Here is a 72,089-nt window from a genome sequence, read left to right as displayed (position 1 = left end):
CTGCCCTGCAGGGTCAGGGGTACAAAAAATATCTTTGAATCCACCTTTTTAAAAAATTAAAATAGAAATTACTTTTTTTTCTCATCCTGAGATTAACTGAATTCAGCATATATAGCTAGCCACAGCTTTAGGTTAGCCTAACTGGCGTAAGGCTGACTTTGGATAGCGTGGGAATGACACAGAATCTTTTTACATCAAAACCCAAGGAATTCCAGATATACTGATGAAATTTACTGAACAAATGATCTATAAAGTATTAGAAAGGGATGAACAACAAGTCATTAAATGAAATGGACACATAGGCACTACTTTAGCACAATTATCTATAAAAATTTATTACGATAAAAGCTATGCTTTAGGACAATTTTCGCTAGAATAGCAAAGTACTGCCAAAAATTGACTCTATTAATACAATGTTTCACAGACACAAATTAAAAAATGCTCACTGGAGTAATGGACTAATCACTACAGACGAACACTAACTCATTTAGACTTTTAGAATGAAAAACACAATACAAATTCAAGCCCTATAAGCAACTCCCTAATTTGGTTCCATTTATGTGAATTTCAGAACTCCTTTCAGCTCCCTAAAAGTGCCCAGAGCTCCTTTTATATGCAGCAAGGTAACAGCAAGCAAACTATTGACCACAAGATATTCAACGGTCCCTAAAAGGGGAATTTAAACTAATAGAACTGCTCAGTAAAACACTATCAAAGTCCATAAAGGGTGTTTTTTTGAGGAGTTTCCCAAGTATAAGATAGGAAAACTAGTAATTCTTTTTGTTTCAATCTAGTTCTAGCATGTATTATAACCGATCCTGAGCCTCAAATTATTTCGATTTGCTCCCTTGTCAATAGCCACCCACCGAATATTTCCTGTGAGCTCCTGGATCTGGAAAATAAAGGTCAACTGTCTGTTTATCTTGGGTTTAGTATGCATTTAGGAGATTCTTTCACATGGGAATAAAGACTAAAAATGTGTCCTTCTGGTAGGATCTTGTTTGAAATCACAAATTCAAATAACTATCTGCTTAACATAGGTCAAGAAGTATCTTAAAATGAATAAATGAAGAAAAAAAAACCAACATGTAGCAATACTTAGCATGAGATTAGCTACTATAGGACTGGAATTACTAAAATCTATGCTCTAGTCAGAGCCCCCTTCCTTTTCAGTACTTACCCACATTATTTCCAAAAACCTTGTTTTGACCAATCTGTGTATTTGTCAAAACTCATTTTAAGCAGGCATTCGCAAAATGGTATTTTAATAAATCTTATACACAGTTCAGACAATGATAATAACAAAACATCCGGAATCAAATATTTCCAAGCAGTTCCCGAAGGAGTACTTAACCACACTAAAGTGCATCCATCACATTCAATTTCGATTCACGGAACAAGATGGCCTTGTCAGCTATATCAACAAAATCAGTAGCCTTTTTAGTACCTTGAATAGATATAAACTTATATTGACACATTGGCCAAATATACAGAAACACAAAGGTGTTATGGATAAAGACCTCTTCGTTGAGGTCCTGCGTGTGAACAAGGCATCCTAACTCCAATTACAGTCAGCAGATATCTAGTGGTACATAGAGTCAATCAAGGCTGTAGAAAGATAAAAATGAGCAAAGGGAGACAGCTACTTTAAAATCACCTAAACCTCCAGTGACAACGTTAACTAAATCTCCACTAAGTGTAATGGGAATTTAAACACCTAGATCACAGACAGAGCACCGCATTTAGACACCTAATGTAGGTATCAATCTTGCACTGAATTATTTTATAGCTGCCAAAACTTTCCTTGCTGTTAAGCAGAGACCTCTAACACTCTGGAGTCACCTTCCTATATGACACACAAGAGCAGAACCAGACAGCAGCAAAACCATTAGCTACTGCAGATTTCAAACTTTACATTCGATCAGTTCACCATATACAACAGGAAGCACCGATCTGAAAACTCTGAATATTATAGGCATCTCTAAGGTCATCATCACCATGGATGCACTAGATGTACACTGTAATGAATGCCCATAATTAAAAATAACAACTTATATTCCACAAAAAAGCTGATTAAAAAAGGAATCAAAGCATGTAGCTCAATTATTCTTGAAACACGAACTGATGTTCATCTGGAAAGAGATATTCCTCTGGAAAAAAAGAAAAAAAGAGAAAGCAGCTCACAGCAACACCTTATGAAACAGGCTAGGACTCATCTCTTCTCTGTGTTGTACGATACCTTGAAAAAAGCTACTGCTATCACCTGCTCAGTTTCAATAAAGAGAAAATAATTCTGCTCTCTGATCACCATTTTCTTTTATTTAACTACCCATATTAATCAACAGATTTATCAGATTTATGTTAGCCCGTTCTAAAATCAAACTTGGGAAATTTTATTGGACAACTCCTGTTTCTAAAACACATGGCCATTTCTTCCACCCAGCACTTTGTCCCCCACCCCCTGCCGCCCCCGCCAACAAAAACTTTGTGTTTGGATAAATATCTACCGGTGGGGTTTTTTTACACCACATGTAATATAAAAAGCTAGTCACAATATCAATCCAATATAATAAAATCTGTTTACTCATTGCCTCCAAAATCAGAAATGCATGCAACAGGCTAGATTGTGCATTACTTAAACATCTTAAAAATAAATCACTCACCAGCATTTTTGTGAGAAAAACATTCCAGATTTGTGTAGGTAAAGAAATCCCACTATCTCAAGGTAAGAACAGCTTAGATTAGATAGCACAAAAGCCAATTTGAGGACCACTGTGCATAAATTAATATAACAAACCAACAAGACAAAAAGTAGTCAGTCATTAATATGAGAAATATAATCATGTTTAGTAAAATGTTAGACTGCCACATGTAAATAAAAGGAAGAGCTGCATGTTTACAGCAACATAGTAGTTCTACATTAAAGGCACATTTTTTAATGTACATGCTACCTGTACCTAAAGTAAAACCATATCTAAGACTTAAAAGCATGTGTGCACGTATTTCTTACATATATATATACACATGTATACATACAGCCCTGACTATTTTGATCAAATATACATAGATTTAAACTAGCAACTGACATTTCTTATGCTACACAAATATTTAGCAAAAACAAATACTTACAACATCCCTTTCAAAATAAAAAACCTTCACACTAATTTCTTAAGCTAATTCGGCTAGCTTGTACCTGCAGAGAGACAGAAAGTCTTCGTTTTCTCACCTTCACCACTCGGTTCAGAAGAACATCGTATTTACCCAGCCAGCTCCCACGCAGAAAGTTTTCTTTTGTATTGGGATGCCTGGGGGAGGGCTGGAGGGAGGAGCTCGGTCACTCTTCTGACAGCAAGAAATGAAATTTGGTGATCACACTGGAAACACAGTAGAAAAGGAAAAAGGTGTGTGGGTGATTCTTTTGAAGAATTATCACCCAAATATTAGTCAATTATTTTCTTTCTGCTGAAATCAGCTACATTTATTAAAAAGCAAAGAGGGGTTTTTGTTCAATCGGAAATATAGATGTAAAAACCTACAAAAGCAAAAGCTGCCCTGCTTCACATTTCATTCTGAGGTTATAACCAGATGAACTTTCAGCATATGTTAAATATTGGCACAAATTTTGCCCTTTGTTAAAAGCTTTTGGTCAGAAATTTGAGTTATATATTGCTGTGTTTCATTCCTTAATTTATATTTTTTATTATTCCCAGGCTATGATGTATGTTCATTGTACCTTACAAAGACAAAATTTCCAAGTCAAATATACCACCTCATACATACAAGATCAGAGCCCAAAATACATTCGTTATCACATTATGCCGCAACTTCTGTTAAAACATACAAACCTTGTTTGAGCAAAATAAAACCCACAACATCTATCCTCACATCTGAAACCACTTATATTCATTTAAATAAAAGTTCTGTAGAAAACCTCCTAGCAGCAGGTATTGGATAGTAACAGGTATAACTTAATGGTAAGTGCTACTGCTAAGTATAGTTATTTCTCTTACAGTTACATCAACAGAACACATTACTGTCCAAAAATTCTTTTACTCTTTATTGGGTAGCTTCTAAATCTTTCCTATCATCTTTCCAGATAATAAGAGTTACTCTAGGTTTTGCTGGAAGAATTCTGCTGAAAGAACTAAGCTGTCCTTAAAAGCCAGGCAGCCTTAATGCACGCAAACCGAGAAACAATTGCGATCAAACACTTTGCTTGATAGGTATCATCAGCGAAGGAAACAACTACGGATGGTTTTAAAGAAATAAAGACGCTAAGTGTTCTGTGATGCAAACAACAGTAAGACATTTTAAGTTCCAGTGTAAGTTATCTTTCCAGAAAGCAATAGCATGTTCTCGAGACAAGTTCAATTAAGAGAGCAGAATCCTACGGATCAGTAAAGCATCGTTCTATAATGGCACGGTATCTGCTACAGTCAAAAGCAGCCACACCTATAGCGCTGTACCAGCCACCATCACTAAGTACAGAAAAGATCCTTACCTGGATGTATTTCTTCTGCTCGATCTTCTTTATCAATCTGTCCCTGTGAAAAATGGGGCACAGGGAGTAAAGACAGAGCTCAAAGGAGCGAGAAGAGTTGCACTCCTCCTGCCCCTTTCGCACAGCTTGGTACCTACCATCGGAAAAGGGGAAGGCATGGAACACAACAAGGTTTTTATCTGCAGCTGTTAAAAGAAAGCCTTAGGACTTGTAGCTAAGAGCAAAGCATTTAGACAAGTAACTTTTCTTGTGTTCCTATGTGAAACTTACTTTCTCCTATCAGGAAGGCAGTTTCTTAAAGGGGGAGAAGGGGCAGAGAACTAGCTTCATAGTAAGAACATTGTTTTCTTCCCAGTTTCATTCATTATTCCTCAGTGTAATGAAAAAAAGAGAAAAAAAACCAGCTTAACAACAAAAAGATAATGTTCTTTATAGAAATGACTGTTAATTTAGTCACCATGTTCTCGACATGGATCTGTCTCTTCCATTAACTGCAAAGTATAGCACTCTTCTCTTTTCCTTTTATTGCCAGAGGACAAGAAAAATACTTTTTCTTGGTAGCATTAGTACACCACCATTAGCCTAATGACTAAGAGTGTGCAGATGTCAAGAGCTGAAAAAAGAGATTTTTGTATAATTAAATGTATCTTGTGACTGTGCCATAACTCTGCTTTAAATTACCGATCAGATAAATACCGTCATTAAAGATAGCAAGGCATCGGACGGTTCATGCACACTGCATGACCCTCTTATCCTCAAATTCCACCCAGCCGCCTCCCCTGCCAGCTGCTATCTACTGAGAGACGCGCTGTGGTATAATCCTGGAAATCCGCGTCTCCTGTGTTCAGTGGGATAACAGACACACAATGCGTGCCTCTGACTTAGGGGGAGAGGGTTCATACAAGGTTTCTGGTCCTATTTTTCCCACTTATAGGAATGAGACTGCTATTTAATTTCCTAACAAATTCAGCACAACTTCCCTCCTTCTCCTGCCTGATTGGGACCTTCCCTCAATAGCTCACTGACCCCTCGCTAGATGTGAGAAGTCTGAAAGCCAGATCATTGAAAAACCTAACCCTTCTCACTACATCCCCCTTTAGGATCCGTACTATGTCTATAATTGGCTAAAATTACAAGATGGACACAAGATACCAGATGGATACAAGAGGGAATAGAACTTATATTTAAAACAAATAAGTCGTTATCGTCAACTGATGCATCTGTAAATTGAATTCTGAAATTTGTACACTGACCTATTCAGGAGCCTCTCCATGATTCACGCAACACTCATGTACAAAAAGTTTGAGTAAGAAAGTGTTTTAGAGAGAGAACACACAGATTTATTGAAAATTCAATGGAAGAATCAATGTCACTTTATTTACACGTTAAAAACACCTAGTAACTTCAACCATAACCGTTGGAAGGAAAATTGCTTGACCCTGAGAAAGACAGACCGTATTTCCATGAAACGGATCCTGCAAAACAAAGTCATGCAATATACAATTAGATTGTGGCATCCACTGATGAAGCACTTTCTTGAATTTGATATAAAGTATCTTCTGTTTGTTTTAATTTAGGTTAAGATTCTCAGAGACGAATCACAACTGCTAATTACGGAGCTTACTGCACCTTCTGGTTATGGTTCACAGCCCATTAGCCGACACTGACCGCAAGTGATTCTGAGACATACACACAAATCCGATGTTGATACAAACGCTGACGATCCTTCATCAGCATCAGCAAATGCAAACTGCTGTTTCACACAAAAAACCCCACAAAGCACAGAAAAATCAGCTGTGTACGTAACAGCAAATAGGTAGAAACACAGCCATCAAAATACTCTCCTGAAGGCAAAATCTCAATCTCTGGAGAGCAGGGAGTGGGAATCATGTCAGATGGAGCACAGGTATAGTATAGTTTAGTTTCTTTAAAGATAGCAACACCACAGGAAGAGAGGATGTCTCTTTTGGGCATAATAAAAATAAACACAAGTCAAAATCATAACAAAAAGCTTATATTAACAGTAATCAGCTGTTACTTTTGCCCCCCTGCCACATGCAATGAAAAAAGTTTTCCAAGTAACTTCAGAATTAAAAATAAACAGTTCCTCCTCATTAATGCGACTTTGTGAAATCTGGTAAACCTACGTAAGTGATATCACGACAGATAGAATTTCTTAATAGAAAATCCCAGTCTTTCTACATTAAGAATGTGATTTTTTTCTCATAAGCCCTCAAACGCGCACACTGCCCGGGAGCAGCAGCACTACTTTCAGAGCGCAGACCACAAGGGCCCCTTGCCTCCACTCGGAACAGAATTATCACTGATCAGTGCCTGGGAAAGTTGTTCTGCTTTCGGTGCAATGGCTCCTCAGCCGACCTGCGCAACCGCCACCTGACAGCGCCACGGAACACACAGAGGTAACTGCGCAAACGTGGCCCCCCCACGACCGCGTCTGTCAAGGCACTGATGCCAAATGGAACAAAAATCTACGTACACTCCCCATGCTGCGTATAGATCTTTAGAGTCTTTTGGGGAAGCAAGTTCATGTGCTTAAAAGGGAGACAAGCTAATCAAAACCATCCTGGTTATGTCTTTCAGGTAAATATCTTTGAAAAACATGGTACAGGATAAAACAGTCGGCAAATTCAGCGATGGTTTCCATAGTACTCTGTCATTCCAATCAGAAGTGGAAACCAGATTTGATCATATCACAAGGACTTAGAGATGAGTGAGAGCTTTAATAGTGGATGGCTCCTCAATCCAACAAACAAAAGAAAAAGAAAATTAAAAAAAAAAAGAGAAAACTTAGCCATAGGGGTCTGCTAATAAGAATCTCTGAGATAAACTAAAGGTTTGCCCCAATCCCTCTTAGAAAAGAATCTAATAGTGCAAAGTACATGATGTATTTATCAAGATAATAATTTATATGATGGCCATTTTCCTTTTTTCATGCTGCACAGTGAAATAAGAAATCACACAGACATGACATCTGGTATTTGGTAAATAGCTAATTGGCTTTACAGAATAACAGGAAATAGCCTTTGTGGTAAGTACACATTAAACGCAATGTTACACAAAGTAGCTTTCTGCCTAATGACCTAATGTACACTGAATAAGCCTGAAAATTAGCTCAGTGCCTGAAGTTCGAGTTATTCCATCTGTTTCTTCTTCATATTCTGAAAAACAGTACTGGTAATTTCAAAGCATTTTATATTTCGCAAAAGTAAGATGCTAAGAGCATGCAAAACATCGCCACTACAATCTCTGAAAGATTTCCAGCATTTCTGACAAAATCTCGCTAACAAAGTTTATTCTTGAAGACTGACCCTTTACTGCATGGCTCCGCACACAACCATGACATGACAAATGCAAAAGCACTAGCAAAGATTGACCCATCTGGACCCATTTCTTACTGTAGCTCCCTGTAAGATTAGAGTCTAAACTTCAACATGTCAAGAATGCAACTCGTAAAAATTATGCAATACCAAACAGCTGTACAGATTAAAACCAAACCAACCATATATGCTAGTGAACTAGAATACAGTATTTAGTAGTTAGATTAATGTGAGAAAGCAAATTTAAAACAGAGTTGATGCTGAAATAATAATTCATCTCCCTTCTCCAAAGCCTCCTGGAGTTCAGCTCTGTCTGTGCCTCCTCTCCAGCTAGCTGGGATACCTGATTTATCAAAACGCCTTGGAAGTTTAGTTACTTTCATTGCTTCCACTCGCCATCACATTGCTTCCGTATCTCCTACTTCTATTAACTGGCAGTCATTAAAAATGTATACGCAGTCACTGTTTTGCTACCGTATCTGCAGAGCCCTTGGCTCATACGTGGCCCAGCTGTGACAGATGCTCAGACATGCCAACTGCCTCCGTGACTCAAGGAACTCTCTCACTCCTCTGTGCCAGGGGAGACGCTGACTCCTCATCCAGCAGGCAAAAGCAGAGCGATCGTAAACTCATTTGCAATATTTTCCATTAGATTTCTACAAATAATTGTAAACAGTGCAAGAAAGATAATACAGAAAGTCTGGGCATCTGCCTGACTGTCGTCTAAAATCACAACTTTATTCCAGGTGATATTCTGCAACTTTTCAGGGCTTAATCCAGCAGCATGAGGCAGTTACAGACGCACCACTCACTTCCAGAGAACCACAGCAAAGACTGTGCTCATTGCACACTGTTCTACGAACGTGGTTTTGTGGCTTTCGCTGCTGATTTTGGATATGAAGGAGTCTAAAACAGTGGCTGTATTACCTGCATGCCTTGCTTACGCTGACACGCAGAATATGATATCACAGGTAAATTTAATCACACAATTTTCACATCCCATAAAATGCAGACTAAGTACAGTAATTTCAAACACATCTGAGTCATGCCCATAAATTATATACAGGCTACACTGCTTTTGGCTTTAAGCTATCTGGAATTTACCATGTCCTTTGGGGATTTTTTTCAGTGATTAGCTGGTCTTAAAATGTATGTCTTCATAACTTGAATTTATGTCTTATCCCAACTACAGAACCTATTATAGCTTTTCCTGGAGGATTAGAGAGGCCTCTGTTTACAAAAACATCTACTTGTAGTTGTATAATTATATCTTTAAAAACAGGGTTGGAAGTGATGTCCTAAAGCCAACTAGTTAACTCTTTAGCCCAAAACAGCATCAACTCCACTGATGCAACTCCTGGAGATATTTGTTCAGTCTCGTTACAACAGATGGTGATTCCAAAACCTTCATATACAGCGTATGCTAATGCTTCACTATTCTCACTGCCAAAAAAGTTTTTCATGTGCGTCATCTGAATTTCCTGAACTGCAATCTCAGCCTGTAACTTCTTGCTTCATTCATCACGGACATGAAGATGAGTTTATTCCACATACCTTCTTAATTATTTGAAAACTTCTATCATGCTTCCTCTCATCTTTTCTTCTGTAGACAAAATCCGTCTGAACTTTACATCATAATTCGTACTTCTCAGGCTCCGAATTACTCTTACAGCGTACTTCTAAATCCTTTTACCATTTACTTTGAACTCTCTGACTGTCAAACATCACAATGAGGGAACAGAGCAGCAGACAGAAGCAGCTGGGAAATTCTACAGCGTTCTTGAACCTACTACTACTAAGGAAATACCATCTTTATACTCCTACTTTTTACAATGATTATTCACCCAATAAACACATTCCCGGCATTTCCATCCTTGCTTCTCCCCTTATCTCAACATCCTGGCTTCACTCCTGAGACCTGTTCCATTCTCCACCACTTCCTTTCTGGCTCAACAGCTGTTTGCTCACTCCAGTGTTCTCAGAAATTCACAATTGAGCCAAAGATGATCAGATTTTCATGGAAACTGAAAAATAATCCCTAGACTCGTATATCCATCACATTCCTTCTCTTCCAAAATCAAAAGCAAACAACTAACATTAAAACTAGATCATCTTATCACTTTCCTTAAACACCACAAAGAAAATCTTACCTACAATATTTCTTGTGTAATACTACCTTTACCTCAGGCTTGATAAACATAAACAGAGAAATGAGAAAATTTGCAGGATTATAATACTCATATTTTTAGCAGCCCTCAGTAAATACAATCTTGGTTGGACTAGGCCATCTCCAGAGGTCCCTTCCAACCACAATGATTCTGCCATACAAAGGGATCACTGTACTTTTTTTCTCCTTCAGGTAATGAATTTTTGGTCTGAAAGGTTGAAGAAACACTTTATCATGTGTATTAATAGCAGCAACTATCCACAAAATGTTCTTTGATGCACAAAAAAAGAGGAAAAGCAATTTTTAAATTGCATAATAATGTAAAAAACAAAGGTTCTCTGTCCATTAAAAAACCTCCATTTTAAAAGAAATGTACAAAAGACGATGATTGCCCTTGAAGACACATCATTAACTTTACTAAATTAATAATCCATTGGTGATTATAGATAATGAAATTATGATTAGGGTTTATGAATGAAATTATTATTATATTTTATCACAGAATAGCACAAAAATAATATCAGAATTTCAACATCTTTAAGAGAAAACAAGAAATTACTTTAAAGTATGCATGAAAATGATTGTGGTATGAAGAGAAGTCCTCAAGCTCTTAATGGACTAATGCATATTGAAATGTAGCAGGGCACTTTGCTCAGTATTTACTTACAGAGAAAACCTCACGCCGCCTCATTCTTCTCCAGTCCAGAATCCAATAAAATCACATGCTTATGCACGACAGTGTCTGAAACACTTTGACAATTACCTTAGCCTGAAGCCAGTACACAACTAAACTCTGAACAAAAAAAGCTTAATTTCATCTTGGAAAAAAGTGAAATTTATTAAACAATAAATGCTTTTCACAGTTGCCTTAGGACATGCCTTCAATCCTATGCTTCCCACTGCTGTAACAACATAAAATAGTAGAAATACTGCAGTTAAGGATGGACTTTGGTCAAGGCAGATTTCGTTTAAGAATCATATGCCCCACTTGCAATTGTGGTGAGGACACTGCGCACTCGGCAATGCCAGAAAATGTGTCCTCTGTCAAAAAAGGCAAAGTTTAAATTAGCAGAAGTAAATGGCCGTTATGTTTTCTACTCATGGTTGCAACCAGCATTGAACAAGAATGTGGAGACCTGAATGTATTTTTTTTCCTTATCCCTTTACATTTTTTCTCTCACAGTAATTTTTTCCACTAACTAAATATTAGCATCTTTGCTATTCTACTGTAATGAAATAAGGAGTGTAACAAAAAGGTGTACCAAGAAGACAGTCCTGTACACAATTTCACACAGCTCCTCGCCCAGAGCACGGTCACTGCTGCAGCTGAACACTTTTTGCATTAACAGTTAAACTGCCAAAAAGATATCTGGCAGTTGGGGGCGGGGAGCATCTCTGGAAAATGGTATTAAATTTCATACCATCATACAATCATTTTCAGGAATCCTTGTTCATGAAACAAAATAATACGGTCTTCCCTGGTCCTCTGGGGAAGACAGTTGAGTCTTTGCTACCTACTCAGCAGGACAGCCTCATACAAGGGGCAAGGGAGGACCTCTGAACGCCTGAGCCCTCAGCAGAGCCCTCCCGAGGGGGACAAGTGACGTTGTCACCAAAACCCAGGAATAAAACTCCTTAACACTGGGTGCATTAAAGCGCAGGTGTTATTTTATTCGACGCCGGGCGCGTAGGGATCTTTCCATCTAGTACGCACACCTAATTCCTTTTTGACATTTACACATAAAAATTAACACACCACGCCTAATACATAATCATTGACCTGACTGAGCATGCTCTTCTTCCATCGGTCTGTATCTTCTTTGCCTAAGTTTAAAGCTACAGTGTGATTTTAGTTCACAGCACGTGCTCAAGAGGAGGCACGGGGTCAGTCCTTTCGCCCCTCAGTTGACATTCTCGCCCGGCCAGAGTTGCTTTTGCCCCAGTTTCATGTTTTGGTGTCTTCCGGCCAAAATGTTCCCATTTGTCACTGCTGACTGATTTGTGGCCATCCTGTATCTTCACAACCTTCTTTGTAGCAGGATGTTTCTACTGTCAGTCCTTGAAGTTCTGCTGAGTTGTATTCTTTCAGGAGGTTTTTGTTAAAGAGGCATTCATTGCTAATACCCTCTTGGCTGGCCTAAGTGTTACTTACTATCGTGTTAAAATTCTCAGGTGTTAGTTCCCCCTCCCAACTGTGATCCTTTCTTAATTACTAATAACTCCTGCACTATTCCATTTCAACCAAGAAGAATATATATACACACACACGTTTGAGGAAACAATCCTGGTGTGTTGGCTGGGCATAAATTAAGCACATCCTGTCCATCACAAAAAGCCCAGTGCAACCTTCTTTTAGCTTTTGTTCAAGGTACCACTAATAGCCTCTTATCTGGCCTAAATATTATTTACTGCCTTATTAAAATTCTCAGGTGTTAATTTCTACTCCTAACTGTGATCCTTTCTTAAATACTACTAACTCCTGTGCTATTCCATTTTTTCAAAGAATATATACGTTTGAAGTAACAACCTCACTCCACAGGCCTGGCCTGCCGGAGAAAAACACAGCCCCTGGGGCAGCACAAGGCGAGCAGCAGACACCCCGTGAGAGGCGGCAGGAACACGGACACGGACACGGACACGGACACGGACACGGACACGGACACGGACACGGACACGGACACGGACACGGACACGGACACGGACACGGCCCTCCACGGGAAGTGACAGTGAGAAGGCGACTCTGCGGAGAACATGGCGCCGGGCGGCGGCAGGGCAGGAACGCAGCCCCGCCCCTCCTCTGGCCACGCCTCCTCTGGCCACGCCCCCTAGGGCCGTTCCCCTGGCAACGCCTCGCTGCGCGGGCTGGGTGAGGCGAGGAGGGGGGCGGGAATTCCGGGCCGGCTCGTCCTCCTCGGAAATGACATCAGAGTGTCAACATGCAAGATGGCGGCGCATCATCGGCAGAACACGGCGGGGCGGCGGAAAGTGCAGGTGAGGAGGGAGAGAGGGGGCGGAAGGGCCCGGGGGGGGGCGTTGGCTCCGACACGGCTCGGCGTGGCAGCAGTAGCAGGAGGGGGAGGGCGGCCTGGGAGAGGGGCGGTGGGGGGGGGTGGGGTCAGCGAGCGGCGGGGAGCGGCAGGAGGGCGCCGGGCCGGGAGGGCCCCCCCCGGGGGAAGACGAGGGCCCCCCGGGGGCTGCGGCCGCCCGGCGCTGAGGGGCTGTGGCACCGGCTGCGCTCAGCTGGGGACGGGGGGTTTCCATGGCAATGAAGTCGCCTCCTTCCCTTTCCCAACACCGCTGCGGTGGCTGGGGGACTCCCCCGCATCCCCCGCGCCCCACGCAGCGCTCCCCAGCCCCGCGGAGGGGGCGGGCGGCCGCCCGTGGCACGGCGGCCTGGCGGGTTCGGTTCCCCAGCCCGGAGGAGGCAGAGCTGAGCCACCCCCCCGCCTGCCCACTCCAGCCCCGCTCAAGCCCTTCCTAAAGCGAGACCTCGGCGTAGTCAGTCTGGTGGGTGTCCGCTTCCTTAGCTCACCTGAGAGACGTCAGACCGCGCGGTGTGGGCTCATGTGCCGACTCTTCTAACAGTAAAACTCATGAAAATGGTTCTGTTATGGCCCGCCACTTTTTCGGTCCTGTTTGTGATACTGCCAGCACTTTAAACGTTTTTACAGCTTTCTCTAAGGAACAGCTTTAATCCTTTATCAATGTGCAGAGCTGCCTATCTCTAGGGGCAAGTGCAAGTTTCAGCTGTATCTATCCCCTGTGATCAAGAGAAATATTGATTAAGCCTGAAGTAGCATTAGGATCCCTCCAAACAGAGGTGGGTTTGGTTTTTGAACGCACTTCTTGCATTTTATCACACAGAGGAAACCTGCACTTCTTGATAGCCTTTAGTGTTTTTATGGTTAAGGTACACACTCGATCAATACCGTATAAAGAATTCCCTTGCCCTTCCAAAAAACCCTCTGACATTCTTTAATATACGAAGAATCCAAACTATAATATCCCTTCTCTTGACTTCGTTGCCTGTGCCGTAAACAAGTTTTTGCAGGTTGCTCTGCTAAGGAGGGGGATTTTATGATAACTAGATATTTCTTTGATGTAGCCCTATTTCTTTATGAAGTATTGTTTCCCTGACAGCAACATGCATCAAAGGGTACATTGTTTCATTTTTTACTACTACGTTCCTTTTCCAAACATTACTTAACTCAAAAGCTTGTATTTACAGATGGTTTTGTTCTGGTTTATGATGTCGTCTTTTCCGCTTTCATTGTGTTATGCAATTTTATTTTTTTTTTTTCACTTCATATACTGCTACACTGATCTGTGTCTCTGCCAGAAAACTGAAGTCTAGATCTGCAGGGAATAAGTTTGGTTACATTATAAGCATATATAAAGACTTGAGTAGAAGCTAGGTATCTTCTTGCACTTCTTGTTATTTCCCCTACTTGGTTAGAGACAGGATTTTGTTCATGTAATGGAATTCTAAGCAGCTGTTGTATCCAGCCACTGATGTAAAGTTAAAACCACTAATGATTTATCTTGCTTCCCAGTGGCTGAGCATTTATTGTACTGCTAAGTCAAGCTTTTGAGAGTGAGAGAGGAGGAGAAATTTCTCCCAAACCTATGAGGCTAAGGGGAAGAAGCTTTTTAAAAAATGCCTCTTGGGCATGGAGGAACTTGATTCCTTGCATGGCAGGAGAGCTGGCTGAAGTTTATGGAAATCAGAACTATTATTATCTTGGATGCACCTGTTTTACTGGTAAGCAGAACCGTCCAAAAGAGTCAGTTTAGGGTGCTTCTGCGTATAATTTTATGTTTATAAGAGCTTAATCAGAATAGATGTTTTAGTCCTCAAAATAAACTCCATGCATAAAAAAAGGTAAGTTTAATGACGTAAATGTAAGCCAGGCATTTGAAATGCCCAGCGGCACACTGTTGGTGTTTCTTAAGCTTAGCTATGCACGTCTGAAGGCTGCAGTAGTAAAGCTGTCTGGTTTGGGGAGGGAATGGGGACGTAGAGGTGTGTCAGACACCGCTGTCTGACGAGAAACAGTTGGCCATATGCTGTAGCTTGCAGATGTTCCTGTGAATTAAGTCAAGATGAAGCCACTTTTCTGCAGGTGGCTTCAAGTAGCTGCCCTTGAAGGGTCGCATTATAACCTCTCCCCCAAACTCGCTGCTTGACCAGAATAAACACATCCCCACACTCAAAACCTACTGATAGAGTGTGGGAATTTTGCCATAAGTGATCTGGATCAGCATCTTTATTATGAAATTATTGAATGAATTTTAAGTCCTTTTTGTCTTTAAGTCTTGTACAGAATAAGATCTTTTTGCACTGACTTTGCCGTATGTATTTGCACTAATACTGTGTTATGACAGCAAGTGGAAAGTAGTGAAACAAAAGCCCTTTACATTTAGAAAATATTTCAGCTACTCCATTTTTTAGTAGTACCATTTATTAGAAGCACACCAGATTTTGTATGCGGTAACTTATTAGATTTTACTTTTTTATATTTTATATAATGAATATATAAATCATATTTATAATTTATATCTTTTTTATATTTAATACTTAAGCAAACCATTATCCAGCAACTTGATTCCATTGTAAAAGGATAAAATGAACTACATAATGCCTTCCATTCCTCTTATTTTAGGGCCTGGAGCACCTTATAAAAATTCAAATATCAATATGTTCTTAATTTTAAAACTTATTTTAAGGGATGCATCTGTCCTACCAAGACACTAAGGCTTGGTTGGTTTTTTTTTTTTGGTAGTCGACTGCTGCTTTTCTCATTTTGATGCAGTTCCTGTCAGATCTCATGGAATCCTTCCAGTGATTTTGAGAAATATCAGGTTTTTTTTAATTGCTCACAATGGCATTTGTGTCTTTAAAATTTTTATCTCCTTACAAACAAGGAGTGCGTGCCATCAGAGCTCGGCTGTTCTCTGTCTCCTCCACCATGACAGGGTGGTGGTATTTTTAAAAGCAGCTTCTACCGATGTATTAAGACAAGTCTGTTATAAGATGTGAAATGTAACAAGGGTAACAAGGTTTCAGATCAGCTGATACACTCATCCATGAAGGAAGCACATCATAGATCCTGGAAGAAAATCACAGGGCTTTTTGTGCTGAGACGTATCTGTTGACAGTAGCTTTATCTCTGGAACTCTTAGATAGTCATTACAATGATTAGTTCTGATCCATTTGGGGTACTGAGCCCCACAAATTCTTTGTAACAAGGGTCCCTCACCTTGTAATGTTTGTGCACTGCTCCAGTGAAAGATTCCTGTTTGTTATGGGAGTTTATAAAAGCTACAGCAGTATAAATGTAAAAGGCCTTGGTCATTATTAAAATATTTCATATCCCACAAGTTTTTCCCCTCCCAGACCATCATGGCAATAAAACGACTATGATCTATATCATCATCATTATTATCTTTGTGGTTTGCAACTGACTTTTTTGAATCGGCGCCGCGAACACAGCAGAAATGTGCTCTGGGCTGCCCTGTTTGAAGTGAATGCCGTTTGGTGCTTGGAGTCAGGACTTCCTGGTGACCTTCACAGTCCCCTCCAGGCAGAGTACAGTACCTTATCTGGAGCGATAAAGAAGTGTGTACTGCTGGTCAGAGTTGAATTTTATTACAGTAATTTCTTCTCAGCCAAAGGCTTGTGGCTTTTCTATTGTGTAGATATGTGTGTACACACGTACTTGAATGTATACTTTATATTTTGTATTTGTTTTGTATAGCTACTGTATTTACTAATAGTTCTTATATTTCTATACTCAGTGACACTCAAATTTAAAACAAACAAACACTTTCTGACCTTTCTTCCCAAAAATAAGAATATTTTGGAGAACCACATGTGGATTATCAGCAATCTTCCTCTATTCATCTTCGTGAGCTTTCCAGTTTAGTGTCTTTGCCTGCTGTCCACCATTCCTGCACAAGCGTCAGGGCTTTTAAATCAAGTTGCTGTTGCTTTTCTTAATCCATTCTAAGTTCCCTGTGTGAAGAGAGGCATTTCAACAGCCTTCCAACAGATTTTTGTGGAACCATTGATTTGTCCCTTTGTGTTAATATATAATTAATGTATTTGAATACCAGCCTGGGTGCTTCTGGTGTTACATCTCTCTTTCTAACAGGTACCAAGTGGTGCACAGCAAATGTCTTGTGAGGTTATTTTAGTTTGGCCGCATAGTCTGTGTGTCTTGTTCTAGTTTTTTTAATATATAAGATGTTTATTTCAGTCTCAGTGACTGGTTTGCAATAGTGGACCGTTTAATATTTTTTGTTTTGGATGAGATCATCAATTTATTAAGTATTTCCAAAGTAAGCAACTGACAGTTACTGGGATGTCATCATGCCTCCAATAAGAGTTGGAGAGTCCATTTTTGTGCCATTGTCCCCATTTTCAATTCATATTCTCATCATGAGAAGTGGTTTCTCTTGTCCTTACCTAACTGCTCAAATAGCAGTATTCATCTAAAATATTGGCGTGGTATCCAATAAACTGGCTGACCACAAAATCATTTTTTTATCTTAATTTTCTTCCCTTGTGCTTTTAGTATTAGAAATTAAAAAAAAGGAATTTAAAGGAGCACATGCCTAATTTGGATTAGAACCACCTTGATCATTGAAAAATGGCTGTCACAGTTTCTTCCCGTGACGTGCAGAAAACGATCATAACCTATTCTTTATACAATAAGGATTTCTGTTCCCCCTTACTCAAATATCTTAATTTTTAAAGACCATTTATCGGGAAAGGTATGCTATTCCTTCTATGGATGGAAAGTAAAACTTTTTAGAATTGTAAGTCTGAGGAGAGACAAAAGTAACTGGTTGAACTCTATGAACATTAGCAGTCACTGCTGGGTAATTTTGTCAAGCATTTTTTGTTGTTTTGCTATCTTTTTTTTCCATCAAAGCTGTCATTTCTTTACACACACAAAAAATTTTGAACAATAAGAAATAAGATTTTAATCTTTTTTAATTCAGTTGTTACAGCAGAGTGACTTTGTCAAGTTTCTCACAGGAAGAAAGCAGGATGATGTTATATTTAATGCTGAACTGGTACTGAGACCTAGCATTCACTCTTAGATCTACCACAGACTCACTAACCCTGAAAAAATAGAATTCCTCTCTGTCTCAGTTCTCTTAAAATATAAGCAATACTTGCCAAGAGATGTTTGATTGAATTCATGTGTAGAAGTTATAAAAAGCAATAAAGGACAAATGAAATTTTACCTTCCTTTGAATATTTCAGTACTGGAGGTAGTGGAAAATGGTTCTCAGCCTTCCCCAGTCAAAGCAGCACCCAGCTGAGCTGACAGCCATAGTTTTAAGGTCTTCTAGATGGAAATTTAATAGTTATGTAAATTCCATTATAGCAAAAAGTGACAATTATTTTACTACATCTAATCTCTATGAGCTTTTTTCACTGCTAGTTTCTGTATCAAGAACAACATTTAGTTCTTTACTTTAGCAAGGAAATTTTTATCCACTGCCTTTTAAGAAATTATGAAATGGCTTTAATTCTGTCAAGAATAATGTAGAAATGTGACTCTCGACTTCCACAGTCCCATGAAAGTATCAATCGTATATGATAAATACCTTATTTACTAGAGTAAGCCACCATTTTCTTTTTTGCATTTTTAAAATAGTTGTTTAGGGCTGTTCTTTACTTGAAGTCCTGTAAATTAAAAAAGTAACGTTATTATGAGCAAAAAGCTCCTCAAAATGCTTGGGTGACTAACAGTTTGACAGCCTTACTTAGAAGTGGAATAAAGAACTCTATATTATACCTGAAAATATAACAAATATGGGAGGTGACTGACAGAAGAGGAACAAATCCAAAAATTGAGGATTTGTCAAAAAATATCCTGCTAGCAGTTTGGAGAAGGAAGAGCTGGAGGGCCCCTGCTGATCTTGAGTCTGACACTATTTCAGGAGGAGATTGTCCTCCCTAGTAACTAACATCAGATTTGATCTACTGACCTTTAGGTTTTGAGTTCCTTTAATTTATGTCTTATCTGCTCACACTTAGTATTTTTAACTGAGTGTTTTCATTGGCTCTATTAAAAGAGTTTGAAAGCAGCGTGAATTTGAGGCCATGTCTTTGCCTTGTGTTTTGCATCACGTTAAACCTTGACATTGTAACGTTCTTTCACTGAAGTAGTCCGTGCAGGTCTTCTATCAATGTAGGTGTGATATGATCAAGCCTAGGTGAGGAGTTGCACATACATCTTGCTCTCTGCGTCACAAAAAAAACCCCAAACCTTCAAGCATTTGAAGTGTTTTAACATAACAATATTATGCGTGGTTGACGGTGTCTTCTCTCAGTAACATCTCTGATGCTGTGTGTAGGCGGAGACTTGAGCGTGGATAGCGAGAATGTTATGGATGAGTCTGGAATGGGTAAGAGAAGCTGAGAGTGTTGGAAATTAGGAGACAACTCCTAGGAAAAGCTGTGTGACTGCACAAGGACTGTGAGTAGGTAACAGGCTGTGAGCAAGGAGTGCTTTAAGAGCATTGGGACATAACAAATGTAGGAAATGGACTTGTGGAATGGTAATGGAGAGTATTAGGGCAGAAGGATTCAGGAGGCTCTTAATTTTGATCCTCTAGTGTTGGTCTATAGAGCTGTTGCAGCTGTTTCTAAATCAGAGTAGGACTGGATTCATGCCTTCTAGAAGCATCAGTTATCTTACTGTGCTGCACTGGGATGGGGTAATTCAATTGAGGTGTTGCCCACGTTCACCAAGCAGACCTGTGAGTTCTTGTGGTGCAGAATCTGAGATGCTGTAAATGTTCAATGACTGAACATTTTGTTTAATTTGTTGGTTTTATTGTGTGTAACTGAGGTCTGATCTGGAAAACATTTTCTTTATACTGCTATAATGCATTTGTTGGAGTGAAAAATTGCTTTCAGATCTCCAGCCCAAGACTACTCCTTGAAAGAGTTTTCAAAACACAGGTACTTATGTATCCAAGTGATTCCTGCTGTGGGCAGATTGGATTATACCAAGCCTAAAGTTTTACCTTGTTGTTCTGATTATATTTTACAGAATCTGGGCAGAGGCATAGCTGGCAGCTTCCCCTCCTTTTCTCTAAGTGTGAGGGCTTTCCTCATGGTAACGCGTAAACCCTGTGATCAGGACAGATACAGCACAGTGTGAATGGGGTAGCTCTGAAGAAACTGCGCTGCCTTGTAATTGTGTTTGCTGAACAGTAATAATGGAGAGGTTTCCTTTTAGTGTTTCTGAACTAAACAATGAAATAACTGGTACACACAGGACTGTCAAAGACAGAAGGAACTAAAGGAATGATTTATCTGAAAGAGACGTAAATATTTGTGCTTCTGACTATATTAGAAAGTAGGTTGTTCTTAAAAAATTGTTTCAAAATAATAGTGACCCCTGAAATAGATAGCTAGAATTTGTATCTGCAGTCTTTCAATGCTTTGTAATCCTTAGTGCCCACATCCTGTCCCTTGTGAGTCTGCGAAACAGTGTCATCCCAGCTACAGAGACTATGAACCCTGCTTCGGAAGTGCGACACAAACTGGGTGTGTTGTCTAAGATCACCCAAAATATCTGTGCAGAGCAGGGAATTGAGCTAAGGATTCTCTGAGACTAAGCTTGAGTTGTAATGATTAAATAATCCTTTGGGCTCCAGTTTAGCACTGCTGATACCTTCTCTATAATTCTTCCCCATTTCTGGGGGAGGGGGAAATGACCGAGGTGGTGTTGGTAACTCTTCAACTGACGGACTTACTTAATGCTTGTAAAGCTCTTAATATTTTCTACCCAAGAACCTCACAAAGATGAAATTAAATGTTGGGATTTTATGGCCAAGTCAATATTTTAATACTATAATTGAATTTGTGTAAATGTATTTCAGGTTTCCTATGTGATTAGAGATGAAGTGGAGAAGTATAACCGAAACGGAGTAAATGCACTTCAGCTGGATCCAGCGTTAAATAGACTCTTCACAGCAGGCCGAGACTCTATTATACGGATATGGAGTGTCAATCAGCACAAGGTAGGTCATGAGAGGGTTTCCTATGCCTAAACCTACTTTTTTCCAAGTTAGCGTGCTAGTAAGCTGCCTACAGATGTACATCTGATACTGTTTTTTAATAGCTGCCAGTTATTATGGGAGGAAAATCATTTTGCTATTGCTGATACTGTGGTACCTTACACAGCTGTATAGTTCTTCCACAAAAAGATTCTGGAGTAGTGACTTCAAGCAACTTTGCATTATGCGAGTTTTGACCCATTTGAAGGTTGAAGAAAATATCCCAGTCAGATTGTGATCTGATAGTCACAATCTCTTCCATTTGTGATGAGGTCTTACAAACTTTTTTCTTAATTTGCAGCAAGACCCTTACATAGCATCTATGGAACATCACACAGATTGGGTAAATGACATTGTGCTCTGCTGCAATGGTAAAACATGTAAGTACTTAAGTGTTTGAAACTACAGTATTCAGAAATTGCATATACAAGTATATTATCAGCTGCTTTATTTTCCGTCTTTTCTTAGCATGTAAAATTAATTTGATGTATATTTTAAATTTGTTAAATAGGGTAAGCAGATTTAATGAAAATGTAAATGTGTATAGAACTGATTCTTTTAATCTTTTCAAAAAGCAAATGAGAGTAGTACGAATGTGCTCTAAAGTAATACATAAGCCATTAAAGTTTACTCTTTATTCTTTCCAATTTAGTGATATCTGCTTCTTCAGATACTACTGTTAAAGTGTGGAATGCGCATAAGGGATTTTGCATGTCAACACTAAGGACGCATAAGGTGAAAAACATTATCTGTAAATACTGTGTGTCAAAATACTGACAGTCAAAATACTGACCGGCTTTTAAATATTAAGGTGTAGATTTCAAATGGATAATGTTGTTGATTGATGTTGTTATATTTACTTTAATTTAGGATTACGTGAAAGCTTTAGCATATGCAAAAGATAAAGAACTGGTAGCATCTGCCGGGCTGGACAGACAGATATTCCTCTGGGATGTAAATACTTTAACAGCACTGACTGCCTCAAATAACACCGTAACAAGTAAGTACCTCGGGAGGGGAGGCAAATGCAGTGCATTTTACTGAGTAGCATAATCTGTGAGATCAATTTAAAACTATAGATACCTGTTTCTGTGTGTACATTAAAAAACATGCAAGAAATTTTAAGGTGGTTTTAGTATGGAATCGGTCCATTTGTTGCGTTATATAATAGCTGAAAATCTAGAGCAGCCAACAGTCGTGGCATTTACAATAGGGGGCAGGTCACTGAATGTTTTCTCCTGAAATGTGATGTGCTGGTATTCTCTGAAACTTGATACAGCTTTAGCCTGAGAAGCCTTTTGCTCCTCAACTAACCCGTTATAGATTATTTCCCTTAGGTTATTTGTCAGTGTATTTTGGGTGTATTATAATTTGGTTGTTTTTTTGAGGGTTTTTGTTTATATAGGTGCTGCAAAAAGTGCAGTACAGCTCCTGATATGTTTATCAAATCTGTCAGAAGAATAAGGTTACTAGATAAACTTAGATTAAAAAAAACTGTGAAGTAATACTAAGCACAATTACACAGAAGGATAGCATACTAGTGAGATCTAGCTCACTAGTTAGACATTAGAACACAAGGGGAAACTGTCCGTAGATTCTACTTGTCAGGGTTAATCCTTAATGCCATCATCATCTTTTAAGTGGTCTCTCCTGCTTCTCTGTCCTAATAAAGACATTACAATAAATGATGAGATCTTTCCCTGTAGAGCAATTCCAGGACTGCTTTTTTAGAATAGTCAAGATAGAGCTGGTAAAGTTTCTCTTCTGGGAAATATGACACCAATCTTCAAGTTCAGTTAGATTTTGTTAGTGAATAATGTAAATCTTGGTCATCACATCCTGGTTTGTATTGGCTATTTTACAATATATTTTTTCAGAGAGAGGTCTAGTTTGACCACAGTGTGTTTTGCTGCCTGTAGGTAGATCAGAAAAACTGCATTCAAAGTGACTGCTCTCTTCTATTTTATATTTGGTGTTTCATACGTTTTTAAACAGCAGCAGAGTCTCAGCTGTATGCGCTGGGAAAGAACGTACTGTCTTGCTTCACTGTCACACTTGAATCTTCTAAATAAGACTACTCGCTTCCTCATTCGTAGGTTAGGAATGACTCAAGAAAAATCTGCAAAACTAAAGTTTGGAATCGGCACAAGAGTCTTCTAAGAACTTTGAGGAACATGTGACTGTAAATAAGAGGCAGGCATATGGTTGTTTTGGTGTGGGTTTTTTCATTACTGTTTTGGCTGTTTCTGAAAGGTGTGTTAATTTTAAGGATTTGGTAGCTTCTAGAAGTAAAGGTGCATCTGGTGGACAGAACTGTCAGTTTTGCATTTGTTCTGTCTATGGGGCTTTTTAATTCAAGTATAGCCTTATGCTGCCATGCCTGTGTAGTTTTCAGAAGAGGGGTGGCTCCTAGTGAGCTGCGTGGGACTGCAGAATAGTAGAGGGATGGCACATGGCTGCACATAACTGAGTAGATTTATGTTTCTCGGAAGTTTTCTTTCCCTGAAAGTAGAATTATTTTATCACCAAACTTTGCTGATAGCTGTAAGTTCTGCTATCTTCTGATTGAACAGGGAGTTTCTGAAGGAAAAATTTATTTGCTGGCTCACATGAAAACTTGGTTATGGGAGGAAGAAAAAAAGGATTTCTTGAGCGCCGCAACAGTGATACAGAACCTAAATGATTCAAGCGAATCATAATTGGGAGACGGAGAGTGCTGAGGAGCTGCTGCTTGTTTTGAGCCCAAGATCAAACAGAGGTGGAAGCATTACCTCTAAGATGACAGAAATAAATTTGCATTTCTAGAGTTAGAACAGTAATGCCTCACAAGGGGGAGAGAGGGAAAGCAGGGGAGTTGTTTCTCTTTCTAGTGCTCCCAACTAACAGTGTTTCTGTTGGGAAGAACACGGTATATGTCCTTAAAGAAGCTGGTTTTCCTCAGTCCTTTCAAACAATATTGATTTTTTTCAGAGTGCAAATGAAGATCATTCTTGTGTATTAATTTCCTATCTGAATACAGGGGAGCAATGTACCTAGCCAACATTAAAAGGAAGCCTATTTTTAATGAGTCTCTCAGCTTAGCCATAATCTAAGTGGAGAGAGTTTGCTTTTGAGAGGTAGTCCCTGCCAGAAGAGGGTAGAGTCGAGCTTTGCTTTTGTTCTGGCATAAATTTTGCTTCTGTACACTTAGGATTCTCTCTTCCATTCCTGATAGCCGGTTTGTGGTAACCCTGTAGATTAGCCTTTCATAAATTATTATGGTTGTTGAACAGAACAGTGGGCCAACCTTCAAGAGTTTTCAGTTCTGCTTTTTGCCTTCAACTACTCTCTGGGGACGGTGGAAGACTATGACTTTATTCTGGCTACAAATAATAGATTTTGTTTGAAAGTTTGCATTTGAATAGCAGTAGCTAGAGGTTAAGAGGACCCAAAAGTAAAGCTATGTGATTCTTCCACTGTGGCAAAATGTTTATGGTATTGGGTCACAAATACTGTGTTAGAAAATTATTTCCATAATATACATAAATCATATAAAGTTTCACATTTTTGCTGGCAATACTGTTTGTTGCTATTCTCAGCCTTTTTGGCTACTGATCGTATGGTTTTGAGGCTTGATGAAATGCCTAATGGTGCTCTCTGAATAGATGATTTCCATTTGCTGTGTCTGTGCTTTTCCCAGCTGAGGGGCTGGTACTTTAATTTCTCCAAAAGTAGATTAGGCTAGAAGGCACAGAATTCCTCAACTCTGATGACAGTTGTGATGCTGAGGAGTTGCCATATGGTTTTCCCAAATGCAGGGGTAGCATCAGTGCTCAAGTAACTCATTTCAGCGCTGCAGTGTAACTTCAGTCATGCGTCTCTGCTTAACTAAGAGAAGAGCCTTTAATATATAATGTAGAATTTTACTGCTGCTTGGCGTAGAAAAAAATCTCTGCACTTAAATCCAAATGCTATGTATTATAAGAGGACATAAAAGTATCATTCTCTAGTAAGGTAGTTGAGAAGAGCGAGAGTACCTTGATGGTCATGGTACTAAATTGTCGTGCCAAAAGGGCACCAGGACTGTAATGATGGTAACTCTGAGGGATTACTTTGCTTTTATGCTGGTGGTAAATTAAGAATTGGGATGGGGTTCTCCTAGCAATATGTTGTCTACAGTCTTTTTTTTTTTTAAGGAACTGTATGTATGGGGTAGAGCAGCACTGTTTTCAGGGATCAAAGGATATTAAATACCCTAAAATACCATTTTTGAGCAAATAAGTATGTTTTTCAAATGACAACATTAAAATTGAAAACGTAAATTTTATTTTGAAATAGCTTCTTCCCTGAGTGGGAACAAAGATTCTATCTACAGCCTTGCAATGAATCAAATGGGAACAGTCATTGTATCAGGGTCCACTGAAAAGGTAAGCAAAAATCTGGTAAGGCTTATTCCACCTCAGTTCAAAGTTTAGCAAAGACTATTTTATTCTCTTTCAATGTCATGTCTGTAGCAGCTTTTGTGGTTTTAGTAGTGAGGATAGACCCTTCTTTTTAAGCGGGAGTGTAAGTGTAGAATACAAAACCCTGCCTCAGTCTGAAGATGTGCATATATCCATATAGCTTTAATACACAGAAGAGACAATCAGATCATCTCTGTCAGAGATCATTACATTTCCCCCCAGGAGCTCTGATTTTTGGGGGCACAATACTCAGACGATTATAAAAATGGAAGCAGTTGCCACAGGTAAGAAAGAAGCGGTGCCAGCAATTTGCAAGACCCCTGCAGGAGGTGGGAAATGAAGCGAGCTAATGAAGTTCAGGTGCTCCCAAGAGACAGCCCATGCTCTTTGTTGTAAAGGAAGGTGAAACACCCTAAAGTCCCCTGTGAGTTTTTTTACCTAATCTAACCTTGAGAGAATTTTATTTCCAAGTCAACATAAAAATGAAAATAGGAAACACCAGTGAAGCATCTGAGGGGATTCTCAGAATCTTTTTTTTTTTACCCGTATCGCACGATCCAGTCACTTCCATTCTTTAATTTCTTAAGAAGACAGAAAAAGCCAGAAAAAATTTTAATTTTATTTTCTTCAAGGGAAGAAAATCACATCTGATTACTGGAGGTGCATAAGAGCAGTTTTGTCTTAGCTTGTTCTAACAAAATATGGATTTGGTGCTGGATGTCTGCGTGTTTGGAATAAGGGTCGGTTTAGTTGGAAAGACTTAATTTTCTGTAGAGAAGACGCACTGGTGGGAAGAACGACGTTAATGCTGGTTATCCAATGTCTGTTTACGTAGGTTCTAAGGGTGTGGGACCCGAGAACTTGTGCGAAACTAATGAAACTCAAAGGGCACACGGACAATGTAAAAGCTTTGTTGTTGAACAGAGATGGCACCCAGGTATGTGCTTTAACTTGAGACAAAGGCATTTCATGGAACACAGAAATGTTATTAGTCTTTTTCAATGCAATTATTTTATGTCACAGATTACAGAAGGTAGCTGAACAAGTATTTTACAGATATTTAGTGATTAAGGGAGGGAGGCTGGGGGTAAAAGCTCTGTTTTATTAGAGGTCCATCTAGGTACGGAGGGGGTGGTTTACGTGAAAGTCTGGAAATTGTGACTAGAGTTGTTAACTGCCAGTCTTCGTTCAGCACCATCTTAATGGAAAAATATAACCATAAGAATTATGAAAGCTGTTTACGGAAAAGTTATTTTAAAAGACTTAAATACCTGCTTGATTTAAGTTTATGGTTGTTGCTCAGTGTCTTTCAGGCAGCTCTGATGGGACTATCCGCCTGTGGTCCCTTGGGCAGCAGAGATGTATAGCCACGTATCGAGTCCATGATGAAGGTGTTTGGGCTCTGCAGGTCAATGAAGCCTTCACTCATGTTTATTCAGGAGGAAGAGACAGGAAGATTTATTGTACAGATTTACGAAATCCTGATATCCGTGTGCTTATCTGTGAAGAAAAAGCACCAGTTCTTAAGGTAATTGAGTTAAATTCAGAGAATGACAGAATGGCTGAGGTTGGAAGGGACCTCTGGAGGTCATCTGGTCCAGCCCCCCTGCTCGAGCAGGGCCACCTTGAGCCGATTGCCCAGGACTGTGCCCAGATGGCTTTAGAATATCTCCAAGGATAGTCTCCAAGGAGACTTGCAATCTCTCTAGGCAACCTGTGCCAGTGCTCAGCCACCCTTACAGTATAAAATGTAATTGTATTGCACGCTGTCTAATGAAATAGTGGCTTGAGGTATAAGTTGATAAAAGAATGCGTATTGGGTAACAAGGGTTTACTACACCACATTTTCAGTATATTGGCTTTGTCTCCTAAATTACATCTGAAAATTAATTGTCTGAAGAAGATATAAGGCCTGGCAGCTACCTAAAATATGCAAACTCAAATATTACTGAAATTGAATATGCTTCAAACATGACAAGTTGTTTTTACTAGGCTTTACCAGGTTTTAAGAAATTGAGCCAGCGTTTGCAAGGCTTTAGACAAAAATGGATGTTTCTTAGCAGCAATATATACACACAGCACTGTGGTAGAATATGTTGCAATGCTCATGGGAACCAGGAGTAAAATTTATTGTGGGTTTTTTTTGAATGCCTGAACATGATGTTTTGTTAACTGGAGAAAACTGCATGCACAAGTCTGGGTCTTTTGAAGATACTGCTTTTGGTTTTTTTTTCCTTTTGCTGTGTGTAAGTCCAGCTGGCGCGACCTCAGAACATGCAGGTGTATAAGGAATGTGCAATCGAAACAGACACCGGTATATAAGCAATCTGGCTTTCCTTGTGAGTGAACTCTAGCTTAGTGTGTTCAGATAAAATCCTGGTTATATTAGTGTAGTTATGAAAAAATCAGAATCTGAGAAATTTCAGTTCAAAATGGAAAATGAAAGCCATGGTCAGCTGCACAAAGATCAGAAAGGGTCTTCTAAGATCTTAGCTACAGTGATTCGTTGCTGTCCAAGAAATGTAACAGCAGAGCCAAACGTATAAAGTTCTGCTTTGTAATTAGCACAGAACTTCTTACATTCTTTTTTTTAACCATGTGAAGTATTTGCATGCGAAGTAATTCAGAAAATATCGTCTAACAGATGGCTTGATAAGTTCAAGATTGCATCATGCTAGAAGCATCTTTAAATACTGGGTGTCTAGGCACATTGCATCTGCTGTTGTCCACGACCAGAATTTATTTGTTGAGTATTTGAAACAATTTCTCTGGAGTTTCAAGAACTGCAGCTTAGTTATTTTTCATTTAAACTTTGTATTTCTTTAGTAAACTGAAGGTAGTGCTATTTCTGAGATACCTCCAAGTCGGGGAGCAGGCCTACACAGAGAAAGTATTAATTGAACAAAGGAAAATTAAGTTAAGCGTGCCTGAAAGTATCTGTGGTTTCGTTATTTAGATGGAACTTGATAGATCAGCTGATCCTCCTCCAGCACTTTGGGTTGCAACGACTAAGTCCTCTGTGAATAAATGGGTAAGTCGTGTATTTTACAGTCTGAATTCAGTTAAGTAGTCACGGGACTAGCAGTCTCTGTTTGGGAACTGTTAGACTGTTGCTTGCAATTTGACTGTGACTTGCTGTGATCTGTAAGCTGTCTCTGAAAAATCGTAAAATGCTAACATTTAAATTGGTCAAAAGATGTTAAGCTTTGAATTACCCCCTTTGCTATCTATTTATGCTGCTTTTAGAAAGACATTATCTTATTTGGAACCAGACAGTTAATGTGTAAATAGCAGCATGAGCTGGCAGCTGTTACTCACAGATAAAAGCAAAGTTTATAGATTATTATGAATGTGTCATTATTTTGTTTCTTTCTTTAGACTTTGAAGGGAATTCATAATTTTAGAGCATCTGGAGATTATGATAATGATTGTACCAATCCGATACCACCCCTGTGTACACAGCCTGACCAAGTTATAAAAGGTAAACAGCTGTTTTCCAGAATACCTTATCCGTTAGCATTAGCAGAAGTGATAGATCTTTGACTGGCTCAAGTTTTGAGTTACTTGATTCTATGATTTCAACTGAAACAACGACCAAGTGGTTATCGTCTATCATTAGTTACAGTTAAAATAGTGTTTAAACCTTGATGATGTCCAAGTCTTACATAAAATAGCGAAACCAAAGAACAGTCACATGTGTCGTGTTACGTGGTTTAATTTAATGTAATATTAGAGGAAAATAAAAATCACTGTAGTGACCTTAATTCTTGTTTGTTTGCTAGGGGGTGCTAGTATTATTCAGTGCCACATTCTTAACGACAAGAGACACATATTAACCAAAGACACAAATAATAATGTGGCATACTGGGATGTCTTGAAGGTAAGTATACAATTTCAGATTAAACGTCTGCTGTTGGATGAATAATTACTTTGTACCTTTTTAAATATATTTTTTTAGTGCATGAGATTCCTGTGGTAGGAAGTAAGCGTCTTTCTGTCCCAAGGCACAATGCAAAGATTGCTTTTTGAAAGGGGAGGGAGCATTTCTAAGCTTTTCTGCATCTGTGCCTGACGTGAGGCTGGGTATTGACATCTTCATTCACCTGAAATTCAGACCCTTGAATTCTCTCCTGAAAATAGCAATGTTTGTTTCAACTGGGCTTTGTTTCAAAGAGGGCTCACAGGGGCACGTCTGCCCAGTGCAGTACGGTATAGGGTAAGGAAGCTTAGCCTGCAAAAGGGAAACCTGCGCTTCAGGTCCTGCTGCAAACCCACGGATCCTGAGCCAGCATGCTGACCAGCAGCGTGAGGAGTAGTCTGAGAGCGTGAACTCGCCACTTCTCTTGTTAGTTGGCAAGACAGCAGGCAGGGAGGCAGGACTGGAAGGAAAGTTAGCACAAGAAAGCATGGCCCCTTTTCACCTCGAACTATGCGGTGCTCCAGCCAAGATTCAATAATGAAGTAAAGCATATCCGTCTAACTTTTACTGAATTGCTGACAGAAGTGAGAAAGAAGGGAATTAACTTGGAGAATGTAGACTTGTACTAAAAATGATCTATATGACTTTTGTGGAAAAGTGAATAGCTTTTCTTTCTGTTTACAGTTGGTATATATCTAAGTACGGTGTTTGATCTCGGGACCAAAGTCAAATGCTAATGTTAATTTGTACCTTCATTCAACTCTCTCTCTTTTGTTAGTAAGGGTTTCAGAAGCATCTCCTAGATACGTTTAAATGCATATTCACTTCAGAGATGGGGTTACTCGCCAGGTCACAGTGTCATCTTATGTGTAGGATCACTGTCCTCTAAAGCTGAGACTATTGAGGGCGCTGGAAGAAAAGTGGGAGGTTTCCTTACCTGTACCCTCAGCCTTTGCTTCCTGTAACTTTTCCTGGATTTTGAGGAAATAAGTCTTGCAAGGTTACCATCCTTAGAGTTTGCCTAGAGCACAAGTTTCAGATTTCAAGATGACTCTGCAAGTGGAATACAAGAATTTGGATGTTAGCAGACTTACCTGAGGATCTTTAAAAGTATAAAATAAAACAGATAAACTAAAACGGCAAAAAAGAATCCGCGCTCAAATTCACTCACTGCTGTTCCTATTGCAATAGTTGAGCTGAATTTGTTTCTAGATTCGCAACCGGTATTGGTGTTTGATGGAGAGTTGTATTGAAGTATTGATACTGATGGGGAGAAGAATGACAGAGGATGCCAGAAGACAGCTGTCTGCTCAGTGATGGGGAAAATGTTTTTTATTAATGTGAAGCGATACTTCCCTACCTTTCCACAGGCTTGATGCCACTGCCTCAGAAATAAATAATAAATACAAAATAAAAAATACTTACCACAAAGTATTGTTCCATTTTTTGAGAAAAATTTGAACCTTTAACGTGTCTGTTTCTGGACTTCAGTACTCATGGTGAAATCGTAAGCCGTAGTCGTTGCAAATGTGCATGGAAGTCAAGTAAAAGGCTTGAGGTGTTGATATGATTCAGTACTCGGAATATAAAAACCTCGTGTATTTCTTTTGGTGTACAGGCATGTAAAGTTGAAGACCTTGGGAAAGTAGATTTTGAAGAGGAAATTAAGAAGAGATTTAAAATGGTGTATGTGCCAAACTGGTTCTCAGTAGACTTGAAAACTGGGGTGAGATACAACTCCTAAATCTGGTGTTCAAATGTTGTATTTCATATATTGTCGTATTTAGTGTCTTATAAGTTTTGAAGAAAGATGATAATTTATCTGATGGGTCAGATTTATTTTGAAGCAAACCAGCAAATTCTACCTCAGTTCTTAACCTGAATAACAGATTTCTGCCCTCCCACCCCCCGCAACAGTATGGTCAGTTTAAATCCACCAATAGCAATTACAAATTAACAGAGTCTGGTAAGCAGGGTGTGCTGTCACGCGTTTAGAAATTCTTTGGCTTCTGTTCCTAGCTAAGTATGAGCAAAATAAATTTATAGACTTGTTCAATACAAAACAACTATTGCATTCCTCTTCCTGGTGGTCTTTTTCCAACAGATGTTGACAATTACTTTGGATGAAAGTGACTGCTTTGCAGCCTGGGTGTCAGCAAAGGATGCTGGATTTAGCAGTCCAGATGGTTCCGATCCAAAATGTGAGTTTTAGCTAATATTAGTGTTTTATTGAGGCAAAAAAAGCAGAATAAATTCCAGTATTTATGTATTCCAACATATGTGTGTTCCAAATATTCCAACGCCACATATGTCAGTAGCTGGTTGGATTTTAGGGGTTATTTTCTTGAGACTAAATTCTCCAGAGAATTCTCCAATGAGAACGTTTGCTTCTTTCTGAAACGTTTCAGTCATGTTTTCTATTTAACTTGGGTTTAAACCTTCAAGAAGCAAAAGGGAAAAAGTAGTATTCCTAAACTTGGAACTATTACCTAATCTAGAGAATGTTGTACCATGTGAGTGACCCAAGGGTGGTGATTCTAAGATCAGCTTTTTCTGAAAGATCGTAACCTACAGCTCCGAGGTGGTGAGAAGCAGATTTCTGTGCCCAGAAATACTTTGTTTTGGGAACAGAACTACTCCAACTTTTGGGGAAGTTTTCATGTGAATCATATGTAGAATATTATGATGCCAGTGGGTTTTATGTAACGTAACTGTATGTAACTTTTATGTAACTGAAGTTCTGTCTCGCTGTGTCTTGACAGTAAACCTTGGCGGGCTTCTGCTACAAGCACTTCTGGAGTATTGGCCTAGAACACACATCAATCCAATGGATGAAGAGGAGAATGAAATAAATCATGGTTAGTATTGTAATATTTTCTTTTTTTAGGATTTGTTCTTACATTCTGTGTATAGTTCCGTTTCTTTTACAGATACAACTTGACTTGCTGTCTGACACCTGTCGCTGTATGCAGTATAGACTAACGTTTTTTAACACTTCTAAATTTGCTTTACACCAAAATTTGCTGAGTAGCTTTCCTCTTCTGAAGGTATCAGCAAAAATATTAAGAACTCTAGTCCATAAAGAAGTAGGTGAATAGATGATTCTAAAGTTAAAGAAACATGATACCGTGATGAAAAACAATTACTGGCAAAACTAAGGCTTGACTTGGAAAAGAAACAGCCTAGATATTGACAGCAAAGAGCAATAGTTCAGTTATTCAACATTAGCCAGTATTCTCTTGACATAATTCCAATTTGTTTCTAGGTATTGTGAACAATATAAAAGAAAGATTTATTGGAAAAAATATATTCAGTGGCTGTTACAATGATACCTGGGGTAGGTCTATACAAAACCACCTTAGAGTGGTGTTTTAAGGTAATAATGCTAAGTCTAATCAGGCATGACATCAAAAGCACGGCTGTGTAAAATGTAAGATAGTGGCAGAATCTGGCAGAATAACAGAGACGCTGTAACTCCTGAGTTTGGGGGTTACTTTGAAATGAATTCAACCCACCAGAGTTGGCTGAACAGTCTTGTCTTCGGTCATTAAGAAATTACTTTCTACAGATAATACAATCAAGAAACCTGTAAGTTCAGCAACATCTTGCCATTTTGTGACAAAGATGGTGCCAAGGGTTAGCTACCTTCTTCTTCTGGAAATGACCTCCACGGAGGGTTACGGCACTTGGCAGGCTTTTCTGGCTAAAGTTGCTGATTCTCATACTCTTGTGTATTGGCGGCCTACAGCTTGAGAGCCAGGCAATATATGAGAAGTATTAGTCAGGCTGTTGTATTGTTGGAACACTGATGCTGCACTGCTTATTTCTGTGAATAGTTGTGGGTTAGTGGAATGTTTAGAATATTCGGTACAGAATCAGTCTTCATTTTCCTGCCCAAAAGTAACAGTTAAGAAACTGACACTGAACAGTGACTGAAGATGAAGTGTACCTGTTGGACACTGAAATTTGTGGAAAGGGAAAAGAACTTGAATAGACACGTATATATAAATGCCTATATGTGCAGTATTGTTCCTCTCAATTGTTAACAGAAGTGTTACAAAGAAGTCTTTCAAACCGTAGGATTTTTCACTTGCTCCAACTTCAGTATCATATTCATCCCTTCTAATAGAGAATAGATTTTCTTTCCAGGTTTCTTTGCTTGATATGATTTTTGACCTTTCTTCACTACGTGTGTTGCTGGTCGGAAAGCTAAGGAATTATTAATCTCATAAGATTATGCCATTTAAATTTCTTAGGTTGCTTGAATTCAACATCATGTTCAAATACAGAAATTAGACGCTGCAGCGTAATCGAGATCTTTCTCAAGTGAAAGGAGGGCATCTAAATACTTCTATGTTGTGTTTCAAGACACCAGACTGACTAGAAGCTGCACTGTCCACGAGGTGCATAAATAATACTGATTTTTTTTTAATCTTATCCATCTGATGTGGAATCAGGTTCTTCAGTGTTTGAAGATGATACTGCTATAACTAGCTAAAAATAAATGGAATGTAGAATGCAGTAACTTCAAGGAAATGTGAGTCCGAGCTTTACTAGTACACTGTGTTGTCATCTGGCATCCAGGTAGACGAGCAAAGCTAACATCCTTCAGAGTTCTGTACTGTCAGTGTAGAGGGGAAAAATAGTCTTGTCTTAGGAGAATCTCTTTAGCTGATTTCTAATATTAGTGTTGTTCAGTTTGATGAATCCTGAAAATTCTGTGAAGGAATTGGAGAAAACTAGTAATTGGGTTTTGGCTCATGAGCTCTATTTCCCTTTCTCGAAGGCTTTTGAAATAGGCCTTCCACAAACCTCTACTGATCTAGTTACTCTCTGGTGTTCTTTTCTGTACACTTGCTGTGTGTTGGACATGGTGATTTTCTTGTTTTTTACAAAGCTTATGATTTTGTTAATTTATGAAATACTTAGCTGTTGGTGGAAAGGACGCTGTTTGGTTTATGTATTCCCAGTTTTGAGGCCTAGTGGAGTCTCACTGTTCTCTCTATTTTTTCCAACAGTGAATGGCGAGCAGGAGAACAGAATCCAGAAAGGAAATGGATACTTTCAAGTGCCACCACATACTCCAGTTATTTTTGGTGAGGCTGGAGGACGCACTTTGTTCAGGTATAAAGACTCAAGAGTGTAAATTCAGTGGCTAAACAGTCGCTTCCTTTGTGCAAGCAGAAATGTTATCAGGATGTAATGCTTGCATCCCTTCTGTACTGTACATTCATGACATGACAGGCAAAATAAGCAGCTGTTAGTGATCATTTTGCGTTGTCCACCTGAGCATGAGAGTTTGAACATCGGCAAGGTGTGGGGTTTCACAACAGTAAGAGCTGTATATTTTTCTTAGTTGTATGTCGTAGCTATGAGACCTTTTTGGGTGCCCTCTTCCTGCAAACTTGGTTTTAGAATGAAACTGTGCTACTTTAGATTCTTGTAGAACTTCTCTTACGGGTCTATTGTGCTGGTCTTTGACCACGAATGGCTCAGACAGGAGATCCTACTCACTAGGGAGTTGGTTTCTGCTCCCAGAATTGCAGCTGATGACCCATTAGAAGGTGCGAAGCTCTGGCAGGTAGGACAGGTTCTGGATTGTAACATGTATATACTGATTACCCTTCTCTTTTCATTCTACATTGAAAAGCCTAACTGATATATGGTACATCAGAGGCAGTTTAATAGTGCGGCAGAACAAATGCCAAGCTTTCAAACACCGTGAAGCATTTAATATTTACTGATGTAGAGGATTTTAAATTCGAGGGCTGGGGGATGTTTGATTTGGTTTTGTTTCCCAGGCTGAGTAGGCCCCAAAACTATGTACCTTGCAGCCTGTGAATTGGTCAGTGAAACGGGAACCTTTTTTGGCTTTGAAAAATTATTATCTTTTTTTCCCTGCGGTATCAGTGTAAGAGCTTAATATTTGCATCCATGCAGTACTGGTGGACCTTATGTCTTATACAGCTTGTTCTCAAGAGAAGACTGAAAAGACACCATTGGAGGGAGCGAGCCACGCTTTTTGGACCTAAAAGGGGGCTTGCAGGACACTGACAAAATACTTCATTGGAATTTATAAAAGTAGACGCGGCTTTGTTTCACCACTGTGTGGGCACATTTCTTAAAATTGGTTTTACTCTTCCCATTTGGTGAGGCCTGAGCAGACGCTTCACATGCAAAGCTCGTTTTTCCTAAGCAGAAGAGAATCGCTTTATGCCAGGAGCCTTTCCCCTTCTCCTGACAGTTTGGTACTTCAGCACACGCACACACGCAATCCACGAGCACAGCAGTTTTTTAGATTTCTCTGTGCCATAGCCTGTAGTCTCCTGAGATACTTCTCCCTCCTTCTGCTCTAGCGATCTGTCGTCTTCCTGCAGCCACTTTTTCTGGCCTTTAAAGAAAATACACGATCACTTCCCCAATAAATATGATGATGCGAAGGGCCGGCCAACCAAGCTCAAGCTCCTGAAAGCTTTTTAATGCACATTACAATAATTGTTTTATTCACAAAGGATATTTCTGTATGTCTTAGGTTATTATGTCGGGATTCAGGTGGTGAAACTGAATCTATGCTTCTTAACGAAACTGTGCCACAATGGGTAATTGACATCACTGTGGATGTAAGTATCGTGTGTCTAGGGTTTGCTTTTTTGTTGGTGGGTTTTTAAGGTGAATTACAATTTTTTTTTTAACTGTACGGGGTCTGAAATGACATCTTAAATTTCTGCGGTTTGTATTTCAAATAAATGGTCTCAAGGTCTATATTCAAGACTCTCTGAGATTTCATTGGTTTTTGATGTGTCCGGTTAAGGTATTTTTGCTCACTATCTTTTGCCAGAAAGTCTTAGAAAAAGAATTCAAAGCACTGTGCGTAATCGGTATCCTTTTCAAGCGTGGAGCTTAGGAGCAGAGAATACTCCTCCTGTCGCTGCAGTCTTTTGCTACTACCTTTTTTTTTTTTTGCAATAAATGATAATTTGTGCTCAAAAACTAGGTGATACGTGCATCATCTAAATTGAAGCATCTCAGGAGCATGAGTAATTTGGAAGTTGGCTGTGGTTATGCTGATTAAGAATGTCTCTTGGTTTTTGATAATTAGAAGCTGAAAATACTTCACATTCCAGCTGGTGGAAATAGGAGCTGATTACAGTTCATCCTGATTTAACACTTTCAATTTTTTTTCCTTCTAGAAAAATATGCCCAAATTCAATAAGATTCCCTTCTACCTCCAGCCTCATTCATCATCAGGGGCCAAAACTCTAAAAAAGTAAGTAATGCATGTTTGACTCTGAAAACTGCAGAAAGAGAATTGCAAGCTCAAAATCAAAATGGCTCGCCGGAGAATCATATTTGTGTTTGATGAATTTGTAGGAGTTTCTAGTCATTTAAGCAGCATCAATTAATTATATCAGAGTATTTGAAAGAACTGTAGGCTTCTTTTGGGTTCAATGGGCAGTTGCTTAAGTTTATGCTAAGAGAAGTCCAACAACTAAGTTCTGAAATCAGACCTTGTCGTTTGTGGTATTTAATCAGAAGACAGAGGAACCCAGATTGTTACATTGTTCAGAACCACAGCTTTATATTACGCATCCTATCGCTAGCAGTGATGAATAACAGCTTTTTAAAAGGAAAAGGTACAAGAACTGACAGTGGGGAGTGCAAGATAGCCTGCCTATCACATCAGCTGCAACTGGGAGCTACCTAGGATAGAAATCAAGGCAGGTCCTCAGTTATGAAGTCAGTGTGTGAAGGCAGTGTGTATGGCTACCACTTCTGCAAGAGTTTTTGGTATTTTCCACAAATGCCTAGTTTCTCTTTAAGTCTTATTCAATTCTTCACATCAGAGACAATCTGTGAAAGAGGAGCTTCACAGGCTTCTTGTGTTCTTTGTGGAAAAACTTCTGCTGCTTATTACTTTAGAATGCCCTTCTGTTAACATAGTAGGGTGAACAGCCTTTTCTGTCACCCCCCTTTTATCGTTCCATATCCTCTGCCCTTCTCTTACTAATCCCTTTTCTATCGGAAGAATGACGGTTGTGTACAATACGCTTCATCTAAGGCTTGATTTAAACTTGCTCTTTTGAATACCTTACCACTTCCCTGAGTCCCTTTTGCTCTGTGAATCTTCAGATAAATAGCTGTTATGATCATGGTATTCTGAATGATCCTGAAAATTTACGTTCAACTTATAATATAAAGAGGTTATCTGTGCACTTGGGTAGTTTGCTACAGATTCAGGTATTGTGAAGATCAGAAATCGTTTCTCAAGTTTTTTCCTGGTAAACTTTGCTTACCCTGTATAGAGACCGGCTGTCAGCAAGTGATATGCTTCAGGTGAGAAAAGTGATGGAACACGTGTATGAGAAAATCATAAACTTGGATAACGAGTCTCAGACAACTAGCTCCTCCAACAATGAAAAAGCGGGCGAACAGGAAAAAGAGGAGGACATTGCTGTGCTAGCAGAGGAGAAGATTGAACTCCTGTGCCAGGACCAGGTAAATTCCTTGGGCGTTTTAGCCTGTGAACAAACCCAGTGTCTGGCAATGGCTCGGTTCTGAATTTCTGAATACTGAGCTTGAAATGTGCTGTGGATTATCTGTTACCTTTAAAACTAAGTAAATGTTTTGACATCGTGTTCACTTCCTGCCGACACCAGTTCAGGCAGCTGCAGGCAGCCAGACCAAAGAATTCATACAGTACGCCCGTTTAATCTGGTCTGACTAGTAGCCTGTATAGGGTTACTTGCTTGTACTCAACAAATGGACTTAATACCGTTCCACAGAGTTCCATTTCTAGCATTTTTGGGATGTTTTGAGTTCTACATTTCTAGCAGAGTTTAAAATTTGTCCAAAATCGTGAATTCTCTAGTAAGCGTAATAAGTGCATGAAGATTAAATACTGAGGAGGTGGTTGTAATGCGACCTTACACGTTACATTGCTAAAATCTTTCAGTAACGCGTCAGGTTTATTTGCTTGTTGAAAAATCTGAGCCTTTGCGTGGTCCGTCTTTGATGCCAGTTCACCCACAGGATTATTTTGCCCAACTGGAGTGTTTTCTCTTTGAATTTCTGACGGCCTAGCAGATTTGTGGAATAAAAGACGAATTTTTACTGTTTAGGTTTTGGATCCGAATATGGACCTTCGAACTGTAAAGCACTTCATTTGGAAGAGCGGTGGTGATCTGACGCTGCATTATCGCCAGAAGTCAACGTGAAGGGAGAGGTGGACCCAAGTGGTTACTTACTTACTTGACCATACTGTACTGGTTCCAAGAGTAGTACTATAGAAGCCCACTGAACCCCTAAGGTAGATGAGACTTCTAATGACTCAGTATGGACGGAAAGTATACATTTAATTGAAGTGACTAATAGATCTGTAATATAGAGGAAAAAAAATCTATATGACTTAAACTAAAGTCTGTCCTAGTCTCAGCCAATGAGATGGGAAGTCCCCGAGTGGTTCGTGTTGTGTGAGGTGTACAGAGAACGGATGATAATCCAGTGCAGACTTTTGCTTCCTCCTTTTTGCTTTTGTTTTTCCAGAACATAATATCCTCATCCGCTCATGCTTGATATGAAACCATTTTTGGCCACGTTAGTCGCTGTGTTCACAGTACAATTCAGAACTGCACACAAGGTATTTTTAGTACATTCCATTCATAAAGTTCCTACGATGATTTCTCACAGGTTACTCACTTAAAGAAATTTGGAAAAGAAAAACAACAGAAAATAGGTACTGCAAACTTGAGAGAGTCGGCCCGCTGAATGGCAAACGAAGGGTTAACATTAGAATCGTTTTAATACTGCAACGCAGACGTTGCTTTAGAGAGCTGTTGACACGCGGAATAAGAACACTAGATAAATACTGTAGCAGGGTCAGTCCAATGATGCTGTGCATCATAACAGAGCGAACGTGCTTTGCAGCAATTTAAGAGATTTTTTTTTTTTTTAAATATATAGATATATATATAACTACTTCCTGCACTGTGTCCCAGGTGTCCTGAAGACACCCTAGTCTCATTTTTGGTAACTGCTCCAAAACTGTGTGACATTTTGTTAAAACTTCAGACCATTCTGAAAATAACTCCATATGTTTAATGTTAAACTTTAGAAACTTCTCAGCAGATTTCATATTCATGATATAAAAATACTTACTCTTCTTTTCTGAAATTTTATATGCAGTTGTTCTTTTGTTATAGATGTACGCGGATCTTCTTTTCACTGTTATTTCTAAAAAATCTGTGACTGTCATAGACTCCTAGTAGTCTTTTATAGAGTTTAACTTATTGGGGGGAAGGGGGTAAAGGCATTTCAACTTTTCCTGAGAAAATGTGGGGCTGTCCCAGAAAACCATTTGTAGCCAGAACAAATTACAAATCCTCGTAAAGAAATTGTGTAAAAATGACTTTCGTCTGAAGCAGAAGCACAAGTGCCTTCAAAGGGCAGTATATTATTCGAGTTTCTTCAGGAGACATATGCTCTTGCCCTTCCTGTATCTTGCTATCAAGATTTAGGTTGAGGCCTAAAGAAAGTCCCAATAAATTATATTACTGGGATTGTATTGGTCAAACAAAAAGTGAAATATTTTTCATCGTATTTTATTTGAAAAAATAGTCAAATCGTTACCTTCTGCACTCTTAACCTAGCTAAACAAACTCATTGCTTAAACAAAAAGTGTGGTTCAGAACTAAGCTAGCATGAGTTTTTCCCTGGTTTTTTTTAAGTCAGTTTCAGTTTTTAATCCCCATTTCTGTGTACGCTTAGTTTGACACAATTGTGCTATAACTGCACATTTTTAGTGATATTTGTGAATTAAATGGTTGAACAGAGCTGTAACTTTTAATGATAAATTGTCCTGACTGGTATTTATTAATAGCAAGGGTCTACGCTTGTTCCAATAGGCGCTGTTTGGGTTTGGGTTTTTTTCCTGGTTGTCTTGCTGTCCCGTTGTATCCATTGGAATTGCTCCCAGTAATTTTGTTTGAAATCAGCCAAGGCTGTAATTTTTCTTCTTTTTTTTTTTTTTTTCTAACCATCCCGAAACACAGTTTCAGGAAAGATTGACAGAGGAGTCTGCAATGCCAGAAGGGTAAATGATGTTTCACAGTTGTATAGAATAAAAGGCTTTAGTTAAAATATTTTCCAGTTGTTTTGTGTATTGGATCAATTATGCAATTTTAGAGCTTGGACCGTTGCCACAGCGGTTGTGCTACAGAGGGCTTCAGAGCCCTCTTGAAGCCTCGAGTCATGGAATGGCTGAAGAAACAGCAGTGCCTTCACAACATCCCTTAAAGATGATCTTATACAGTTGGATATAAGAATTTCGCAGGCGCATACAAGCCTTCAGGTACAAGCTCTGAGATACCGTGGAGGTGGAGAATGTGCTCGAGTAATGCTGTTCACATGGGTCCTGCCTGCAGCTGTACTACGTAAATATATTTTGCTAAAACCAACGCAGTACGTAAGAAAAGACAGCCCTGCTACACATGACTCGTGCCAGTTGACACGGAGTTTTCCGGATGTGGAAAGCTTAAAGCCCTGTAAGAGACACGTGGGAAGCCAAGGCCGGGTTTTCTGATGCTGTCGGTGCCAGCACAGAATACTCCAAGCCTTTGCTGTGGGGACTGTCAGCTGGGCTGCTCTCGGGGAGGACGCAGTAATTCGGTGACCCAATGTGTTCCCAGAGGCTCCGAGCGTCCATCTTAGACGGAGTGTTGAGAGGAGATTTTTTTTGTGCCTCTCCCTTTTGATTTCTATCGCTTTTTACCAGGTGATTTTTATTTTCTCTTCCTCTTCAGGGGGGGCGGTGCTGAGAACAGGAGAGCTAGGCTCAGCAGCTGCAGCTGAAGTGCAAGTATCATTTTAGGAAAAGAAGAAATACTTGAAGGATTTAATATAAACTTTTAGAAACACTATCAAAAAAGTGCTCAAAACAAGCTATAAGCAGAAGATAATAATGTAGATCTACCTCAGTGCCAGAAGTGGTGGGGAGAAAAAAGTGACTTGGGATTTATTAGTTCGACTGTCCGTATTCCATGGGAGGGGGGCAACCAGGGGCCTGACAGGGTGCTCCGCGGTTGGTTTGGGGGGGGGGAGCTCCTCAGGGAACAGCTGCCCCAGGGCATGGATCGTGCAAACTGAAGTGTGGGCGTCTAGGCAGCATGTAGATCTGACTCGGGGGAGAGGGGGAGGTTGCAGAGGTCAGTCTGCTGAGGTGAATTAGCGTGGAGGTGTCAGGGAAGGGGAGAGAATGCATTTGCCAAAGGTGAAGGCATGGAGTGACAGTTAGCGGCGTGAATCCAGTTACAGTACTCCAGATTCTGGCCAGTACGTTACACCAAGGCATGACTTTGTCTTTCACAGAGGTCCCCTTTGATTCAGAAATTCTAGAATGACTCTAGAAATTTCTTGAACTTGATATCTAGTGTCAATCTTTAAGCATGTGATCCTACACTCGCAGGTGTGCTGAGGGCTCCTGCATGGAGCCAGAGTCACCACGCAGCTAGATAAAAACTGTTAAAAGCACGTGCACACTTACGTATCAAGAAAGTGACTGACTAAAATAGTTTCCCATGTGGTGGAGGTTTTCCTGTGAGCAGCTGAATCCTTCAGGCACAAATAGAAGAAAGCCACTTTGTACAAACGTCACGCGGGCCGGAGGTACCCGTCTCTTCCTGAGGACATGGAACAGTGCGTTAGCCATCTTCTTCACGAGACTCTGAATGCTTAATTATCTTTTGTAGCTTAGAAAGGTAACTTAAACCAAACAATTGCTTTGAAATTGCTGTGACAGCAGGACCTATGCAAATTAGTGTTTGCTTAAGGCAGAAGCAGAGAGGGAGGATGTGTGGACAGTAGTGGCAGTGCCCGGGAAATAACACATTAGCACAGTCAAATCAACTGCAGTGAGACACCTGAGGCTGCTTTCAGTTAACAGCCAGAGGCAGCGGTGCTCAGTGGTTTCATAACTGCTTAGAGGTGAAAGTATTTGCCCTGTTATAGGGGAAGAGGGAGAAGGGTGAGGGTGCTGAGGAGAATTCTGAATGAAAGGCTTCCCCCTGGGAAGCCGCGCTCTGCTGCTTTCCATTGCTCCTAAATTCACGGCGCAGGAGCACAGGGGTGCTGGAATAGCCTCCTGCTTCCCCAGTTAGTGCTGTAATCCTTAGCGCTGGGTGAGATTAAACTCTGAACCCCCAAGCAGCTGGAAAGGCGTCGTTCGAGCCCGTCGGTACACACGTGCGTGGTGTGATCTCTGCTCAGAGTTGCAGCCTGGCTTCCTGCGGCATTTCCCAGTTACAGCTAAGAGGAATTCAGTCAAGTTTGGCAACTTGGATGAGCAGCTTCTAAACATGGCCTAGAGTAGGACAGCAGCAGATTTGTGCAGTTTCAGTAAATCAGCAAGCCTGCTGTGAAAGTTCAAGAGGGAAAACAAAGTTGTCTTTGCCTGGATTTGGTCTTTCAACAGTTACTGCCAGTCATCGTTCACCTTAAGGACACTAAGTGCATTCACTCACAAATTCAAGTTCAGCTGGAATTAGTTTAGCATCGATAGTGTTGTCAACAAAGATATTTGCATGTTTATCTCTAGGATGGTTATTTCCGTATGAGTTTTGAGGGTTAGGATCATTTCTAGTACAGGGTGCAGGTGCAGGGCCCCTGAATCAAGTAATTTACTTCAGAAGGGAGGGCTTGGTCCGACTGGCTGCAGTTAGCCTTGCCTGGGGCAAGGCTTGATCAAGTTGCTCCAGCCTTTGCTGAGTAGAGCTGTAAGTGTCTGCGTGGACAGAGGGCCCAGGGCCCCTCTGAGCACCATCCTGTGTTTAACCACCAGCACTCAGGTGCTCTGACTTGTTAGGGTTAGCAGAGGCATAGCTCAGTGGAGATGAGCTTACCTAATCCTTGCTGTAATACTTGAGCTCCTAGTCGCTTCTTTGGATTTAATGTCTGCCAGACTCACATCCTCAGGCTTGACTATTAATATTAGAGGGATCTTGGGTCTGGAAGCTTGTCCTGTTGTGTGCAGTGTCACGCTCCACACCCACCACATCCAAGCTCTAAAATTAGTACAAAGCACTCTAAGGTGACATCCTCCTCCCTTTGTTTTGCCCTCGTGATACTCCTGAGATAATCCCTCTTGTGTCTGCAAAAGGAACACCACTGTCGGGTTTATAGATGCCCTCAAAGTTGACAGAAGCAAGCAAGGCCATATACAGCTCTCCTGCTTCTCTGGAAACAGTAGCTGTTCAGGACAGCACCTGATTGATTGTTGGGGTTTTTTGTTTTTAAACTTTTCTTTCAAATCCCAAACAGAAAAGTGGTTATTTCAAGCCCTTTCACTCAGACGTAGCTCTGTCTTCCACAGCCATTCTCAGTGTTTCAGACCAACAGAAAACACTACCATTTTTTACTCAGAACTGGCCTACCCTCACAGGCCTTAGGAGGTACATTTCTTTCAGCAGTAGTACCTGGTCATTCTCTGACCATTTACTCAAATTAAGGGGGCGGCAGCAGTGAGACAACGACAAACGTTCCAGCTCAGTCTACAGCAGAGTCTGTATTAGAGGGGATGGCTCTCCCGCCATCTACACTTGCCGCAGGAACAGGAAAGCCCAGCAGGAGGCCTGTGTCTCCAGAAGTGGATCCTCTCTGAATCCAGCCACTCTCAGGAGCTTCTACCACTCTTCGTAGGTTTTATTTTGAAACTAAGAAATTCTGATCACCTTTTCCACTTCTGCACCCACGCATAAAAGTACTTTCTGTTGCAGCAGGGAGGTAGCTTCAGGCATCTCAAAAGGGGGATCTCCAAATTGTCACAAGAAAAGGAATTTGATGAGGAGGTTAAACTCTCCACCTCGTTTACCATTTAAATGCTAACGTTTAGGTTAGGAGAATACAATGTACAAGAGGTTTAACTCTGTACTTGGGTTTCTAAACAGGTGTGTTAGACCATTCTTCCTTTGGATGTTATGAAAAAAGAATCAAGTCTTCATAAATACAAACCGGCTCCCCACCTCCCCACCCACGAGCCAGTTAACATGAAGCAGGCTGGACGCAGACTCCCATAAGGGTTAAGCCATTTATTACTGCAACATTTGACATTCGGGATGAGTCTTGACAGTCCCTGCTCTTAAATTTCTAAAGGGTGCTTAAATGAGCTACTACCAGCTTAAAAGCAGATTTGACAAAGGTGTAAGATGAGAAACAGTCCTAAATAAACAACAAAAAACCCAAATAGATCACCTGGCTGTCTTCAGTCACCAGGCTTCGAGACCAAACAAACTTACCAATAGCTTAAATTACATTTAGTGTTTGCCTGTATTCAAGAGTAACAGAGACAAAGGAATATAAAGGACAGATTTTATGTAAGGGTACACTCATCTGAAGACCTCTCTTGTGTTGCAACTTCATCCGCACCTTTTGGCTGAAGCTGAGCTGTCACAGGCAAATCTGTGTGACCCAGGCTCCCCGTCCTGCCTTGTTACTTGATTTCAGCCTAGTAAGTCACTTCGCTTCCTCACGTCCCTAGGGCACGATGCAGAAACGGGTCAGGAGACAGGGCAGAGAACAGGAAGTTAGACAATACTGTGCTGAATAAGTATATTCTAGCTTATAGCTTAAACATGCACCTAGCCTTGTACCCCATCCTCTTAACTTAAGAAGGATTTTCACCATACAAACTGTACCAGCTATAGCGAAGTTATTCCCAATCAGCACATTTAAAATTCCACGATGAATCACTGCCCTGAGGGGTATAAAAGCACACACATGTCCCTGTTGTGGTTACTATTACATTCAGAAGCTGTTTAAAGACAGGCAAAACAAAAAAAAGCTACAAAAAGCACTGGATGCTGCTGCACTGATGTGTTCCATCCCCATGCCTTAAACTTAAGGATTTGTACAAAAATAGAAATGAGTAAATAGAAAAGCATAACTGAAGCAAAGCTATTTCTCTATAGAGAAATATCTAGAAACTATATAGAAACTGCAGAAACCAAGACACATTCAACTCCGCTGAAAAGGTTAATCACCCTGAAAACACACGGGCCTGACTTAAAAATCACCTTTGACTTCAGCTTGTTTCAAATAAGCATCATCATCTGCTCCCCCCCCCCTTTTTTTGACTTTTAACTGTGAGGCAACCACATGATCCACTGAAGAGCTAAAGTGAATGACGGGACCCACCCACGCGATTTTGTCCTATCTATATGCTGCAGCTTAAAACCATATGGTACTTTCTTTCCTGCAAAAGTAGTTGTAGCAAAGGTACGTGAGAAACTGTTACAGAGAAGGGAAACTCTAAAAGGAGTAGGAAATGCCTTGAAAGTCACAAGAACTGTCAAATAGAGGCGTACCATTAGAAACCTTTCTAGCAAGTCAAAACCATAAATAGGTTTGTTATTTTTTAATGCCATCAGTCATACTGAGAAAATCATCATCAAGCGTCACTGTTCAGGCAGTGCCTTCATAAATGCATTCGGGAGCATTTGCCAATCTCCACCTTGGTTCTGCATTAATTTCTCCATTAATTTGATGATTTTGGACAGCATTAATGGATTGATCGATCTGTGTTCAATGAAACAGTGATTGGAAAAGACAATAGGATGTGTTTCATTATGATTTCTTTTATAATATTGTCTACACTAACAAAATAGAATAACTGTAATTCTTTCAAGATCAGAAAGATATTCCAAGCCGTAGTATTACAGCAGAGAGTAGTCTGTAAACAAAAGCAGCATCCATTTCACTCGTGAGCTTGTGCAGCAGCTTCTTTCTGTTCACGTGCTGCTTCATCATCTGGTTCCACCAGAGCAGTGGTGAACGAGCTCTCAAGACTGTTTAAGAGGAGCTTTGTTTCTTGGTTATCGGGATCAGTTCCTAGTGTTGTTTTTGAAGAAATTTCATTAGGAAGAGCAAAAGAAGGTAGAGATGGAATTGAAGGGAGTAGGTCGTCCAGCCCAGGCTGCTTGCTGGAGCCTCCAGAATACATGGTTACATCGTCAGGGCCCAAAGCTGCGGCGTTTTCTAGGAAATGGAAACAGTTTGTAAAAAGCCAAAAGCTGTCAGGCTAACAGACAGTGCCTCTGGTTACCAGTCATCTAGAAAATCACCTTGAAAGTGGTAGCTTGTACAGGCACAGAACCAGATTCACGACTGTCAAATACACAGGCGGGTGTTTATCAGTTCTCCCCAAATCCAGAAAATCTGATGGTGCAAGCAGGGTTTTAAAAGACCATGAACCATTTGGTCTGCTGCTTCTTATGCTAGAGATCTTTTATTTTGTGTTACAACTCTTAGACACCCACCTTTTAAAAGGGAAAGACATCCATAATGTGAAGATTTTTCTTTGTTTAAAAAGAAAAGTCACTATTAAGACAACTGCAATTTTGGTTTTGCTTCACAACTGTGAAGACAAGCCTGTGGTACAAAAATTTATTTACACTGATTTTAGAAATACCTCCTTTTAAGATCAGTTTAATCTGGATCATCAACATTTTCACACTCTATAATCTTGTTAAAAAGCCTAGTAGTTTTTGTTCACTTCTGCGCCTGATTTCTGCTACTTTTCCCATCTCATTTTAGCCAATCCCCTTTATGATTTTTCTTAAAATTGGCTTATTTTAAGAAAGCATGATACTGTTGAACAGGCATGAGTTGGTTCCACTCTAAAAATGAGGTCAGAGGCCTAAAGGAAATCTTGAATACACTTACCAAAATAAGCAGAGGCATCATCGTTCGACATTAATGTTTCGGTGCTTTCTGAAGCATCTGCTGCTGGCACGTTGAAGGAGGCAGATGAAGACATGTTGGACATCTTTGTTAAGTCAGTGAGTTCAGGAAACGAAATACCAGACATATCTAGAAATCCTGAAGGAGAAAGCAAATATTTCCATACTGTTTTAGATATAACACAAAATTCTAGATTCCAAAAGACGTGTCCTACCCAGGCTGAAGTCAGTGAAGTCCCCTCCCCGCTAAATGCATATAAATTTAACCTAAAAGCTAGCTGACATCGGTGGAAAGACTTCTGCAGCGAATGTTAACCTCAGTCAGGCTAACAGCACCCAAATTCTACAGCTCTGAAATCCAGTAAAGTCAAAAACTTTAAAGAAAACAACCACCAGTGCTCATAGCTCTGTAGTTAAGTCTCAAACTTGTTTAAGACCTTATTAGTTTACTTAGATGTTCTCTAAAGAATTGCTGAAAAAAGCATCTAAAAAAATATACCTGGATCCATAACTCTCTGGAGAGGGGGAGGAGGAGAAAGTGAGCTTTCTGGTGAATAGCCGCTCACTTCTTGATCTGTGGAATGGTCCAAGTTCATGACTATTTCAGAGTTGTCACTCTGAGAAGTAGGTGCCAGTAACGGAGTCTGGAATAACACAGTAAGGAAAAGCATCTTTTTATATTGAAAGCTTCACTCAAAGAAGACCTTCCTGTGAAAGCATTCCGCATCGGTCTCCCAAGTACACCAATTCAGAGAGAACCTATGATGCCAAAACTGATGGTCAAGCCACTGATTAGGACATGTTCCAATGTCGCATTTTAAAGCCAGGATGTTCTTACAACAACAGTCTATACTTAATTCTTGCAGGTGTATTTTATTTCCTGAGAATAAAAGTATTCTTCTAACGTAGTTATCATTGACTGGTACAGCTGTAGTATGCAAGTCTTCAAAACAGGAAGGAATCACAGAATCCCAGGTTGGAAGGGACCTCAGGGATCACCTAGTCCAACCTTTCTGGGAAGAGCACAGTCTGGACAAGATGGCCCAGCACCCTGTCCAGCCGAATCTTAAGTGTCCAACGTGGCCGAGTCAACCCCTTCCCTGGGGACATTATTCCAATGGGTGACTGTCCTCACTGTGAAAAATTTCCCTCTGGTGTCCAATCGGAATCTCCCCAAGAGCAACTTGTGTCCATCCCCCCTTGCCCTCTCCATGGGACTCCTTGTAAAAAGGGAGCCTCCACCTTCTTTGTAGCTGCCCCTTAAGTACTGGTACACGGTGATGAGATCCCCCTGAGCCTCCTTTTCTCAAGGCTGAACAAACCCAGTTCTCCCAGCCTATCCTCATATGGCAGCTTCCCAGGCCTTTGATCATCCTGGTAGCCCTTCTCTGGACCCCTTCCAGCCTGTCCACATCCTTTTTGTATAGCAGAGACCAGAAGTATCTGGCAAAAATTTTTATCAGCCAACACTGGTGAAAAAGTAATTGTAATATATGTAATTCCACCCAAATATAATGAGAAATACAGAACACCAGCTGAAGGTTTGAGAAAATAAAGGGTACAGCTCAGCAGAGTTTCTCACTCATGCTTCCCTTCCTGTCACCTGCTCAGCATCATCAGCTCTCACTTTCCCTTCACCAAACTCCATTTTGTTCAAGCAAAATTGTAGGCTGTACTCAAATATACTGTCTTATGAATGTTCCAACAAGTAGAAAAATTTTGAAGGTCCGGAGAAGATAACAGATTTCTTACATACCTCTGTGTAACCATTAGTAGACGGTACAGGAGTTCCAGCTTCTGGTAAGGGTGAAGGGGGTTTGCTTTCTGGCTTTTTCTTCGATATTATAGACTGTGTTGGGATTCTGTGCAAATAGCCATATCCAATGCCACACCCTAAACTGTACAAGGAAAATAAAACAAGACTTGGAATAAAGGTGTTCTTAACAAAGCTAGTTGCTAAAGGTGTTTCAAATTTTGACTCTTTAAAACAAGAGGAGTTTGAGTCTTCTATTTACAGCAAGAAACACCTACCTGCAAGAATCATTTCACTTATACTGCTCAAGGAACACTTCTACAATTGACATTTAGACATACATAGCTTAGTTTTCAGCTGATTATTTTTATATCTGTACAAAATATACAATCTGACACGATTTTGATTTTGTTCTTGCTTTAACCAAATATTTGACTGTGAGAACATAGCTACTGAACCTGCTACCTGGGAAGTACACGCAGGTTTTGCCATTGGTTTCAACTCAAACAGGATTAGAGGCAGAACATGCCTAGCTCCTAGTTCTAAGCTTTTTTGATTTTATGGAAAGTTTTGTGTGACAAGTGTAAGAAAACAAGGCTTAACTTGAAAACAAGCTGTAATCAATAATACTACTACTAATAATAATAGTGATAATACTCTTATCAGGAGCTCATTTACAGTGAGTATATAACCTGTCATCAGCCAGTGACTTCCCAGAGATCAGTACCTTCCTTCTCCACCCCAAGCTCCATTGGGAGTCACAACTACCTCTCGAATGGAATCTGCTTCAGTGTTATAAACCATCAGCTTCAGGGGCTTCCCCTCATGGGATTCAATCAGTGAAAAGAAATCCTCTGACTAAGGAAAACAAAAAAAGTAGTAATTATTAAACTCAAATATGTAAGACAAGGAGCTGGAGGCACGTTAGCGTTTTACACAGTTACTTACTTCAACATGAGATATTAAAAACCCAAAGACAGACTAAAACTCACTAGCATAGTTTAATCTTTAGGGGCAACTTTTTTTATTATCAGATTAAAAAAAGATAACATTTACCTCAACCATAAAGCCTCTGTCATAAACATCAACCTCCCAAAATGCCAAAAACTATCCCAATACGTTTGACAAACATGCAAATAGATTTATAAAAAACCCAAACCCTCCAACATAGACTTGGCAGGTGTGAAGACAATCACTGCTTGAAAGAACATGCACCCTACCTCCTGAAGAATCTGATCAGATCCAACAATGTAGTCGGAGTATGGCTGGAGACCAGCTAGAGCTGCAGGAGATGCAGGTTCAATGTCCTGTGAAGGAACGACACATGTCATCTGCACTCGCAGCAGAATCAACTACCCCCAAATCAAAAAAGAACTAACTCCAAAAGCAACAGAAGGAAAGAACATTTTATTTATGGGACAAAATAGAAGTCTTTGGACAGCCTACATCTAGGTGTTACATCTTGCAAAATATGCGGAACAAGACAGACCAAGGTACTAGCAATTCAAAATGAGATACTCTGAAGATGTTGAAAAGTTGCATTTATTTAAACAACCAGAAACAACAGTCTTTCCTAGTCTGTTCTACTCTGTCAGCTCTCCCCCTTAGTTTCAAAGGAATTTTTTGGTGCTTTCTGTAGCATTAATACTACTTTGATGAAGTTCAGCCAACACAGAGACCTATTAAGCCAGAATCTTTTTTGCTTCTGCCATCGATTCATTAACATGAGATGAAAAAACCTTCTCCCCATCACAAACTATTTTGTCTGGTTGGGATGGAGTTATTTTTCTTCACAGCAACACTAACAGTCACCCACTACTTGTCCATATTCAAGTAACTCAGACAAACTTTCAAGACTCTGTTCCCTTCTTCTGTGTGATTTCAGCATTGTACTTCTACCTACACGTTACTTCTGAACACTACACTTCAAAACAAGGTTGTATGAACACTAACGAGCCACCGAAGAATCCTGTCTCACCAAAACATGCCACACGTGTTCATTGGCTCCCTGGAAACTGCAGAACCGCACGCTGGCTCCAAGAAGACCTTGTCCTCCCCACATGTTACTGGGGATCACCTCCACCTCTCTTATTTTCATTGTTTTGATATTATACACCTCCAGCTTCACTGCTTTTTCAGCATTTGCCTTCAGTAGATCTTTCAACATATTGTTTTCTTTATTCTGTAGAGCACAGAAGGAGATATATGATTAACATTATTTCTAGTTGCACCTGTAACAGACATCACACCTGCAGCAGAATTTTAATACAAAGAACCAAAACCATCAAAGTTTAGGCTCTGTGTCTCACAATCAGTCCTACCAGTTCAATTTTCTTTTATTAGAAAGAAGTCAGTACTGTCATCTCAAGTCCCTTTACATAAGTAATTACTATTATTCAGTTTCATCACTTACTTTCTGTTTTTCGTAACTGACTTTTCTGTTCTTCATAACTGCTAGTAAATAACAGCAGTGATATTAGATCACAACTAGGTAGTCATAGCAATAAGCAGCACCATTTTACTTCATGCCTTGAGCCCAGTCCTTACTAAATAACCTTTCAAAGTCATTGCAAATTGACTGTGAAAGGACAGACTGTTTGGGAGCAGCTCACAGAACTATCATTATTTCTGTCACGTTAAAAGATGGGTCTTCCACCGAGATCTACCATTACAACAGTCAGTTCAGAAAGACACCTCCACTAATGAAAGCAAGACAAACTTCATGAATTCAGCTTGTATGTAGCTAGGATGAAGCATACAGCCAAAGCTGTGAGCCTTTTAGACCAAAAAACCCACCAAACCAAAACTCAACTCTTCCTTCATAACTCACCATACAGGAGCTGTGTTCCCGTCTTAAGTATAGGCAGAGATGCCATGATTCCTTTTCATGTTTTATCAAATGTTGAAACAAGCTTGTTTAAACAGATGTTGAGCTCTTACCATTGACTCACTGGTTCAATACTCACCTCATGGCAGGAAATACGCATGAATGAGTAATATAATAAACACTGTGTTAACCTGTTCAGAGGTTTAGGCAACCAAAAGCATCAATAAGACTTTCCTCAAATTTGGATCCAGCCAGAGAAGAGCCTTTGAACACCACCGAGTTTCACTTTACCATGTTAATGCCATACAAAATGTCCAATATGAAAAGCTTGCTTTACTGTGACAGCTTTGCCTTCTACCCTTCACCACTGTCATACTCATATTTCATGCAGGGGAAAAAAATAAAATCATTTGAAGCTTACAAGCCTAGTGTGTCCTATTGCAATGATGAAATCAAAGAAAGGTTCCAGTCCTCCTTGTTGAGCTGGGGAGTTTTCCTGAACCTGCAAAACATACATTTTATTTTTATTATGCATTGATCTCTAGTTACACTAAGCCACAGTGTTAATCTTTACACTTGATTCAGTATTTACTTTTGAGTTGAACCAGAGATGAGATACCAAATGGCAGACCTCGAGAAGCAGTCCGCAATTGTGGACTTATTTTTGCAGAACTGTGAACAACTGGTGTCCTGATTAAGCTATAAAAACCAGGTTTTGAACCCCATATGAGACACAAGTATTGTGATGCAAAGTGTACAGCATGGCATTAGTAAATATTGAGGACTGAGGAGAAGGGATTAGTTTTCAAAGTGCTGCTTCAGGATTTTCTTCCATGCTGCTAACAGCCTGAGCACATCAGAGTCCCCACTTACATCCCAGCCATATTCTACATACACACAATTTACAGCTAAGTTCCCACAGTTTACAGCACATTGGAGTAGGAACACTTAAGAGAGTTATGCTACAAACGCACAGCTAGCCGCCAGTACTAGTCAAGACAACTTCCATCACTTACAAAAGATTCATAAGAAATAAGAGTTACATCTCAATTTCATTATAACCAAGTTATTGCAAAACAGATATAATAAAGAAATATAGAGAATACCTATTAAAATGCGTTCACACCAGGATGCAACCCACCAAAAATTACACAGAACTTGATATACGCAAAGCGTATGAGAGGAGACCCACTTCAAAGTACACTACCAAAGCAACATGATATTAAGAGAACCACTGCAAACATGACACCAGTCCACACTGCTTGTAACTTTAGTTTCTGTGGACTCAGCAGCACAGCCCTTACCTGCCGTATATTTGACTCCTGAAAGCCACACCACAATTCAAGGACTAAGTTACAACCCACGCATCCTCTAAACTTAAGAAGTTCATTGCTAGCAAATTTAAAACTGCTACATCTTATATTTGGTCTTGTGTTGCCAAGAAAACTGCTATATTTTACTATTCTTTTTAAATAAAGTCGTATCAGTATTGGGGCATTTGCTGGCAAGTTATTTTTGCTGTCTATGAAAGTTATAAAATGTACATAAGTAATAACATAGCGTAACATTTTTTGCTTTATTATTAAACAGTCAAGACTCACCACCATAACCACAATTGGAGTAGGAAGTATTAACTTCCATCACAACCCCAAGCTGCTTCAACAGCAAACAGCCAGCTCATACTGACCCAAGCTGAAGGTTAAAAACAGTTAACCCTACTGAATAACACACAAAAGCCTTCCAGTGAAACTATCACATAACACAACGTCAGGGACGAAAACGTACACAGTAACTTCCAGATACTTCTTTTTACAGAGCTCATGACATTGTTGTTCAGATGTCTAAAAGCCATACAGATTCCCACACAAAGCTCTAAGTTGCAAAAAAATCCTGCAGTATTTGCCTTTCAAAGTGATATTGTATCAAAAGTTGCATAGATTACCTGAAGGGACAAAAAAATGACTTTGTCTCCTGCATTCTGTAGGTCACCAAAATCATCCTCCAGTACAGAAAACTGAGCAGTATCCTGCACTTAACATAAAAGAGGAGGCATTTCATGACCGACAGGCATTTCTGATGGAGTTAGCTCGGTGCAGGAACTGACAAAAGCAGACTACCTAACAACACTGGTACCCTAAACATATCTTGTGATACTGAGAAACACAAACAGCTGACAAAGCAGCATGGGGCAACAGCGTTTCCACTCATTTCAGGGAGGAAGACCACCAACTAGATGAAATAACTTATGCAACAACTATTATCAGCGATACCTCTAAACTCCAAGACATGCGTTCAAACCAACATGCGTGCAGGCTGTTTGGCAGACAGAGGAATTACAACTTGCACTGTGAGACGTTGCCCCTCAGGAAAACACCGGCTGGAGCAGTAATTAACCCCCGGCCAAGATGCTGTAAAGACCTGCAGAGAAATGACTCAGATCTTCAAGTAAAGGGAACACGCAGAGTAATGGAGAGGGAGGGCTGTGCTACTCTTAAACCATTTCAAATAGCAGAAACGGGTGCCCCGGCTGCCCGGCAGCCAAGACACCGCAGGTGGCGGCTCGGAGCCGGTGAAGGCAGCCGGGCCGCCAGGGCGGGCACCGCGAGCGGTGCGGCCGCTCCTCCCCTGCCGCCGTGGCAGCTCCCCGGGAAGGAGCCCACGGGCCGGGGCCAGGGAGGCCGCGGCCCACAGGCCCACAGGCCGCGGCCCGAGCCCGTGCGGGGCTCGGCCTCCACAGCCGGGAGCGGGGAACGGGGACCCCCGCCCGCGCCCGCCCTCAGCGCCCGCCGCCCCTCACGGCCCCTCTCACCCCGTGTACGTGGAAACCCTCGGCGCCGCCGTCGGGGACCTCGGAGCTGGAGCCCAGCCCCATGCCCAGCGCCGTGGGTCGGGTCGGGTCGGGTCGGGTCGGGTCGGGCGGACGGGACGGGACGGGACGGGACGGGACGGGACCCTCAGGTGGCGGTGGCGGCGGCGGCCATCGCCCTCGCCCCGCTTCCTCAGCTGAGGGCGCCGCAGACCTGAGCAAGCGAGCGCCGAGGGCAGCACCCGCGCCCAGCGGAGGGAAACGGGAGTTGGGCTCCACTGCGCTGCCTGCCGGCCTGGAGCGGCGCGTGACGCCGTGACGCCCTTAGCGACCGTGGAGGGGCGGGGGAAGCGGGGCGTTGCTAGGGAGGGCGGGCCTGAGGGCGGGAAAGGCGGCTCAGAGCCTGCTTTTGCTTTGGCAGAAACAGAGTTTCACTCATAATTTTTTTTTTTTCACGAATATTAACAGAAATCTCTGTAAATAGTAGTTGACTGCTGTTCTTATTCTAACAGCCTTTCAAAAATCATACTCCTATTAGTATAATCCAGAAAGAGATCATTAGTTTTTGCCAATCCCTAATTTGCAAATTTCAAAAGAGCAAGTGTTTCTTTCTGTTCCTCCCTGTAGGCATCTATTATATACTACACTGAAGAATAGTATTTCCACCATCTCAGGCAATTTGCAGACTCTGAGGAACAAACCAGTGGTCCACCGCTGCTGTTCAAGACACAGGGAGCCAATGTTTAGGTACTTATTAAGAAGTGGTATTTCCATTCCCTGAAACTTCATATCTCTTCCACTCAGTTTTACTTCAGGTGAATTCTTCTGATTCTGCCTTTAAAACATTTATGGAAAAGTTCTGAAAGTTTTCAAAGTAATAGTAATAATCTGAAGCATTATTATTTTTACATAGTTTAAAGTGCCAGTTTTATTTCCTGCATGAGTACTTTCATTCTGGTATAAAAGCATCCATTTTAGTAAAACTCCTTGGTAGTTACTGCTCTCATCTCCAAGATGTCATTTTTCCAAAGGATCCAGCTACATAATTTCTATGGTTCAAGTGTGATGCATACAGACAGAAGAGATAAAAGGCTGCTTTCTCCATCCTCTGCCCTTGCTTCCAAGTGGAACTCTTAAATTCCCTGTCACTTCAATAGCTCTTTATGCTCAAAAGCCATACATACTGGTTCATTTTCTTCTCCAGAGGAAGACCAGGATATTCTCAGGACCCTCTGAAGTAACTTTTCTTCTGGTGTTATCTGTAAGCTGTGATTGCAGATGCATGCTTTATGTTCATTGATCATATAGTAGAAGTGCATGTAAATATTCCAATAAACTAAAATTATGTCAAACATTTTTCTGTGTTTGCTGCTACATAGTTGGGAACCTTATCACATAATTATATTTTTTCTTAAATTCCTTTTCTTCAGAACATCTTTTATAACAGGTGTGCCAATGAACAACTGCAGTGTTGGCCACGTAATTGTATTTCTACAAATAATAGAAATAAGAAATCTTTCTTCAGACATACCAAAAATAGGTGCCAGAAAAGAGCCTGATCCCAGTATAAGATTAGTACCTAGGGAGTACAAGTGAATTTTGAAGGAAATGTCATTTTTTCATTCATGGTAACTATATAAAATAATAGTTTTAGTAGCTGAGTATTATATTCTTGGGAAGAGTCAACATGGCTCTGATAAAGGGATGGCCTGTCTCACACATCTGTTGAAGTTCCTAAAGGTGCTAGCAAACATACAGAAAGGAGTGATCTGGTTGTTTAGGTTTCAGAAAGTCCTTTATCGAAGCTTTTTCAAGAGCTTATCAAGGAAACTATGCAGCAATACCATAAGATATCTTTATTTAAATGAGTGGTTAAAAGATAAGAAGTAGATGATGGGAGTGAATGATTGCTGCTTGGAAAGATCATCCAGAGGGTTATTAAAAAAAATGGTTAGACCCTTCTTTTCTTTATATTCTAAAAGTCCTGGAAAAAGCCATAAGCAGTGAAATGACAAAATGTACTGATGTGGAAATATTCAGCATAGCAAAACTAAACAGCAATTGCAGAACTGCAGAAGGATCTTAGAAGATTTACATGGGCAATAAAACCACAGGTATAATTAAGTGTAGATAAACATAAAATGATAGGTGTGGAGAAAAATCCTTACTAATTCCACGTGGGAAATAGTGGGCTTTGAGCTGTTCAGCAATGGTCTGAAGTGAGGTCTACCATTTACAAAGTGTCATTTCAGAAATCAGAAATAGCCAAAAAGCAATTCAGTTATTAAGAACTATTAGGAAAATAATGAAGACTAAGAAAGGGGACATTGTTGGATTACTGTATAAACTCAGAGTTTTCCCACATCTTGTCCCTCCATTAAAAAAAAAAAAAACCAAAACAAACAAACAAAAAATACAACCACAAACACCAAAATAACAGCAATGGGAAAGCTTGGAAAAGGGCAGCAACAATGATTAAAGGTATGACTAGTTACCTCATAGGGAGTGATAAGTAAGCCAGAGCTTTTTCATTTGGAAGAGAGACAACTGAAGAGAGAATATGTTATAAAAGCTTTTGTGGTATGGGGACGGTAGTCAGGAATTGAGTGTTCACTCTCTTTCAATTTAATAACAAGGGAACTGTTGTAACTATGAGGGCAGATGTTCAAAGTAAGCAAAAGGAGGTGATTTTTTCATGTAATGGTTAACTGAGTTCTGCAACTCTCCACCACAGGAGACTGTGATGCCAAGAGTTCATTTGGATCCAAGGAGGCAGTGGGCAAGTTCACTGAAGAAAAATCTGGGGACAACCAGTAAGTACACAGAAACCCATACAACAGCAGGTGTTCTCTGAGCTGAAGCCATCTGAAGGCTGGGAGGCTGTCCGAAGGAAGCCGCTTTTACATGCGTCCCAATCTTAGTCCTTGGTAGGCGCTTTAGAGCTGCTGTTGCAGATTGAGAGTGGCCTAGAGGTAGCTTTGGTTTGACCCAACAGAGCTGTTCTTAGCGCTCATAGCTCCTTGCTCCTTGCTATTACACATAGTTCACAAAGCTGTCGTAGAAATATGCCTGTACTGAGAACAGCTTATTGTGATAGAGCATGCAAATGAAACAAACTACCTAGTTAGACTGTGGCTCCAAGTTCATTTGTACCAATAACTTCATAAGTGATATAACATCTGAATCCACCATCTATCTGCAACATCACTGCTGGTCAGATGCCAGGTGCTATCTCACAGTGAGGCAAAGCCAGAAAGAACCATCTGATGTGTCATTGTATTGTCTTTTGGAACTCCTTTATTCACACAAAAGTTGTAAAAACATAGGTAAAATACAAAATTTTAATATAAAATATAAAATATATTTTAATAGCAATAAATAAAATAAAATAAATATTTTGTTAAAATATATATTTTTATAAAAATATAAATTAAAAGGTGAAAAATATACTTAAAATATAAAATATTTTCCCTGTCCTTTTATGTATTACTTGTCACAAGTTTAAACAGTCAGAAACTTGACAATACATTAGTCCAGTGTTTCACCCACTTATCCAAGTTAAATTAGGAGTCGTAGAATGAAAGAAATCTAGGATAAATGTAGGTATGTTTTTAGTAATATTTTCTCTAACTTGCTAAATAAAATAGTACCAAATATAGTGCTGCTGTTGCTAGAATTACTAAAAAAGTCTAATCTGTCCTGGACCGCTCTTTTGCAATATATATTTTTTTATTTAGTAAAATAATTTAGCTCATGTTTATTCAACAAGTAAGCAGTGCTTGCATATTCAATTTGTCAACTTATATAAAGCTCAGAGAACTCAATAAATTATTAAACAGTATTGCATAGGAGGATTCACAATCATCACATTGTGGTGTTCTCATGAAGAGAAATCAAGCTTTATTTTCATGTAGGTACATAAAGATGATTCTGCGCTGCACTAAAGATTTGTTTTGAATAGTTGCATGGGTGTTTCTAGAACATCAGCACAAGAGCATTTCAGGCACTAGAGAGCAACATGAACTAGTAGCTATTTCTTCTATTAGAAGTAATAAATTTTAGGAATACAAAGATCCCGACAGACACAAGACAATTGCAGCTCACAGGGGAGTAACAGCAGTTGGGACTGAGCTGAAGTCCCACGCAAGTTAATGGGAGATTTACATTCCATATCAGTAGAGAACTGTGTATTATTTTTCAGTGTGCCTTTGAGCAAAAGTAACTCATTTTTTAAAGATATAATTTCTAAAGGAGACAAGTTTATTAATTTACGTTGCAATCTGGCAGGTGCTGAACAATTTTTATTTCAATAACAATCTGAGAAGCTACCTACGCATGTGTTTTGTGGATTAGGAAGCTTTTTTCATTTTGTTCTTCTTTCATTACATGACTTTTCAAAATTTAACACATTTAGCACATTTTTGTTTGAACTTTTGTTTTTAGATAGTGAAGCTGGTTCAGAGCTGGAAAACAAAAGGAACAGGAAGAATGCAGGGACTAATGAATTATATTATGCAGGAATGTTTTTATGGCTAACGGATGAAAACGATGAAGGACTTGACAGAATGCTGAAAGTGTCTCCTGGATCTGGAGGGGTAGTGTGTAAATGGTATTTCGTCCCTAACAAGAGAGAAGGTCTCACTAGTTAATAAGTAAAATGACATCATCAGACTTCTAGCCAAGTATAAGAAAATATAAATATGCAAAAACTAATGTATACAGTACCCAAGGTTATAATCATCTAGATTGCATTTCTTGTTTCCTATAAAATCTGGGGAAATTAATTGATTATTTTTTTTTTTTGTGGCTATTTCTACATTAACCCAAAACTCTTCTTCTGATGAAGAAGAATGTTTATTATGTTTTTCTACGGAGGGAAAATAAAATAATGTTTGGGGGTAAAACAGTTTCATGAGGTCTACTTATATTTGGTTGTAACTTTGGAATTACTTTGGTGTAATTATATGTCAGAGTCAAGGAGTCTGGAATTAAAAGGCTTTCAGAACAGGTTTTACAGACTACTCCACTAGGATTCAAATCCTGACCTACTGAGAGAAAGGTACAGGGAGCTTAAGAAGAATTTCAAGCTTCTTCCTCCTGTGTTTCTTTCTGTGATTCTTCTTACTTCATTAATTGGTTGTGCAGGAAACAGTTTGCATTTAAAGAGTTTCTGATAATATACGAAGAGAACTGTCTGGTCACATCTGTGACACTTCACAGAGGTTACCTACCTGCATATTGATGTCATGGAAACTGGCTACTCCATAACGGGTGGATGGAAATTGTTGTCAAGTTTCTTAGTAAATCCTTTTTGAAACCTTACTTTTTAAATTTTATTCTCTTAATTGTGTATTAGACAGTGAAAATAGGATTGTATTATTGTTAGTAAGTGGCTAAGAGTTTTATTTCAGGCATTCTCCGAAATAGTTTGTCAACAGAGGATTTTCCTTTTATAATAAAGTCAGTACATGATTAAAAAAACCACCAGCTAATTGGGAATACAACGTTAAAAACAACAATTGGCAGGTCAGTAGAAATATATTCTGATTCTTACTGGGCTTTAAGCCACTACAAATAATGCAGTGTTATGGCATTTTCACACAATGGTATCCTTGCTTTTGCAGATACTGAATTTTGAAAGAAATGTCATTCATGGTAACGAAAGTAAAACAATGTAAAATGGAACTGACATTCTGCAGAGTGCTACAATCTTCAAAGCTCTTTCTACACTTAGCAATTACAGCTTGATTGCAATATCAGTCTTTTCGAAAGGGTCCTATGTAAATGAAAGCTGCCATGTGAAATGTGTGCTAACCATTTGAAAATACGGTTAGATATAGATATAGATACAAAGCTGCATCTGGGTTAGTCGTTAAGTTCCTTTTTTCAGTCAGTGGAGAAAAACAGGCACTTCTCAGCTGTTGTTCTTATCATTAAGGTCTTCTCCTCCCCATTGTGCACATAATTGTTCCGTAGGGCAGAATTGTGTAGTGTGAATAAAGATCTCTGGCCTCTTTCAGAAGTGTTTTCTGTAGAATTCATCAGAAACTATAAAGGAGTAAACATTCACATTCAAAATTTCAAAGGAGTAAAGATTTTCAAGTGTTATACCGTCTGAACTCAGTAAGCTTCAGAAGCAAGCTTGGAATTCAGAGGAAATTCTGTGGATGAGTTTAATTAGTTAGAAAAGTCAAGGAGGATGAAAAATATTAGTGGAAGATTAATTCTTTGGTCGTTATTAATACAAAATATTTCTATAATAATCTTCCTACAATAAAATTTAAGATGATGTTGACCCTAAACAAGCGGTAATGTTTTGGTCAAAACGATTGGTAATAGAAACTAAGCATTACTGAGGACAGATTACAGAAATTCATTATGCAAAAATAAGAGGAAGAGCAGCTAGTAGATCAAACTAGTTTTATCTGCATTTTCTTAAGGAGATTAATTTCTTCTCAGACTTGTGCAGATGATTCACAGGACCTTTCTTGTCCTGAAAAAGTGCTTTTGTTCATCTCTTGAAGGTGCTAAACGTACTTCAAAAGATACATTTTATTGCTTGATCTGTTTTGAAAAAAAAATGAACTTGACATTGAGCTGGAAACGACATGATGGCAGTGTTACTGCCCTTGGAGCAGTGCTTATTAGAGTGGTGTCAGGTCAACAGTAGGATGTCTATATAATGCCAATGGTCCTAATTCGTTTGCTTAAACGCGGGTTTTCAGTGCCCGCTGAGATGCCTTAGGGCGCTTGAGAGATCTGAACAGACCGTTAGTTGTTACACACGACTGACAGATGCTGGTGCCCTTCTGGAACAGCGTCTGAAAGTGCGGTGAGATACTGTGTGGCATCTCAGGTGGTACGAGACAGCTACGTGAAGGTGGATGACCTGAGCCTTAGGTGTCATAGCTCCCGTTATAGTCAGTGAAAGTCTAGGAAGTGGAGAATTGTTCATCTTACCTAAAGCAGACACCTACGTTAAGTCAGATCAACAGCACTGTAGATGCCATTGACCGTACTGGCCAGAGCTCGGTTCACCTCTCTGCACTGGACAGCTACCGCAGTTTGTGGCAGCCTAGTGTGTTGGACATCAGCAGAGGCCTGAGCCCTTTCCTATTCTAGCTGGCCAAGCCAACAAATCCAGGTCAGGGCCACAGTCCGAGGCTGGGCACAGACTTAGCTGCTAACGCTGCTGCGGTGTAGCACAGGCCGGGGCTGCTGGAAAAGCCTCGGCTTAAAAGCAGCTCCCAAGGGAAGGAGGAGGTAAGCCCTCCCTTCAAATGCTTTGGGAGATCTCCAGGGACACTAGATGCCAACATGTGAGCACTTGAATTTAATCCTGAATGATTATGTATCTGAGATAATTATCCATTTCACTGGCAAATATTAATAAATCTGTCAAGACCTTCAGTCATATTTGTTTATACCTCTTTGAAGATATGCACAGGAAGCTCATGAACAGGAATTCTGAAAGCAGTTGTCTCCATAACAGTGATAAGATAGCTTTTTCATATGTACACCGTACATTAAAAATTTAAATGATCATCCCCCTGTTAATAGTATCATGTCTACAGAGCTTGCAAGGAATTGAGTCTTGCAACCCTGGAGAAGCATAAATAAAGATATTTTTACACATGAAAGTTGCCAGGCAGAGGCAAGGGTTCAACTGTATCCAGTTTTATTGATTTTGTTGAACTGTTGTAGTATGTTTCAAGCTCCTTCTTGTATTCACAAGAGAGAATTCCCATTTAATGTAAATAACATGTTGATGTTCACTGGTAAATAAAGTTTTGGTGTTTCAAAAGCTCTAGGGTGCAACTGAATTTGGTATAGCAGCATAGCATAACATGTCTTTAATTGTCTTTTTTTTCTTTTTACTGAGACTTGCAGAAACTGACTGATTTATTCTTTCATCTCCGTGTGCCAGTGTTATCACAAGTGCTTGGGTTGGTAAGCAAAGGTATTTCCCGTACAAACAGAGCTCTTGGAAATGTTCCAGCATTTAAGCTGAGCTGCCTGATGAAGGAGTGGGCTAACTCTGTTGCTAGCAGTCAAGCAGTACTGCAGTCATCAGCAAACTGAAATAACTTAAATAGCGTTTGGATTAAGTTACCTCAAAGCTTCAGAAATGAATGGGTCTCCCACGGAATCGCAGAATGGCTGAGGTTGGAAGGGCCTCTGGAGGTCGTTTTGTCCAACCCCACTGCTCAAGCAGGGCTGCCTAGAGCCAGTTGCCCAGGACCATGTCTAGAAATATGTCCTATAACAGACTGCCAGGCCAGTGAGGACGTCAGATATTCTGGGGCACTTAAAAATGGCTGTATAAGCCTATGTTTAAGTAAGTGAGCCACTCCCAAGGGAGTCTAAAGATGTATTCTGCTGATAAATTATAGGTTTACATTATAGGGCAAGCTGATTAACTTTCTAGACTTCAGGCCCCTTATCATCTTGGCAGCCCTTTACTAGACTTGTACCAGTATGTGAATGTCTTTCTTGCATTGGGGAGCACAAAACTGGACATACTACTTCAGGGATGCAGTCTAACAGCTGCTGAATGTGGGGGGAGGATCACTTCCCTTGACCTGCTGGCTACGCTCTAGCTAATTCGGCCCAACATGTGCTAGGCTATTTGCTGCAAGGGCTCAGTGCTGTTGTTCACCAGGACTCCCAGATCCTTTTCTGCAGAGCTGCTTTCCAGCCAGTCGTTCCCCAGCCCACACAGGTGCATGTGGTTATTCCATCCCAGAGGCAGGACTTCACATTTGCCTTTGTTGAACCTCAGGAGGTTTCTGCCAGCCCATTTCCAGCCTGTCTACATCTCTCTGAGGAGGAATCTTCTCCTCCAGCATATCAACCACTCGCCTGGTTGGGTAATAGCTGCAAATTTAGTGGGAGAGCACTCTATCCCATCATCCAGATCGTTAATAAAGATATTGAACAGTATTGACCTGAGGCATGTCTCTAGTAACTGGCTACAACTGACCTGACAATCCACTTGTCCACCTGATTGTTTAGTCTTCCAATCCATATGTCACCCATTTGGCTGTTCGGATTTTGTGGGAGACTGTGGTAAAGTCAAGATACATGATATCCACTGCTGTCCTCCAATCCACGCAGCTACTCGTCTCACCGTGGAAGGCAGTTAGGTTGGTCAGGCTGGTTTTCCCTTGGGAAATCCGTACTGGCTCATCTCAATCACCTTCTTGTCCTTCAGGTGGCTGGAAATGACTTCAGGGTGTATTTGTGCCATAACCTTCCCAACAACTAAGGTTAGGCTGACCAGCTGTACTTCCTTTGACCTTCAATGTTGAAGATGATTGTGATATTGTGCCTTTTTATCTCTCCTGGTTGCTGTGACCTCTCAAAGATTATAGAGAGTGTTATGAATTAGTGGTTAGCTGCCAGTGGAGTCAGGGCCAGAACACATGGTACCAGGATGCTTGGTCCATCTGTCCAGGTGTTTCTCCAGCCAGCCACCCCACTTTGCCTCTACCCTGCTCCTCCTGGCAGCAGAAGCAGGTTTGACTATTACAGCATGGTCACAACAAACGGGCTTAGTTTACTGTCCTGCTTCAGCTTCAATGAACAAGCCAAGGGCTGCTCAACTGATGTGTCCAAACAGCACTGATGACATGATTTCCATCTGCTGTTATCCCTTTTCCTGTTTCTTGACCCTACTTCTCCCACCTTTGTACCTCACTTTCTTCAACCCAGTCTCATTCCCTCATTACTTTTTCCCCATTGGTCCCAGATTTGCTCCATCCATAACCTAACTGGATATTTCTGATGCCATCACCAAGGCCTTACATGAAATCGCTGGTACACTTAATTTGTTGGCCTTGCAAGATTCTGCTCCACAAAAAGGTCCTCAGTGCTCCCCTCCAGTCATCTGTGAGGGTCACCCATTTCTCAGGTACCTCTCCACAAACCCCCTGCAAAATCCAGCCACACCTCACGGCTTTACCTGTAACTTTGTCAGCTTCTCACACCGTTATCGTACATGACAGTTTTTATAGTCATGTCCAGTCCATGTCCAGATGTGTTCCATGCGCTGCTCAGTTAGCTTTGTTAGCTCATGTGATATGGCAGGGAAACCCCAGTAACGCGCTTTCAGAAGCAGACACCCTGCCCAACTCCTCCTGGGGCTGCCGCGGGTGAGCCATTAGCCTCCTGGCCTAGGGGTGAAGCCTGTCATCAGGAGTCCACAGGGAAGGTTCCCCAGAGTGTCTTTGGATTAAGGGGGACTGCTGCCTGAGGGAGATGAGACAGGTAATGGGATGCAGGGGAAAAGCACTGGGGATTTTACAAGACATATCATGAGATGTTTAACAGGGGAACCAAAGATGGACAAAGGGAAGGATCAAGGTGGTTTGGGGAGGAACAAGCATGGGAAAATAAGGAGGTAAAAGGGTTCATCTGTAAACAGGCTGCTCATCAGTGCTCTTGCCTAGCCATGCCCTGTGTCTGATCAGTGCAGTCTCATTAAACTCAATTTTTAATGATTCTCCTGGATGAGAGGCTCTCTGCGATGTCTACATGGAGGTCTAAGTGCCAGCAGCTGGCGTGGGGACCATGGGTCATAGGGGCTTTTGTGCCCGTAGTTCCAGCAGCTGGAGCAGTTGAGGGTATGTATGTCAGTGTGTGGTAAATATTTGGCCAGACTAGTCAGTGAGTAGGATAAGAGGTGTGGAAGCCATGTATATGTGCGTGTTTCTGTGAGTGAGAAATGGATTTTATATTAGAAATACATTGGTGAATCCATCAGAGATAGAGCAGGAATTTTAATGTGAACATAGTCCTTTTAATACAGTTCACCTGCCTGCAGAGACAGCACCATCCCAGACACCATTTAAAGTCCATAATCCCTGGGGTGACTTTCTGAAAAAGGGTAAATTTTGTATATTGAGAATTATCCACTGATAAAAAGCAGTGCTAAAATCAGGATATAGTCCCTGCAGTGGTGGAATTCATAGCTGCATCTACCCCCATCAGCCTCCCCATGTACTGCGTTGGGAGAGTTAAGCATTTTAAGAAAGAATGTCATTGAAGTGAACTTAAGAGAAGAAAGGGTCAAACCAGGAGATGGGGAGAACGTTCTATCCACTAGGAAAAGGCATGATATTTCAATGGATGGTCAGTTATTTGACTGTATTCTCAGTCATCCATGCTTATGTATGAAACATGCTTGGAAGAAAAAAATATTGACGTTATAGTCGAATGGCCATGCCCTCCCCACAAGCACAGGTCAGGTGCACGAGCCCAGCTAATATCTTATTTATGCAAAATGGAAGAGCTTCAGTGGGCAATGACTGAAAGAGATTTATTCTTTAATACCAGTTTGGCCTTCAGGACACAAATCTGGTGGTAGGAGAGTTGAATTCTCTGTTTCAGACCAAGAAAAGGTAATTTAAAGGCAGACGTCCACTCCTCAGGTGGATGCCCAAACAACACACAGGCACAAAAGAAACGGCTCTGAAATACTGTCAGAAATTGTTGCAATTGTTATTTCATTTTCATGAATCTCTCTTACACCGTTCATCATTGCTACAGGCATTTGAAATACAACAGAGAACACAGAAACGTGTCCCCTTGGAGCAGCTGGGATCATTTTTTTTTCTCAGAAGCAGCAGGCAGCAACGTCCAGCACTGAGTCAGAAAGACTATGTACAAGCTACTGAAAACTATAAAATGCATTAACATATACTTCAACAGATAGTAAGGAAAGTATTTTTTTCAAATCTCAATCAACACCTCATTCATAGTATCTATATACAAGGCAAGTGAGAGAAATTGTTCTGTTAGTGTCATGGTCTCAAAAATACAGAAAAGGAAATATTTATTGATTTTTCAAAGCCATAGAGTTACCATGGGTGAATTCTTAAATCATATTTCTGACATTTTAATGAAATAAGAGCCAAAAGGAACACAAACACAAAGAAGAAATACAGCCACGTTAGCCTTTTTTGTACTTATTTATCCATTCAACAAAATGTATCAAATTGAAAAATATTTAAAAATTAATGTATAATATAGTAAATCATCAGAAGAGAGTATCATGTTACAAATGTAAAAATCAGGTCACACAACAAAGAAAATTGCTCAGGTATGGTTTTCTACTTGCAATAACAGCTACTTCTTAAAGCCCATACAATATTGGTTTGGAAAAACTCCCATTTACATTTATGAATGCTTTATTCTCAGGGCCATTAACTGGCAGAAAATAGCATGGAATTAGACATGAATTCCATCTATGCTTTTACTGAAGACAGATGATACGCAACACATCCCAAGCTGTAATGTCTAGCAAGCATATGCAGCTTCATTTAAATAGAACTGCTACTAACATTTTCCAGGATTACACTGATTTTTGAAAGCGGCCATTTTATTGTTGTTTGCATTTGACTTCCTCCATGTTTCCTCTAGTTGTTTATTGATAATAGAAATAATGTATAGCCCTGTCACTTCAGATAACTAATGGTGCACAAGAAAAATCAGTAAAGAATATCCATTGCTGATTATTCATAATTACTTGGATACGGCGATAGTTGTGCTAATGGGGAGGTCTATCTTTGATTTAAGTATACAAGTAGATTGAAATTTTCTTGGAAGAAACTGATCTACTCCGATTCTGTCTTCTGTGATAGAACTCAGTAGAGAGAAAATAAGAGGCTCTTGATACTTATTAAAATTGTTTTCTAAATGCTTCAGTTTTAATTACTTCTTATTTTCTCAGATAATACTGAAGTTGGCTTTTTTAATTTGGATGATTGATTGTCAAGATCCAAGAACTGTTTTCCCAGTCTACACACCACCACACTACTTTCACATGGAAGTACTAATAATGAAATTGCTGGCACATAGATTGGCATCACGAAATTTTTTCCAGAAAAAGTCATGGAAAGGGAGTGAAGTAACAGGGTGATGAAAATCCGCAATCTGTATCGCCAAATAGAGCCTTTGTAGGACAGAAAAAAATATTCACTCTATACACACGCATGGAAATAGAAGTAATGTTTGCTTTTTTGTGGGTAATTATATGCCAAAGTGGTGACACTGAGCCATCCGTTACAGTGTGACACCTAATGACGGGTTTGGACCTCTCCCTTCCTAAACAGTGCAAATGTCCCACATGCCTTTTGATACGGTAATTACTAGTTCTTTTATTATGTATTGTAATAATATTTAAAAGAACTACATTTGGAATATTGTTTAATGCCTATTCATATGTGGGGCTTTTTATCTGTGCATCTCCTTTTATTTTTATAAGTTTTTACCTTCTAGAGATGATGGCAGATTTCACGTTCAGGAAACAAACGTGAAGAAGCACTAAATCTTTACCAGAATGTTGTGGAAAAACCACCAGGTGTATAACATTAAATAAGCTTGAAGATTTGTGCGTTTGTTCAGATTTCCGCTCCAGGTTTTAAAAAACTCACTCATGAAAATGTGAAAACTCTGTTTTCTTAATTTCACCTACAAAATGTTCCCCTTCTGAGTAAATTCCTGGGTTTCTCAGGACTTCCTGTAGTGTCACACACAGAACATGAACAGATCTGAAGTTTTCTGGAAGACCTTTCTACTTCAAGGGGTTGGAAACGTCAGCAACATCGGAATTCTTTTTGGCTCTGAGGCCCTGCCATTTTTCCTTCTAAAAACCTTACCCTCTTCCCACGAGATAAGCAGTATTCCTGTATCTTATTAATTACAGGCCCCAAAACAAAACAAAAAAGTTCTGCATGAATGAAGTCAATATTTGAATTTTGCCAGATAAGTTGTTGTAAGGCAGAGATAAAATGTACTTTATTGCTTTGTAATTTTTAGGTAACCTTTCAGCCCTGGAAAGATTAGCTGATTTGCTGAGAAGTGGTAACCTTGCTAAAATGACTTTTTCCTTTGAAATGGTGAAAAAACATGATTATTTTTGGAACCTGGATGTAACTGCTGCAAAGGACCCTACTGCTGGCAAGGCAGGCAAAGGAGTACTTGTGGATTTGGGGCTTTCAGAGCAGTGCTGCAGAACCTCTGCGCAGCTTGTGTGACTGCTTAAAGACCCAGTTTGTTAAATGTTATTTCTTCATGTGCACCGAAATGAAACTGATGTTTTCAGATTTGCTTATAAGGTAGCGCTGGTAAAAATACAAACTTCTTAATAGGTCAAGAATTCTTTTGGAAAGTACCGGAGCATGACGACGGGAAAAGCTATATGTATAGTGAAATAGAGTACTCCAAAGTATGTTGATTTGAATATATCAACTGCAGATACTTAGCACAAGAGCTTTGATTGTACATAGCCCTCCATCTGCAAACATTAGGAGACAAATCCTCGCTTAAATTATCTCAGCGAGCCACGATTCTGACCAAGATGTTTTTCTATAGTGTAGTCTGTAAGAGAATTCAAATTAGTCCTGTAACCTACTGTAAAAGGTACCTGTTTATTTTAGGCATCTCAAAACATTTGCTACACATTTATGTTATACACATGACCTCTACAGTCTACAAATTCGGGGGGTTGCCCATTTTCCAGTGTATATATAAGTCTGGGTAGTTCTTAGTCTACTTTTTGGCTTTAGATCTTTTTGGCATTTGGCTTTAGAATGAGACATTATAATTGCATGGTTTCACATCTAATACCTGTCTGTAAATGGTATATCAAAATACAATTAAACAAAACTTATTTGGACTATATAATCAGTCTGATAGAAAGAAGGTTTTTTTTTCCTTTTGCTGCATAATGCAGAATACACAAAGCCAAATTGTTTGTAACTAGAATCTGTTTAACTTAAGTAGTCAGTGATTTCTTGAAGACTTGATTGCTCAGACTAGGTCTCTACAGGCATAAGCAACTGGAATGTATTAAATATGTGAAGACACAATAGAGAGATCTCTATTGTAGGCAGATATTGGACAGATCTTTCAGCCTGCACTGGACTGTCTCTGCAGCACTGAATGAAAAACTTAATAAAATGTTAATTATGTAGATGTGCAGTTTTTTTACTTCTGAACATTGATGTCTAACTTTATGATACAGATTCTGGCACTTGCTGTGGTGAAATGGGAGGGTCCTGCTCTTCCTCCTGCCTTGCTTCTTGCCATATGGTCTCACCTGCTTCTTTGCAGAGGCTTTGAAAATCACCCGATTCTGTACCTGCCTGATTCAGCTTTCTAAAACAACAGAGAAATAACCAGCAAAAATATGAATATATTTTCCCTGAGTTAGAGAATTGAATCATTTTACCAAGTAAGAGGAAAAGTTCCAAAGCTCAAGGCAAGCGAGGATCTTGTTTCCAGGAATAGAGTGGTAACAAGTCACTTTTTTTTTGTAGCAACAAAGTGTTAGAGCAGCTCAGCTGTATCTGTAACATTAGCCTTGGCACAGCTGATGGAGCTTGCCCGATCATCAGTTTTGAGCTATGTAAGTACATGTAACTGGAGAGCACTTGAGCCAAGGCCCTAATGCTGTACGCTACTGTAATCATAAAATATCCTTGCCTGGTGCTCAAAGTGTTTTTTTCTAGACCTCAGCTGTTAAAGGAAATGCTGTTCTTTATCAATATTGCTCGTCACTCTTTTATTTGTCACCACCACCGTAGTACAGGTGTATCTTTGTGAACTGTGTCAAACAGCACAGCTAACATCTGGCACAGCCCATCTAATCTCTTGCTCACTGTTTCATAAAGGGAACATTGTGCATCTAGCGGCACTCGTGGTTTTGCTGGGATTTCAGGGTGAGAGTGAGAGCATCAACTCTGACATTAAGTAAGAGTTTGGAGAAATGTTGGCCTCTGTGTCCCAGAGAGAGATTCGAATTGGCAGATTTCCAGCAACACATACCGTTGACAGAGTTTAAATTAATTCAGCACCTAAACAAAAGCACTTCATTAACTGCAGAAGCACTCTTTGTCTAAGCATATAAGCAGAAGCTGGGTACTTAAGCAGTCATGGTTCAGTGCAGGAGTTGTGGTACTTGGGGAAAAGTAAACAAACTCATTCTCTTCCAGGGTTGTTTTCCTCCTTCCTTGGCAGAGTTTACATGTTTGGTGCCTGATTTGTCTCTGTTTTTTAAATGGTTGATTTTGCATTAATCTGTGCATCAGAACTGGCAAGCACATGATCTGTAAAACTGTAAGGATAGTGAAGCTGTAAAAAAAAGGATGGCATACGTATTAGGAAACCTGTACATCCATTATCAAATAAATTCAGCATCTGAAGAAATCAATACACTTATTGTTAATAGGTTTGCATACAGCTGTATGCTTACTGCGAATATTTCAAAATTCTATTTTGCTAAAAAGACTTTTCTTTGTCATGGTGCTTTATGTAGGTAAATATGGAAACTTCATATTAAGAAGACTGATCGCTCTCTACTCTTTTCCAAACAGGCACATGGGACAATCCAATCAAGTTCTGAGGTACTTTAACGAAGCTAGAAAGAGCAGCAGCTGGGGCCAGAGAGCTAGCGACAATATGGTTCAGATTTGTCTAAATCCTCTTGGACTTTGGCTTTTCATGTGCCACAAGACTACAACTTTTCTGACAGACTTTTTATAAACTATGGAAGTGATTTTCCTGCTCTGGTGAACGTAGCCATTCCTTCCATTGTTTGGGTTAAGACTACATTCCTGAGCAATGCTTTGTCTCTATCAGATCCAAGACTTCCACCTGTAGGGATGTCTGTAAGGTAGGCTGGCTGCTGTCTTGAGGTTCTCCTGTGCATTTTCATTTAATTGTCAAGTGCAGCACCTTTGTAGAGTCCTTTTCAATGCCTAAACCAAATTCTTACACTCTGAAGAAGGCTAATTTGAGTCACCACTTTCAATGAGACATCCTGTTATTCTCCAGGGAGGGAACAGTGTACCACCACCACCACCTCAGCACCCAGACTTTTCAAAAAGGCCGTACAGCTTGTCAGAAACTTGGGGGTGAAAAAAGTAATTGCTTCACTTTGCATCAGCAGCAGGCTTAAAAAGGAGGTGTCTGGACAGAGTTTCAGATGACAAAAAAATCCTTTCTGAGCCTATTGGTAAATCACGTAGGTGGTACCCATTCTTTGTTCTGGGGTCCAACTGGCAAGACACGGCTCATGTCCTTGTGATTAAAATCTTTCATCTCTTAGAGTGTGTGCATCCCAGTTGCCTACTGGAATTGTTCCTGTCCCATATTATGTGATAAAATATCACCAGGAATTGTCTGAGACTGTGGTGGCTGACACAGGGCAAAACCACACTAGGAACTGTGCAAAGAGCTTCACAATATAGACAGCAGAGGGAAATGCCAGGCCCTGTGCTCTGATGCTATTTAGTTCTTGGCATAGAAAGAGCTCTGGGCCTCGGGATAAATGTAGACAAGTTCCTTCTGAGCCAGCTAAACCTCTGGAGTTCTGGCTTTGACTTGGACTGTGTGATATGGAAGATGCAGAGCATGAAGTTGGTCAGTGTACCAACTCTCCTGATCACTTCACCGCTTGATCACTGTGAATATGTCACTTCTGTAGAAAGTCTGGGATTTTCTTTATCAATGGCAAA

At 40.1% G+C, this 72,089-nt stretch overlaps 2 protein-coding genes across 2 annotated transcripts; one reads left to right on the top strand and one right to left on the bottom strand.

Moving 5' to 3' along the window:
• The first annotated feature begins 12,884 nt into the window (after positions 1-12,884).
• On the top strand, positions 12,885-40,595 carry WDR48 (WD repeat domain 48). The gene is made up of 19 exons (XM_075082260.1): positions 12,885-12,997; positions 20,918-21,058; positions 21,396-21,474; positions 21,747-21,829; positions 21,965-22,094; positions 25,412-25,500; positions 26,372-26,473; positions 26,840-27,064; positions 28,493-28,567; positions 28,915-29,017; positions 29,319-29,416; positions 31,074-31,181; positions 31,560-31,656; positions 32,218-32,313; positions 34,474-34,579; positions 35,988-36,075; positions 36,646-36,722; positions 37,759-37,951; positions 38,575-40,595. Exons 1-19 carry the CDS (start codon positions 12,950-12,952, stop codon positions 38,668-38,670), a joined length of 2,034 nt encoding a protein of 677 aa, XP_074938361.1. The 5' UTR covers positions 12,885-12,949; the 3' UTR covers positions 38,671-40,595.
• Positions 40,596-44,517: 3,922 nt separating this feature from the next.
• Positions 44,518-54,858, bottom strand: GORASP1 (golgi reassembly stacking protein 1). The gene is made up of 9 exons (XM_075082261.1): positions 54,571-54,858; positions 52,183-52,263; positions 50,913-51,116; positions 50,155-50,241; positions 49,662-49,792; positions 48,938-49,079; positions 47,681-47,825; positions 47,165-47,320; positions 44,518-46,477 (listed from the first exon to the last, which is right to left on the bottom strand). The coding sequence occupies exons 1-9, from the start codon at positions 54,631-54,633 to the stop codon at positions 46,197-46,199; spliced, it is 1,290 nt and encodes a 429-aa protein (XP_074938362.1). The 5' UTR covers positions 54,634-54,858; the 3' UTR covers positions 44,518-46,196.
• Positions 54,859-72,089: the final 17,231 nt, after the last annotated feature.

Source organism: Phalacrocorax aristotelis, chromosome 2 (assembly GCF_949628215.1).
Source record: "Phalacrocorax aristotelis chromosome 2, bGulAri2.1, whole genome shotgun sequence".
Lineage (NCBI taxonomy): Eukaryota > Metazoa > Chordata > Aves > Suliformes > Phalacrocoracidae > Phalacrocorax > Phalacrocorax aristotelis.
The sequence above is the reverse complement of the archived record's forward strand: the minus strand, read 5'-3'. Positions and strand labels throughout refer to the sequence as shown.

Bases quoted from the DNA above. Each gene is read 5' to 3' on its own strand.
- GORASP1 (XM_075082261.1), bottom strand. From the start codon at position 54,633: ATGGGGCTGGGCTCCAGCTCCGAGGTCCCCGACGGCGGCGCCGAGGGT. The intron at 50,242-50,912 runs GTGAGACAGGAT...GTTCCTTCACAG, and splicing joins AACACGTGTGGCATGTTTTG to GACATTGAACCTGCATCTCC. The intron at 49,080-49,661 runs GTACTGATCTCT...TTCCTTGTACAG, and splicing joins GCTTGGGGTGGAGAAGGAAG to TTTAGGGTGTGGCATTGGAT.
- WDR48 (XM_075082260.1), top strand. From the start codon at position 12,950: ATGGCGGCGCATCATCGGCAGAACACGGCGGGGCGGCGGAAAGTGCAG. The intron at 12,998-20,917 runs GTGAGGAGGGAG...AATGTATTTCAG, and splicing joins CGGGGCGGCGGAAAGTGCAG to GTTTCCTATGTGATTAGAGA. The intron at 21,475-21,746 runs GTAAGTACTTAA...TTTCCAATTTAG, and splicing joins CTGCTGCAATGGTAAAACAT to TGATATCTGCTTCTTCAGAT.